At 37.0% G+C, this 72,089-nt stretch overlaps 3 protein-coding genes and 2 pseudogenes across 5 annotated transcripts in view; 2 read left to right on the top strand and 3 right to left on the bottom strand.

Moving 5' to 3' along the window:
- Positions 1-2,034, bottom strand: part of LOC114295145 (O-fucosyltransferase 23 pseudogene) — a 5,759-nt pseudogene extending 3,725 nt beyond the window's left edge. The window contains exon 1 of the transcript XR_014339323.1: positions 1,619-2,034. The product of XR_014339323.1 is annotated as an O-fucosyltransferase 23 pseudogene (transcript). The remainder of the gene's footprint in view (positions 1-1,618) is intronic.
- Positions 2,035-15,834: 13,800 nt separating this feature from the next.
- Positions 15,835-19,436, top strand: LOC114295160 (protein argonaute 2). The gene is made up of 2 exons (XM_028239355.2): positions 15,835-17,007; positions 17,727-19,436. Exons 1-2 carry the CDS (start codon positions 15,965-15,967, stop codon positions 19,183-19,185), a joined length of 2,502 nt encoding a protein of 833 aa, XP_028095156.2. The 5' UTR covers positions 15,835-15,964; the 3' UTR covers positions 19,186-19,436.
- An 89-nt stretch (positions 19,437-19,525) lies between these two features.
- On the bottom strand, positions 19,526-23,838 carry LOC114295159 (uncharacterized). The gene is made up of 7 exons (XM_028239354.2): positions 22,494-23,838; positions 22,242-22,386; positions 21,139-22,127; positions 20,895-21,042; positions 20,563-20,814; positions 20,103-20,412; positions 19,526-19,995 (listed from the first exon to the last, which is right to left on the bottom strand). Exons 1-7 carry the CDS (start codon positions 23,699-23,701, stop codon positions 19,868-19,870), a joined length of 3,180 nt encoding a protein of 1,059 aa, XP_028095155.2. The 5' UTR covers positions 23,702-23,838; the 3' UTR covers positions 19,526-19,867.
- Positions 23,839-36,837: 12,999 nt separating this feature from the next.
- LOC114286734 (peroxisomal ATPase PEX1) lies at positions 36,838-69,039 on the bottom strand. The gene is made up of 17 exons (XM_082886003.1): positions 68,620-69,039; positions 67,604-67,777; positions 61,924-62,023; positions 60,279-60,761; positions 54,261-55,016; positions 52,959-53,050; positions 50,699-50,772; positions 50,307-50,529; positions 48,464-48,557; positions 48,172-48,326; positions 46,520-46,750; positions 40,735-40,935; positions 39,444-39,569; positions 39,305-39,366; positions 38,444-38,561; positions 37,374-37,658; positions 36,838-37,284 (listed from the first exon to the last, which is right to left on the bottom strand). Exons 1-17 carry the CDS (start codon positions 68,821-68,823, stop codon positions 37,246-37,248), a joined length of 3,417 nt encoding a protein of 1,138 aa, XP_082742129.1. The 5' UTR covers positions 68,824-69,039; the 3' UTR covers positions 36,838-37,245.
- LOC145798455 (elongation factor 1-gamma pseudogene) lies at positions 55,065-58,084 on the top strand (annotated as a pseudogene). The gene has a single exon (XR_014339322.1). The product of XR_014339322.1 is annotated as an elongation factor 1-gamma pseudogene (transcript).
- Positions 69,040-72,089: the final 3,050 nt, after the last annotated feature.

Genomic DNA, 72,089 nt, shown 5'->3' with positions numbered 1-72,089 from the left:
TTTTTTTTTTTTGGACTCAGACCCATGTGCGCCGGATGGGTGAGATGAAAAAACAGTTTGAGAGGTGTGATATAAAAAAAAAAAAAAGAAGAGAAGGGGAAATATATTATAAAAATATATATATATATATAGATATTAAAAGAAAAGAAAAGTGTAACGTGGGTGGTGTGCATGTGTTTTGTTTGTTTTTTTTTTTTGGTAATTTTTTTTTTTTGGGTGGGTTTTGTTTGTGAAAAAGGTGAGTGAAAGGCAAAGAAAAAATGGATTAAAAAAAAAAAAAAAAAAAAGAGGAAATGAGTGCAAAAGGGGGCACGGGTAGTGGAAAATATGAGTGGAGTGAGTATTGAATATAATAAGAATAATAATAATAAGAAAAAAAAAAGAAAAAGTTAGACCACGTGGGTCATGTCGCCAAGGTGATATAGTGATTCACTATCTTTCGCAGATGATGTTGCCAAGACAACAAGAACGGACAAAACACGAAGAAGAATATGCCGTTCTCGAAACAGAAGTGCAAAATCCAACTCCAGAGACTCAACAGCGAAAACTATGAGGACCTGAAGAATGTCTGCTACACGTCTTGAGCTTCACGGGGTGGGAGTTCATGCGGTGATGGAAGAGTGAGGAGGGTGAAGGAGGAAAGATGCGAAAGAGATCTGGAGCGCTGAGATAGATGAAGTCGGAGAACATGGTCGGCATGCTCGAGTTTGGACGTCTGTCACGCCTTCGCGCTCGAGTATGCTCGAATCTCTGAGGTCGCTAGGCTGAAGTGAAGCAGCAATGGTGAGTAGCAGCTTGGATCACACGGCTGCGGCGGTCGCGACGTCTGCGGCAGCCGGAGCTGGGACAGGTTAGTGGTGGTGTTGTGTATGTGTCTGGGTTGACTGGGTGAGCTTAATTTTGAGTCATCTCTTCGTTGCGAAAAGTGAACTAGTAGTCGTGATCTCTTTGAGGGTGACGATGAGGAGTCGGAGAGTTAGCGAGCTCTGTAGACATCGGAGTAGGCGCCGGAGCCGACTCAATAGAGGATCTTGTACTTGGAGGTGATCTCGCAGTGGGTGTAGATGATCTCTTTGAGGGTGACGATGAGGAGTCGGAGAGTTAGCGAGCTCTGTAGACATCGGAGTAGGCGCCGGAGCCGACTCAATAGAGGATCTCGTACTTGGAGGTGATCTCGCAGTGGGTGTAGATGCTCCAGCTCTTTGCCGATGATGGCGGCGGTTGGAGGGAGGTGTAGCAAAGGTAGCAAAGGTATCTAGGCCTGGATGCTGTGTTTACTGATATGGGTTTGTCCGGCGGGCGGCTAAGGCGAGGTTGCCGCCCGCCGGTGAAGCAAAATTATTAGGTTCTTAACCTAGCTCTGATACCATGTAAAACAAATTGATGTATATTATTGATTGATGTATTACAAGATTGTTCTGTATATTGATATTTTGTTATGTTTACAATGATCAAATATATAGAAGAGAAGAAGGTAGTAGGTGAAGTGGTAGGGGATGAAGTGGAGGTGGTAGTGGTAGGTTAGGTGAGGAGGTGAGTGTGTGTGGTAGGTAGTAGTGGGTTAGGTTTAGTGGGTTTAACACAAATGAACAAGAAGACCAAGCATTAGAATTCGCACCTGAATTAAATTCTCAATGATCAAGAAAACATAAATCTTATCCAAAAACAAATGCCAATTTCATTTCAATTGCAGAGAAACGCCGGTGAGAGAGAGAGAGAGAGAGAGAGAGAGCATCAAACAAACCTGTATATATCTCAGATGAGAAATGGGAACAAAATCATCAAAGCCAATTTTTTGTGTGTCAATCCCGAAAATTCCAGTGGAAATGAACAAATCAGCAAAAACAAATACTAGTAATAAAATAAAGTGTGTTGTGAATCTGACCATTGAAATCGAGCACTGAGATCGAAGCACAGAGAGAGCGAGATTCCGAGACAAAACGTAACGATCCAAAAATGGTTACATACAATGATCATATGCACGGAAAGGAATTTTGAAAATCCAAATTACCCCTAAAAAGGGCAATTATGATCTTAACACATCACGGATATATGTCCATTTTCAAAATTTTAAAATTTTCTGATACTTATATACTTATTATGTAATTATTATTATTATTATTTTAATTTATGTTCGGTTTGTTTTGAAGGAAAATATTTCAAGGAAAAAAAATCCATATCTGCTTGGTGGTGGTAGTGGTGGAATGAAGGTGGAAGTGTTGGCATGGCAGTGATGATGGCGACAGTGATGGTGACAGTGGCTATGGTGGTGGCGGCGGCAACGGCGGCGGCGGCGGTGTAGTAGTGAAGGTAAGAGTGATGATGGTGATGTGGTGACATTATTAAAATTGAGCAATGCTAATAGCTCCAATAAAATTATTAAATTTTTTATCAAACACTTACATATGGACCCCACACTATATTTGATAAAAAATTAATAATTTTGTTGGGATCTCTAACATTTTTCATTTATTAATAAGACTTAATTGGGTAATAAAGTCTCAAAAGTACCTATTGATAAGTGTCTCTAAAAAATTTGATAATTTTGTTAGGATTTCTAGCATTTTTTATTAAATATTTAGTTCAGAAAACGTTTTCTGTCTTTTAAAAGTGGAAAATATTTTATGCTGAAATATACTTATTTTTCATTGACCATGAAAATATATTTTCCATTAGACTTTCATTCTCCATTGTATTCAATACCAAAAAATATTTTTAACTGAAACGAACAAAAGGTAAGAGCAATGTTACATCTACCAAATTTTGACTTACCCAAATCGTCTGAATTTGTGCATACTGGTCGTGTAGATAGTCGACCGGTTGGTCGTCCAACTGGTTATCCGACAATATAGATAACAATCGCAGTTGATAAGAGTAATAACTACAATTAACAAAAATTACACCAATTATCCGCGTAATCGTCCGAGAAGTCGACCAACCCACAAATTCAAATGGTTAGGACAAATTCGAATGGACAAATATTTTTTTCGAAAGGAAAATGAAAAAGACGGGAAAAGAAGTAGAAAAGAGGATATTAGAGATCAAAGGAGAGTGTACGCCACTATTATGGTAAAAGGGTTTGGCTTCCCTCCAGTCTGATCACGAATTGAAGGATGTTGTTGGGCTTGTAGGGGTTCATTACAGATCCCGTTTTAATAATCTGAGTCGTCAATGTGTAGAATTCGCTAAGTACTATATATCTGTAAAAAATCACGTTGATAGGATATCGATAGCTACGTGATCAAATCAGTTTTGTATTAAAAAAATGAACGGTAAAAAAATAAACGATTGATAGAAATCTGATCCAATGAAAAAACTATCGTTGTCCGATCAACGTAATTTTTTACAAACATATAGTACTTAGCGAGTTCTACACATTGAATGATTCGAATTATTGAAACAGAACCCGTAGTGGACTCTCACGAACCCAACAACACCTTCCAATCTGATCACAGACTGAAAGAAAACCAATCCCACGATAAAAATAGGAACTGTTTGATATCAACCTATGCACTGTCTTATGTAATTTGTTCATCAATGTACAAAAAAAAGGCATCTGACCTGATCTGATCTGGATTTTGTTGGGGAATTTTCAAAATAGGTTTTCAAATTTATAGTTTATTTTTTGGTGTTTTCAAAACCTTCCATGATTTTCTTTGAAAAGCATGAAATAAGCTTAGGGCTTTGTCCCACATCGGAAAGAGAGAAAAACATGAAGCACTTAATAAAGTGTTATATGGAATATTCCTTTGAATATGGTATTATGAGATGAATGTTATTGTACATACACTCACAGCGCGCGCGTGACGTGGCCAGTGGGCTGTGTGGCGTTTGATGGTGCACTTTGCACTACGCATTGGTGCTATCAGAGTGCTTTCCTATTTGCATCGAACAGGTTAGAGCGATGGCGTGGATCTAACGTGGCATGGGTGACGTGGAATACAATCAGCTCCACGTGACAGTGACTTGGTGTCCGTTGGCGGTGAGTCAACCAACAGATCAAACGGTTGTATGTCCGATCTGGAGCAATTTGATCATAGCCGTTGATTGGAGATGTGCGCGATCGTATGGATGAGATGGCACCCGATCATGATTAAGTGTGATTAGTTAAGGCATATATTCGGTGTGAGAATGATCTGCACCGTAGATTCTTGATCCAACGATCAGATCTGATCGAATGCATTCAAGGGACATGACCATTCAATCAGATCCATCAAGGCCTATAAATAGATTGCAAAATCAGCCATTTCATTTCATCTAAAAAATTCAGAAGCATTCTTGCAATTCTCTCTCTCTCTCTCTCCCCTTCTTGATTTTGAGTTTTCGATCAAGAGTTTCTTAAGTAAATTTCTGCTTTTCTTACTGGTAATCAAGTTCTGCAAATATGATTATTATTGTCTTGGTTTTCTTGATTATATCAAGAGTATTTTGATATATTGTCGTCAATGCAGGCGCCGGTAGACTTGATCTTTAGATCAGCCTTCATTGTATCTCGGAGGCGAATTTGCTGTAACCCCTTGCATACCTTTTAGTGGGTGCAAATATTATCTTTAGGAAAGCGACTAAATAATGCGACTTGAAGCATCATATTTCTGTTCTACATAAACAAGTTTATTGCCAAGTTTTGAAGACCCGAAGATCACCAATTGAAGAATTCAAGACGATTTGTTCCAACAATCTAAAGACAATATTTAGATATGGCAATGTCTATTCAAAAAATGACTCAAGATTTCATGAAGCTTGACCGTTTTGATAGAGGAAATTTTCGACGCTGGCAAAAGAAGATGCATTTTTTGCTCACCACTCTCAAAGTGGTCTATGTGCTAACTACCCTCTATTCGGTAGAGCAAGAAAACGAGACTATGGAGCAAACCTGTACCAGAACCAAATGGGAGAATGACGACTACATTTATCAAGGACATATTCTGAATGCGCTGTCAGACTCTTTGTTCGATGTGTATCAACATCTAGAAACGACAAAACAACTATGTGACATATTACAGTCAAAGTACCTCACTGAGGATGCCACCAGTAAGAAATTTCTTATTAATAATTTAATGCGTTTTACTATGATTGATACAAAGCCCATTATGAAACAATTCCATGAGATCCAACATATTCTGAGTCAGTTTCGACAAAAGAATATGAACATGGATGAATTTATTGCAGTTTCATCTATAATAGAGAAACAACCATCTTGGAAGGATTTTAAGAAAACTAAAAAACACAAAAAAGAAGATCTTACTTTAGAGGAATTGGCTCAACACCTTCGAGTTGAGGAAGAGTCAAGGCTTCTTGAAGGTAAAGATAATCAATTGGCTCGGACTTCCAAGATCCACATGGTGGATGATGGCAAGAGGTTTAACAAAAAGAAGCATAAGCATAAACCTTAACCTAAGAAGCTGAAAAACGCTTGCTGGCATTGTGGCAAGCCAGGGCACTTCAAAAATGAATGCCAGTCATACAAGAAGAAGCCAGAAGCATCAAATGCCAAGAACAAGTTCGTGGCTGTTATATCTGAGGTGAACATGCTCGAAGATGTTAGTGATTGGTGGATTAACTCAAGAGCAACAAGACATGTCTGCAACGACAAGAGCCGTTTCACTACTTATGAACAAGTGAGTGATAGAACAGTTCTTTACATGGGCAACTCTTCAACTACTGCTATCAAAGGCAAAGGGACGGTGGATTTAGAGTTCACATCTGGAAAAGTCTTAAGTCTTAGTGATATTTATCATGTACTTGATGTCAGGAAAAATCTTGTATCTGGAAGCCTGCTTAATAATCATAATTTCAAGTTAGTATTTGAGTCGGACAAATTTGTCCTGTCTAAGGATGAGATTTTTGTTGGGAAGGGCTACATGTATCAAGGAATGTTCAAACTTAACGTTATCAATAATACATCTATTTCTGTTTATATTGCTGATTCTCTTTCTTTATGGCATGCTCGTTTAGGTCATGTTAATATTAGGAAATTGCATGATATGATTAATTTAGATTTAATTCCTAAGTATACGAATGATATATTTGAAAAATGAAAATTTTGTGTGCAATATAAAATTACTCGCATTCCATTTCCTAAAGTAGATAAAATCACATCTCTGCTTGAACTTGTGCATAGTGATGTATGTGACATGCATAGTACCCTAACTAGAGGTGGTAAGAGATTTTTTGTAACATTCGTTGATGATTTTTCTAAGTACTATCATATCTATCTTTTGCATTCAAAAGATGATGTGCTTGATAAATTCAAAATTTTTAAGACAGAAGTGAAAAATTGGTGTAATGTCAAAATAAAGAGACTTAGGTCTGATAGAGGCAGTGAATACCATTTTCCAGAATATTGTGAAAATGTTGGTATTATTCATGAGAAGTCTGCACCCTACACACCACAACAAAATGGAGTAGCTGAAAGAAAGAGTAGGATATTAACAGAAATGATAAATGCTATGCTTTCTTACTCTAGTTTTAGTTTTGATTTTTGGGGTGAAACCTTACTCACTGCCTGTCACATACTCAATAGAATTCCTCTCAAGGGAAGAAATGTTACTCCTTATGAACTTTGAAAAAACAAGAAACCTAATCTTGGTTACTTGAAAACATGGAGTTGTAGAGCAATAGTCAGATTGCCTGAACCTAAAACGAAGAAATTAGGTGAAAAAAGAATTGAATGCATATTCCTTGGCTATGCTATGCATAGCAAATCATATAAGTTTCTGGTAGTAGAGCCTAGTGGTTCAATGGAAACAAATAGCATCATTGAATCACGTGATGCGGTATTTTATGAGAATCATTTCACAAGCATTCCAAGGTTGGATTCTAATCAAGAAAATGAGTCAACTCCTTTGATGTCTACAGAAGAAAGTGAACGACATGAACCCATTGAGCCTAATGAACCTAATGAGCCTATTAAGCTAAGGAGGAGTAAGAGGACTAGGATCGAGAAGTCATTTGGCCCTGATTTCATTATTTACCTTGTAGAAGGAACTGGGAAAGCTTGTTGTAAGCAAACAATGATTTCTTTGAATATGAATTCAGATTCATTAACCTTCGAGGAGGCTATGAAATCTCAAGATGTTGCTTTCTGGAAAGAAACAATAAACGATGAGATGGATTCTATCATGGGTAACAATACTTAGATACTTGTTGATTTGCCACCTGGATCCAAACCAATTGGTTGTAAATGGATTTTCAAAAGGAAAATGAAAGTTGATGGCACAATTGACAAGTTCAAAGCAAGATTAGTTGCTAAGGGTTTTACTCAAAAAGAGGGTATCAATTATTTTGATACATATGCTCCGATGGCCAAAATTGCCACCATTCGAGTGTTGATTGCCTTGGCCTCAATCTACAAGCTTGAAATCTATCAAATGGATGTTAAAACCGCTTTCCTAAATGGAGAGTTAGATAAGGAAATCTACATGCAACAATCGAAAGGGTTTGTTATATAGGGTCAAGAACACAAAGTGTGTAAACTCGTGAAGTCACTATATGAACTGAAACAAGCTCCAAAACAATGGCATGAGAAATTTGACAAAGTAATAGTGTCAAATGGTTTTAGGATACATGAATCTGATAATTGTGTATACAGTAAGTTTACTGGCAATAGAGGTGTAATCATATGTCTATACGTAAATGACATGCTTATTTTTGGTGCTGACAATGATGTCATTAAAAGTATTAAAAGTTTCTTGTCGTCTACCTTTAGTATGAAAGACATGGGCTTGACTGATGTAATTCTGGGTATTAAGATCAAACGAGAGGACAATAATTTGATTCTAACCCAGTCGCACTATATTGAGAAAATTCTTAAGAAATTTAATTAATATAATTGTACACCTATGTCTACACCTTTTGATTCAAATTTAAAATTGTATCCTAATACTGGAAGAGTTGTTGATCAGCTAGAATACTCAAGAGTAATAGATAGCCTGATGTATGCCATGACTTGCACTAGACCTGATATTGCATTTGCAAAGGGAAAACTTAGTAGATACACTAGTAATCCCAGTAGTGTGCATTGGCATGCTGTTAACTAAGTACTTAGGTACTTGAGGAAAACAATAGACTATGGAATAGTCTATAATGGCTATCCAGCAATGCTGGAAGGATTCACGGATGTTAGTTAGATAACTGACCGTGAAGATCACTCGTCCACGAGTGGTTGGATTTTTACTCTTGGAGGAGGAGCTATTTCCTGGGGTACTAAGAAGTAAACATGCATAACAGACTCAACCATGGCTTTAGAGTTTGTAGCATTGGCTTCTTATAGCAAAGAGGCAGAGTGGCTAAGGAATCTTTTGTTAGAGATTAAGATATAGCCAAAACCTATGCCACCAATATCTTTGCATTGTGATAACAAAACAACTCTATCACGGGTTTATAGCCATGTCTATAATGGAAAGTCCAGGCATATAGGACTGAGACATAACTTTGTTAGGCAATTAATCACAAAAGGTGTGATTACCATTAGTTTTGTAAAGTCAAGTGAAAACTTGGCTAACCCCTTAACAAAAGGACTTGAAAGGGATCTGGTGTAGAAAACATCAAAGGAGATGGGTCTTAAGCCCATTTAATATAATCACTCCTGGTGGAAACTTGACTTAACGCTTGAAGAAACATCAAGTCTTGAGTTCAATGAGCCTAAGTACACTATATGTCGTGATTGCAAGTACTTAGTTTTATTTCATTTTTATCCCAAGGTTGAAGTGCTTGGTACCTGTAATGTGAAAAGAAGAGGATGAGTTAGCAAATTCTTAATAAGCTTACAACTGAGTTGTTAGGGTACTGTAAATTACAGGGGTACTCTTAGTATGCTTACCTATGTGAGTGTAGGAGGTGGTGCCGCTTCCTATGAGTCTAAGGGCTTGACTCTGGAACGCTCATGAAACAGAATATAGACACAAGGCCAATCCACGTGTTGGTCTGTTTGAATACTTGAGGTAACCTGTACTATGCGTGAGACATGTCCGGTTAGTCGTATAAAATCGCTAATTCAAAGACAAGTCTACTATGCCATCTTGACTAACTTTGAGATGTCTTCAATTAGTGAATGATCCAAATCGTAAGATATCCTCACCTATGCATAAGGCTGCCATGTGAACCAATAATCATCATCTGATATTTTGAAAATGGTAGGGGAATGTTGGGAAATTTTCAAAATGGGTTTTCAAATTTATAGTTTATTTTTGGGTGTTTTCAAAACCTTTCATGTTTTTCTTTGGAAAACATGAAATAAGCTTGGGGCTTTGTCCCACATCGGAAAAAGAGAAAAACATGGAGCACTTAAAGTGCTACATGGAATATTTCTTTAAATATGGTATTATGGGATGAATGCTAGTGTACATGCACTCACACTGCAAGAATGGTGCTTCGCACCATCCGCACACGCATACGCGTGCGCGTGCATGGCGTGGGCAATGGGCTGTGTGGCGTTTGATGGCGCACTTTGCACTTTGCACGGACACATTGGCGCCATGAAGATGCTTTCCTATTTGTATCGAACAGGTTGGAGCAATGACATAGATCCAACGTAGCATGGGTGACGTGGAATATAGTCAGCTCCACGTGGCAGTGATGTAGCGTCTGTTGGCGGTGAGTCAACCAACTGATCGAACGGTTGTATGTCCGATCTAGAGCGATTTGATCATAGTTGTTGATTGGAGATGTGCGCGATCGTATGGATGAGATGGCACCCGATCGTGATCAAGTGTGATTAGTCGAGGCATCTATTCGGTGTGAGAATGATCTGCACCGTAGATCGTTGATCCAACGGTCAGATCTAATCGAATGAGATCAAGGGACATGGCCATTCGATCAGATCTATCAAGGCCTATAAATAGGCTGCGAAATCAGCCATTTCATTCCATTCAAAAAATCCAGTGGCATTCCTGCAATTCTCTTTCTCTCTCTCTCTCTTGATTTTGAGTTTTCGATCAAGAGTTTGTTAAGCAAATTTCTGCTTTTCTTACTAGTAATCAAGTTCTGCAGATTTGATTATTAGTGTCTTGGTTTTCTTGATTATATCAAGAGTATTTTGATATGCTGTCGTTAGTGCAGATGTCGGTAGACTTGATCTTTAGATCAGGCTTCATTATATCCTAGAGGCGGATTTGCTGTAACCCCTACACACCTTTTGGTGGATGCAAATATTATCTTTAGGAAAGCGACTAAGTAATGCGACTTGAAGCATCATATTTATGTTCTACATAGACAAGTTCATTGCCAAGTTTTGAAGACCCGAAGACCACCAATTGAAGAATTCAAGACGATTTGTTCCAACAGATTTCACTGAAAAGAGCAACATGTACCCTTATGGCTATGTGGAACAAAGCTGTCACCTTGTCAGCAAAACATGTAAGCCTCTTAGTTTATAGTTAGTGAAAACTGGTTAGTGATGTAATTTATGATTTATGAGTTAATAAATATCAATCAAATTTAATTTTTAAATTAGATAATAATTTAAATTATTTAGTCAATATGAAAGTGATTTAGCCTCCGTTTGGGAAGTGGGTTGGCTTTTTGGTTTTTTGGCTATTTTAGCCTGGGGCTAAAAAGCCTGGTTTGAGAAGGATTTTTTAGCTTTTTTGGCTTTTTGACTTTTTAACTTTTTGGTGAGGTGTGTTCATGATAAATGACCAAAATGCCCTTGAAGTGATTTTAAGAATGTGAACTCTTCATTTCTCTGCTCCAGGTCAGCATCATTGGAAATTTATTTATTTATTTATTTATTTTTTTATGAGCTATTTTGGGATTAGGCTATCTCTATGGTTATTTTTGGGATTAAGGGTATCTCCTAGCCGAGGGGACTCCATCAACGAACGAGAGTAACTGTGGACCATCTCTCTCGGACCACAAATCGAACCCATCGGGCCTCTGAAACCGATCCACCAAAACCTTCTCTTGCTCATTGGCTTTGATTGAGAAAAGCTTCGGAGCTCTCGCCTTCACCACCTCCCAAGGCCGCTCGAGCTCTGACACTGCCACCTTCAGCTCCGCTCGCTTCCGCATCTCGTAGATCTGGCGCTCACCGGCTAGGCGGGCCTGGAGGAGCTGCTTGGCTTTTTTTCGCCTGCATGCGCTTCCACTGCCACTTCGATACACCGCCAAAGAAGGTTCGAGGACCGCCGCCCATTCAAATCGACATCGTTTTAGGTGTGGTGATGGTCTGGATTGAGGGTTTTGAGAGGAAAAAGAGGTGGTTTGGGGTAGATAAAACCGTAGATGATAAGAGGGCACTCGGGGTGTAGAGTTTGATAGACACATTTCGAGGGTGTGATGGTGTAAACACTGACCCAGGGATAATTTGGTAATTTCACCCCTCCTTGTATGTAAGTTATGCCCCTGAATGTGTTTTTGTCGGTTTGTGGCTAATTTAGCCAATTTTGGACTGTAGTGGCTAAATTAGCCCAGATCTCTCTTGCCAAACGGTGCCTAAGCAATTAACAAATAAGGCACAATGATTTAATGTGAAAAAATATAACAATTAAACAAAACGAATTGTGTTAAAAAAATCATGATCTTAGAAAGATGAACAAATCCACTAAAAAGAGATTATAAAGATTACAAGAGGTCTCACGAAGTCGTATCACCTATGAATCCACATAAGCACTTGGAGACTCTAGTACATCTTCATTGCCCACTCTTCATCCAGGATTGTCCATTGTTGAGCTTGAATTCACAAACTCCAACTCAGTCTAGATTCCACGGATTGAACACACGTGAAAGGTTGATTTAATCCAAACCCCTTGATGTCTTCAATTCAATTTATGTGTGGCGACAATCTCAATAATTCATCAAGGGAAAATCAATAAACTCTCTTCAGATGAAAATTCAAGATTTCTTAGGTTTCGAGCTTGAGATATAAAAGAGGTCTGAATTGTACATCTGAGACTATTTAAAGCAAATAAGGTTGTGAAAATTGCTCAACCGTAGGAATGACTACTCGAGCGGTGTGCCTAAGAGGCGGTTATAACAAACTTGAACACTTGTCACTTCGCTCGAGCTCAAGAGTGCACTCTCGATCGGTGAGTACAATCTTTCATAATCTCATAACAGGACTTGAGATATTAGATGATCGAATTTTGTGCTCGAGCGCAAACTGTTTCGTTTGTGTAAATTGACAAGCTAAAAAGCATGTTCTGAGGCTGAAGAAGGATGACAAGCCACAATCAAAACTCAACAATATTACAATCCAAACGTGTTTGTTTGTAGAATTGATAAAATAAGGAACCTAACAATTACGGATTGTGTTTAGAACCAAATCAAACCATTTATATATATATATATATATATAATTTATCAATTATTATAAATATTTAAATATTTTATTAGTATCAAATATATATAGACATTGTCACCTCCGACTCTTGTAAGCATATTCTTGTATAATGGTAGAACTAATTTAAATAATTTTTATTTTGTGAACAGTAATTTGTAATTATATTATGAATAATGATAAAAATTTTTAAAATTCATGGTAACAAATGGAATTGAATCTCATTTTACTCATTCGGTATGATTTAATTTCTAGTTTTCATGATTTATATTAATTTTAAATTTCAAGAAATAGTAAGTAACGATTTGATCCTTGATTGACTACTAAATCATATCAATCCAAACCATATTCACACCCAACATTGTCGTTAAATAGGTTGTGTTATGCTGTAGTACTTCCCCAATACTTAGGGGTGTAAATTTGGCTCGAGCCGGCCCATGTCGAGCCTCGTGGACTCCTGCCAAAATTCGGGCCGAGCCGAGCTGGCCCACGAGACAGAAAATTAGGCCCAAGCCCAAGAGATATTTGGGCCTTGGGCGGACTGATGGGCTTGGAGTGGGCTTGGGAGGGCCTAAACATTTTTTTTTCTATCAAAATTTTATTATTTTTCACTAAAAAAAATATTGAGTCTCGGGCGGGACGGGCCTCGGGCCAGGCCTTGAGTGGGCTTTAAACGAGCCGATGGGCCGGGTTTCAAAATGATGGCTCAGGCTTGGCCTAGGGTCTCGGATTGGACTCGGGCTCGGGCCCAAACGGGCCTAAATGGATCAAGCCCAACCCGAGCCACAGGCAAACTACGGGCTGTTGGCCATTTTTACGCGCCTACCAATACTTAATTTGATTGGGCCAAAACATGAAAAGTTTTGTGGGCTTAATTTGAAAGGCTTCACATACTTGAGGTTGGATTGGGCAGCCGAAGATTGGTGTCAAATGTTTTATGGGGCAAACAAAAAATTGGCCCTTTAATCAGTAGAAGCTTTAGGCCTTGTTGGACTTTAAGCTGTTGTGTTGTGTGAAGTCCATAAAATAAAGTAAACTAGTTGGACATTACAATGTTGGACATTACAATTTGTGTTTTAAGTTTGGATTGGATTGATTTGAGGAAAATAATATATATCTCTATTTTTTAAATTTAATGGTGGATAAGTAATATAATTGATTGATAATTAGAAAAAAAAAAAAAAAGAGAGATAAAAGAGAGTGTCGTCTCTAATATTTTAATTGATTATCACATCATTAGATTTGATAAATAAATTTAAATTTTGATATTGAATAGCAACCTAATTTATTGATATCATTTCCCTCTGTCAACCCCACGCTAGAAACCCCACACTGAAGAAATCAAAATTTTAGCATAAGTTGTGCCATCTTTTCCTCACCACCACTTTCACTTTCTCTATCTCCCTCACAGGAACAGCCTCCGTTTCATCGATCCTTCTCTTGTACCAAATCTCCATCGATTATTCCAATTTTAACAAACATGTACAGTATATGGCTAGTATATCATTTTTTTTTCCTTCCCAGGACGTTGACTCAATTCTATCCACCCACCACGTCAGGGGTTTTTTGTCTGACTTCTCCACTACTACTACTACTACGAGGAGTACACAATTCCAGTCTGTTGTGCCAAGTGCCTATAAAGTAAAGACGCCCAAGTCACCTTGCTTTTTCCCCTCTCTCTCTCTCTCTCTCTCTCTCTCTCACCAGTGTTAATCTTCTGTCAACTAGTGTTTTTTTGTTAGTGATTACGTATATATACTAATACTATATCTTCTGTCAACTAGTGTTTTTTTGTTAGTGATTACGTATATATACAAATAGTATACAGAGCTTGAGAGAGAGAGAGAGAGAGAAAAGGAGGGGTGGTACGGAGCATTTGCTGGCACAACACAACAATGGAGCGAGGAGGAGCCAACTACAGCCGACGAACTCCTCATGGTCGTGGTAGTGGCGGTTGTGACCGAGGAGGTAGTGCCGATCAACAGAAGCATTACCACCACCACCACCACCAGTATCATGGTGGGGGCCAAGGAGGAGGAGGCACTTACACTGCTACTCTCCAACCACCACAACCACCTCCTCAGCAGTGGGGCCCTCGGCCAGTTCAGGGCCAGCGTGGCCCTTACATGCGGCCGCCCCCAAGAGTGAGACCTACGAGGCAGGATTCTGGCGAAATCTCTGATAGAGGTAGGGGAAGAATTCCAGGGCGCCGCGGTTCTGGGAGGGCTTGCCAACCTGCCCCTGCTCCTCGAACACAGTCACTGAGCTCTCCTGAACCTCCTCCTCGTCCTCGTCCTGGTATATATATATATATATATCTAACTCTGCTTCTACTATATCCTTAAACGTATTTATATCTTTATATCTTTACTGTGTTTTCTTTTTTCTGTGTTTTTTTACTGGCGAAAGTTAGCACAGCAGTTAGTTGTTGGATTAGTACAATTGAACTCTCACCCCAAGCATTATGAATGGAACCCAAGATCTCCCTTTAGGAGAGACTTGGTGGCCAAAGGAATGGCCACACAGTCTACAAACCTTTGCTTCATATCTTTATTGTGTTTATGTTTATATATATGCATTTGTATAAGTTTGGTTTATTAGTTGACGAATGTGTAATTTGGTGGAGGCTGGCTGCAATCGTGGGTCATGTAGTGCATTGTTGTTGTTTGATTGAATTTCCCTGTTTGCATTGCATGTTGGCTCACCATTACATCTCTAATTATTGTATTGATATTTAATTGGTTGTTTAAAATATTCATGCACCCATAAATTGATGTGTATATGTCGGATGTTTCACAAATTTGGGACTTCTACAACATCTAAATTTTGTTACTGTTTCTTGAATTTTCTTGAATTATGTGTTGATGGATTTTTTTTTAATTTTAATTTTATAAAGTTATTGTGAATCTCCCACACTACAATATCTAAATTTGTTACTGATGCAATTCTTTTAACTTTTTTCTCTGAAACTTGTATTTGTGATTGATAAGTTCTTATTTTAGTCACGATTAATTTGAATAATCTGATTTTAACTGGAATCTGACAGTTGCTTCTTAAAAAGTCTAATTGCTAATCATATTGTACCGGTTTGGTATCAATTAGTCAGGGTGTGTAACGATTTATTTAGTTTGATTTGAGCCCTATAGCTTGGTAACAAACTGTTTAATACTGTCTTTCATTCTATGGTTCGAAAGGAAAATTAGGGGAAGGGCTGAGGTTTAGGAAGTCGTACATATGCTTCACAATTTCTGGCTTGTTATTCAATTAAAATTGCTGAAAGTGTTTTGGGAAATGGGATATAATAAGTGGAAGATGTAGTTGGTTTCACTGCTGTTTTTTTGGTGATTTGTGGAATGGCTTATAGATGTGATTAGTTATAATTCACTTATTTTGTTGGTCTTCAAAGCTTGACTCTGTGCAGTCATCGTACCTAGTGTGTGTAGAGAAATTTATTGTTGAAAAATTAGTTTTGATTCACATTTGATCATTTAGTTTACAATATTCAGCCTCAACAAGTTGGAAACTTGTCCTTTTAATTCTATTCCAGATTTCCAGATTTTGGAACAGCCGCCTGCATCATCCCTTCCGAGAACTAAGGAGAACAATCTGGTTCCTGTAAGACGACCTGACAAAGGTGGCACACATTCCATTCAATCTCCCAAACTTCTTGTTAATCATTTCCCAGTAATGTTCAATGCAAAGACTACAATTATACATTACTATATAGATATTAAAGAGGAGGTTCCTTCCAAGAATCGTTCTGCAAAAATACAGAAATCCCATCTCCGTATGATCAAGGACAAGCTATTCTCTGATGATCCTTCTCAATTTCCTCTGTCAAGCACTGCTTATGATGGTGATAAAAACATATTCAGTGCAGTTGAATTACCCACTGAGAAATTCAAGGTGAAATTTTCTGATGGGGAAGGTATGAAGTGTGTTTCTTACATAGTTACTATAAAGGAAGTAAAAAAGCTGCGATTTGGCAAGCTGAAGGATTACTTAAGTGGGGAAATCATGTCCATCCCTCGTGATATTCTGCAAGGGATGGATTTGGTAACGAAGGAGAATCCCTCTCGGGAAAGAATCCCTGTCGGTCGAAGCTTTTATCCTACAACATCCAATAAAGATGATGATCTCGATGGTGGAGTTACAGCATCTAAAGGTTTCCAACACAGTTTAAAACCCACTTCCCAGGGTCTTGCACTGTGTTTGGACTACTCAGTTTTGGCATTTCACAAGCGATTGCCTGTTATAGATTTTCTTAAAGAACATGTTTGGGGATTTAAACAAGTTAATGATATGAGAAGGTTGAGAAGAGAGGTGATAAATGCATTAACCGGATTGAAAGTTAGGGTGACTCATCGTGTGACCAACCAAAAGTACATTATTGTGGGGTTAACTGATCAAAACACACGAAATATTTCATTTGATGTTGAGGATCGAGAGGAAAAGGCTCCCCCAAAGCGAGTTAGCCTTGTTGAGTATTTCAGGGAAAAGTATAATAAAGAAATCAAGCACAAGGATATCCCATGCTTAGATTTGGGGAAAAATAATAGAATAAACTACGTGCCAATGGAATTCTGCATCTTGGTTGAGGGTCAGAGGTTCCCGAGGGAGCACTTGAGTAGAGATGGAACCATTTTGTTAAAGAACATGTCACTGGTTCCACCAAAGGATAGAATGAATACAATCTGTGAAATGGTGCAAGCTGATGATGGACCTTGCGGGTATGTAACATTTCTTAAGATCTGCAATTTTTTTCATCTTATATATGTTTAGTAGTATTGCTTCTTAAAAGATATTTGCTTCCTCTACATGCTGTGTACTGTCAGATGGGTGCATGTCATTATCATTTTCTCTGATGCAAACCACTTGATCTGCAAGCAACAAACTCGGAATTAAAAAAATCTTAGTATTTGTTTGTGAGGGGTCTTGTGTTTCAAGCTATTTTGTTGAGGTTGGTTTAAATTGGTTTTTATCCTTTTTTTTTTATTCCTTCGTGCTTTGAAGATTTCTTTTCATTGAGAATTTTGTGTTTGTTTTCTTTTTCCAAAAAATATGATTACTAATTTTAGCATTTGTTTGTGAAGTAGTGTGCCAGAATCTAGTTGTTGAGAGTGGTTTAAATTGGTTTATCTTATGCTGCCTTTATCCTTATTTTTCTCCTTCATGCTTTGCAGCTTTGTTTGACTTGAGAATTTATTTTTTCTTTTCTTTTCTTTTCCCGAATCTGATACAAATTTTTGCCATGGAATGTCTAGGTAGTTCTCATTTCTAGTATTCCAGCAACTTTATAAAAGTAGTATAAGAAAATCCTTGATTGGGTAACTTGGTTTATCTTGTTCCAATTTGGAGGCTTCCGAATATTTGTTTTGCTTCATACTTCTTGTTTTTGTTTCTTTCCATATAATGAACTTTTTTTTAAAAAAAATTAACTTACTGGCAGGGGGAATATAGCTCAAAATTTTGGAATTCAAGTGAACAAGAACATGACAAAAGTGGAAGGGCGTGTCATTGGACCACCTCAGTTGAAGTTTGGTGCTTCCAACGGCAAAGTGAACGTAGTAAGAGTTGACAAGGAGAAATGTCAGTGGAACCTTGTTGGGAAGTCAGTTGTGGACGGTAAACCAGTCAAGCGCTGGGCTTTACTAGATTTCAGCTCTTCTGACCGTTTCAAACTAGATCATGGAAAATTTGTTCTGAATCTTACAAATCGTTGCCAAAAGCTAGGGATCCACATTGAGCATCCTCTTGTTTATCGTCCAACTGACATGCGCCAACTCTCTGATATCACTAGGCTTCGTAGTCTCCTTGAAAGTGTTATTTCGGAGGCTAATGGGAGATGCCAAGGTCGATTACAAATCATTGTCTGTGTGATGACTAGGATTGATCCTGGCTACAAGTATCTCAAATGGCTCTCCGAGACCCAGATTGGGATAATAACCCAATGTTGCTTATTCAATCATGCTAACAACGCGAATGATCGATACTTCGCGAACCTTGCCCTCAAGATCAATGCCAAGCTCGGAGGCAGCAATGTAGAGCTCATTGAACCTCTCCCCCGTTTTGAGGGCGAAGGCCATGTTATGTTTGTGGGGGCCGATGTCAATCACCCGGGTGCACGGAACTCCACATGCCCATCAATAGCAGCAGTTGTTGCTACTGTCAATTGGCCTGCTGCAAATCGCTATGCTGCCCGTGTTTGCCCCCAGTACCATCGGTCGGAGAAAATTTTGAACTTTGGGACAATGTGTCTAGAACTTATTCAAGCTTATGCTCGGATCAACAAAGTAAAACCACAGAGAATTGTGGTGTTCCGTGATGGGGTAAGTGAGGGCCAATTCGATATGGTTCTCAATGAGGAGTTGTTTGATCTAAAGAAGGCCATTTATGAAGAACATTACCACCCAACAATAACTCTAGTTGTGGCCCAGAAGCGACACCAAACACGCTTGTTTCCTGAGAAAATGAAGGATGGGGGTTCCACTGGCAATGTTCCTCCAGGAACAGTTGTGGACAAAAAAATCACTCATCCATTTGAATTCGATTTTTACCTTTGCAGCCATTACGGGAGCTTGGGGACAAGCAAGCCTACGCACTACTACGTCCTTTGGGATGAGCACAACTTCACTTCTGACCAATTGCAGAAGCTCATTTATGACTTGTGCTTCACATTTGCTCGATGCACAAAACCAGTTTCTCTTGTCCCGCCAGTATACTACGCTGACCTTGTTGCGTATAGGGGACGAATGTTCCAAGAGGTGATGATGGAGGTATCTCCTGTCTCGGTATCGTTTTCATCTTCATCTTCTGTGACATCAACATCATCATTGTCTGTTTCTTCGTTTGATGACAAGTTTTACAAGTTGCATCGTGATCTTGAGAACATCATGTTTTTTGTCTGAAGGCCCAAAAATATTCGGCCAATCTCCTTTTGGGCATAGACAGACAATAGAGAAGGTGATTTTGCTAGTTACTTACTGTTTGGCCCGCAAAATGCAGATCAATGATCCTTTTCTTCAACTGTAGAAATGAGTTTGTGTGTGAATTTAATGTTTTTGAAGTCAGTATTTCTTTTGATTTTGTTTTTTAATTTTTATGTCTCTGTTCCTATGATATGCTGGTGTGTTTGAGGGTTATGCTGTCATGTTTTTCTTGAATTTACTCTTGAGCATTAATTGAGCTGCAGTTGTTGAATTGTACATGAAATTTGCTGCTGCGAAATAAATAAATAAACATGATAAATTTGAAGAGTAGAATAAGGCTGATATATATTACATTCCTTCGTTCATAGCTACAAATTTCATTTGGAGAATCATTTTTTTGTTTTTCTTTTACTTACAGAACAGTACTCCTGATCACTTTTACAAAAGCAATTATAAAGAAACTATGCTAAGAAAGAGGAAACAAAAACAAAAAATAAATAAACAAATAGAAAACAAAAAGCAAAACAACATAAGTGTTTTGCAACACAGCCTTTAATAGTGAAAAGATATAACACAACACAAGTCTCTTGATAGACGCATGAAGTTTAGAATTTTCTAGTGATCAGTTGTAATTTCTTCAACCAGATGATTGTCTAGCTAGCTAGGACAAGACACCGATGCTTGTGATGATCGAAATAAGCTCTCTAGCTGTCCATGTCACTTGTGATAGATTCCGAAGATGGTCCATCAGACCTTTATCCGTGAGTGAGAATTTAGACAAACATTCATCTGTACAAGTACCCGAAAAACAAAAATAAAAACAAAAACAAAAACATTCGTGAGGTACAAGTAACATTCAACAGAGCTACTCCAAAAGAAATTCAAAAAAGTTGTACCTGAAGTCTTTGTGAGAGTTAGTAAGGTGAGTGAAGCAAGCACCCTTTCCTCAAGAGCTTTGTCATAATTCAAGGATTCTATCAGATGTGGAACGAGGATTGAGCACACCTCTGATTGAAGATTTTCATCACAAATCAAATGGAGATAACCACTCATCCATGACACCGTGACAAGGCTCGCACGTGCCAAACACGGGATGCCATTGGCTATTGAGTCAGAAAGTGCAGCCAGCAGTCCCTTGTTGCCGCCGGTAAGCAACGCTATCGCTGCTTTCCTTTGCCAATTTTGCATTGCATCATCCTCTTCATTCTGAAAATCGACATCCCAATCCATTAAACCGGTGGAGGAATCAAACAACACACATGAACACAAGAATTTAATTGTTTCTATTACGCCACAGTAATTTTGACAATGAATAATCAAAAATTCTGGTTTCATATAGAAAGAAACTAAACTTACCGAGTGGATCAACTCTGCAATGACTATATCCTTTCCTTGAAATGAATCACTCGAGCTGTCGTCAAAACCTGCTTCCTTCAAAAGCCATTTTTCTGTTGTCGCATCTCCCGTGTATGAGAACCGTCCCCCCAATATCAATAGAGCTTTGGCCGACTGCTCTTGGACCCTTTCATTACACATTTCACAATCCAAAGCCGCAATTATCGCCTCCACTACCTCTTGTCTGTATACACTGCACTTCAGAGGATCTCCCTGCAACATAACTGCTACTAGATAAGGATCTCTCTCAAAACAACCCCATATGTTTCGAAAAACAATGAAAACAAAATTACCAGAAGATCAAGAAGTAACAATATGGCTGCAACCATTGGGCGCTCTTCAACTTGAGCCCTCTGGAGATAGACAAATAATATATGCATTGTGTTCAAGCTTCCCCAGCCACTTAGTAATCCTTTTAAAAATCTTGTCGCCTGAGTTCTTCTGCAATAATTCCATGATAATACCCTATCATTACCAATTGAATTTCTAGAACAATACTAGTGGAATTGAAGTGATAAAATTAAATGAATTATATACCTATTAAGGCAAAGTAACTCAGTTAGCAATGCAAAAGCATGGCCTTGAGAATTCCAGTGCTTTCCGAGAACAAGGAGTTCAAGAATACAACTCTTGTTCAAATTGTTAGCTAGGTAGTGCCGGCAACTTCCATCAGCTCGAATACAACAGAAAATAACTGAAGCAGCTCTTGTCTTCTCACAAACATCCCCGGTCTCAATCCTTTTCACCAACAAGCTCAATCCCCCTATAGAAACAACTTGCCTCGCGTTCTCCAAATTCTTGTCTTCGTCAAAACCAGTAAGAAGCTGATCTAGAAAGTAATATGCGGTCACTTGAGGACTACATTGAACGGATAATAAAGTCTGCAACACATCCCCAAACTCTAACACGCGGAGGACTAGTGGAATCCATTCAATTGATATCATTTGCTTTGCCTTTGGCTTCACTAGGTAAAGCAAAACAGAAGCTTTTAGAAATAGACTACTATTCCTCAATAGTCTTATGAATATATCAAGTTGTGGATCTGAGTTTAATATTATATGCCTATTCGCCTCATTCCTCATCACGAATTCTGCTAAAACGGAGACTGTTAATTCTAGAATCTCATCGTCATTGGAAGAGAACAAAACCTCTAGCATTCCCCCGATTACTGGTGGCTTCGACAGTGTTTTCTCAATAGCGGGATCTCCATGAAAATCTAACCAATTTTTGGTAATCACGCGAATTGCTACTTCACAGTCGCTTAGGCTATCTGATGAGCTAATCGTGTTTATTGCCCTCCTAAGATCAGTGGGAGGAAGATGGGTTGTGTTCTTTGTTGTTCTCATTGAATCATTACTAGTACTAATACTTCCCTGTTGATGACTGCCACGTACCATGCATTCTGTTGGCTCGCTCTGACAGGTGAAAAACCGAAAATAGTCTTGTTTTTGTGTCTCAGGCCACACTTCAGCTTTCTGGTTTCTATAAATTTGGCTTGATGATCTTCTATGCCCCATATTTCTTTGCTGTCGAGTTTAGAAAATATATATTTTTTGTTAAATAAAATTTTGGACACATTGCAATTCCGATGTGACTGTCATTCATTTTAAAATTGTAAACAAAACAGAAACTAGACATACATGTTGCTTGACATTATCTTCATGTGTAAAAGCCTTTTCTTCTTCCTCCGAATCCCATTTATTGATCATAAAAGCATGATTTCTATGATCATCAAGGACCATAGACCTCCTCTCAAGCCGCGTGGGGCCAAAAACAGCTCGATATCTTCCAATATTAATGAAAAATAATTAAATAAAACAGAAAAACACAAATACGCATAGCATAAGGCAGGCAGGTAGGTAGGTTACTTTTTGAATTAATTTTGAACTTACAAATTGGATTTATTGATGGAGGATTCACGCGAAGAGAAAGAATCTGATGATCTGCGCCTCATTGAAGTTGAATAAATACTTGAAGGCAGAGGCACTGACGGAACAGGAGGGGGTTGGGAACCAATTTTGAGCCATTCCTTGTAGTAAAGAGCGAATTGAGCAGTTCCCAAGTCCATTTGGTCATTGTAGACCTTTGTCAAAGCTTCCATCTTCTTCTGTTCGTCAAATTCGGAGTTTGGTGTCAGAAATTCTACTTGTTTAGCATACCAAATCTTGAGATGGAGAAGGTGGGGGAGAAAGAAATGTTCCCAAAGCTCGGGAAGCAATTCAGTACGTGCAAGAAATGGGGAATCGCAGAACACTTGCAAGAGATGCCTCGCTGAAATCCTATCGTTCTTCTCCATCTTGTAAACGATTGATAAGTAGAGCTGAGCACAAGCACAGAGATAAGAATTGGGGGTTCCACAGGTGGAACCATGCATTGAGGTTTTAGAATTGTTGAGGGATGCAACAATGCTCAAAAGCCTAATTGAATTTCGCAAAGATTTCATTCTCAATTCTTGCTTTGCAGGGGCAGGACTGGTAGTACTAGTTTCGACTAATTTCTCAATACTCTCAATTCCCAATTCCATGTTGGCGAAAATCCCATTATCTGAATAATCCTTATCATCATCATCGCTCCTTCTTCTCCTTCTTGTCAAGCAAGAATAGTAGCACTTCTGTCTAATGCTCTGACGAAAACTTTCGTCTTTCAGATATCGGCCTATGTATCCGCTCAAAATTGAAACCACCGCTCTAATGGCAACTTCATCAATTGCGGGTTCTTCTTCTGATCTTTTCACAATTGGAGGAGAGAGAGCACCACCACCACCACTGCCACCACGGTCCTCTCCCTCCTCCTCTCTTATTGACATGGAAATAGAATTGGATGGCCGTGTTGAATCAGCACAAGTACTCGCTCTTTTGGAAGAAAGTACAGAAGAAGTAGAAGACCCTTTTCGCAAAATGCTCTTCTTGGGGGGATCCTTTTGCTTCCAGTACTTATCATAGCTTTTCCGGTCATGGCAGATATATATAGGCAAGGCAATATTGGAAGGCTCATCGGGTGGTAATGCTACGCTTCTATCGCGAAACCTTACCTGTCTTTGAGAAGTATTTTTGGCGCGCTCAAATCCTTCTTTGGCTAGTAATTCCTGCAGAGATGCCATTTTTTCTTGATGATGAATTGAGTTTTTTTCAAGGAAGATGGGAGTGTGAAAAGGTTCACTGACATAATTCTTTGAAAACCAAAAGATAAAACAGCAAAACAAAAAAACACAGCTGTAGAAAGGAAGAAGAACCAAGTGCAATGACAATTAGTAGGAGGGGACAGAACAGAGGAACTAGGACAAAAAATAAAACAAAACAAAAAAATTCAAAAATTAAATAAAAACGTTTGGTGATTTTCCCATGAAACTTTTTTAACCGTTAGTACTTCTGTCAGTTGAATAATTGGAAAGAAGACAGACCGGCCGGTTCACTAATTGATCTTGGGTTGGCATTTGTTTAGAGTGATTCTGATTCTGATTATTATGATTATTTTATTATTATTATTATTTTTTTTTGAGAAGTAACTCACTCACTTGACAAAATTTTGTTTATTCACACAAAATTGTCATTTAAGGTCACCCCATAAAAGAAGTTAGAGAAAGGAATTTTTCCATATCAACTCAATATTATTTCTCCCATATAGGGAGGTCACTGGTATCACTCTTGAGATATATTCTTAACTCACACAAGTAGCTCAGTTGTTAAGGGTCTTCAGAATGAATCAATTGTAAATTCAAATGTTCAGACAATTATTTCTGATATTTTGTTCGAATTTACCTAATACATGTGATTGGAAGGTGATTATATGTATTCGGAATTTATTTTGTAACGATGAATTCAAAACCTAATTGTAAAACATAAAGTATTATAATGCAGCGGGAAAAACATTTAGATCATACCTTTAGGTGATAGAACCTCGCGGGTAAATCACGTGCTTCCAGAATCTGAACAACGAACCCAACAGTGGAGTGATACTACAAAATGAGTATCACCCACACAAGTCACAATGCAAAATGGCTTGATCGTTGTTTAATGGGAGAGAGGCAGAGAGAGAGTCTGAGAAAAAAGGTTATGGGTAAAAACCACATAACGTATCTGATATACATATATGATATATCAATATATTATCTAAAATATATAATCAGATATATAACCACCAATATCTATCTATCCATATATCCATATCTATTGGTATGATAGATATAGATATCCTGAATGGTTATCCAAATAAGTTTTGAATTCAAATTCAAACTTACATGGATAAGGTTCAAAAGGTTCAGCTTTAAAAGGTTCAAAGAGTCATGTCACATGGGCGCCCAATTTCTAACATCTCCCACTCGCACATGAGTTGGCATGACACTGCCACATCTCTATCTCAATCTCCCAAAAAATGAACAATCTCATACTGGCCAATGCACCGTGCGACTGCTGAGAACACCTGCATGTGGGAGCTCTATACTAGAAATTCAAAATGAGCCAGCATAGAGACATCAACTCAAAAAGAACAGAAATAGTGTCTCATATACCCCAGACCTATCTAGTTACACCGGTCCAAAAACATTTCTAATCCCTCAAAAAGAGCATATTTGACCCTCTCAATTCTTGCAATATATTCACTCAATCTGCCTCTCATACAGAGCGATGTGAGTTGCCGGCAGTGAATATACAACAGTGGTGTAATACTAGATGATCTTCCCTTTGCCCTCATGCCATTTAGTTTAGGATTGATTACTTTCCCAGTAATGTCCCTTAAGGCCGAATCATACATGACCGTAGGCAACATACCAAAGTAGCAGAACATCAACCCCTTACCTTATGACATAGTCAAAAGTCACAAAAGGGTACATAAATGAAAGTCATATCAATAATGACATATAAGACTCACACGGTGAGGAAACAGGGATCCATTCTCTCACCTCATTACTCGGTCGCCAAGCACATATAGTATGAATACATGCTACGGTGGAGTAACTCTTCCAAAAGAGCGATGTCATACTCGATACACTGTACAGATATTAATCTAGTCGCTTTCTAGCGCCTAACCCGAATTCTTTATTTGCTCGCCTTCTAGACGCCAAATGAGATCTCGCATCTGGCTAATCATAACAGGCATAACATGGAAGTGGGTACTAACATCCATGTTTGGTCCTTAACACAACCTCATCTTGGTTGTAACCAAGGCGACATGCATAATGGATAATTTAAGCCTTTCTTGGCTCCAAATAAAAAATAAACCACTGGTCTCATCCTTGTTCGCTCCCAAGCGCCAAGGGCGATTGCTCGTGTGAGTGAGCCAATCTTGCTTGCTGACATCGTCATCTGCTAATCATTATGACACAAACCATAATAGTGTCAACATCCCATCATCTCATAACAAATAAGTGATCGATTTTAAAAAATTTGACCACAGCTTGCGCAATTCTAAATTCCAAACATAAGCCTTATCAGCACCTCTTGCGATAAGTATATACAACGGAATCCACCATGTGCACCTCACATGAAGTGATTCAAGATCACAATTCTAGATTCCAAACATAAGCCTTATCAGTACCTCTTGCAATAAGTATATACAACAGAATCCACCATGTGCGCCTCACATGAAGTGATTTAAGATCACTACCTCTTGCGCAATAACCTCTCTGAAGATATTTAACCAATTTGCGTTTATTCTTAATGCGTCCAACTAGCGCATTAAATTTTACAAGGAGCAAATTAATATACTACTAGTAAAGCATTTTATCCACAGTCTAATGAGCAAGGTCAATGTCTAAACAACTCAGTTGACCATTTACCAAAGATAACACTTATCATGCCGAATACGCCCACATAGCATACTTTAGGCTCCCACAACAAAGAAAAGATCAAGGAATATAGGTCATTTGTTTCTCCCAAAGACAATCCGAGGATTCACTCAATAGCTAAGGCTCTGGCTTTTACCGTTTGGTAAGTCAATGGGTTTGTAATTTTGCATCTAGAATCGTTCTAGGATATTCCTTATGTAAGTCATCAAAGACAAAACATGAATTCTCCCAAAACAATCCCTAAGGATCGTACATCCGAGCATATAAATTACATCATCCATGTCCATCATATCTAAAACAGAGGACTGCCCACCCTAGGTGGCAACAACCTTATAAATTCTTGGCTCATAATGACTAAGTAAGGAAAATCTTCTTTTTGGACCATTGATCATGCCTTAGTGGTCTTCATCGATCATCGTTGGCCTATCATGGCTTGACGAAATCTAAGAACCACTATTTGGATAACTGTTTTAGGCTGTAAAAGATTTATTGGAACTAGCAACCTTTTTACGCTCCTAACTTTTTACCATAAAAGCAGAAGGTAAATCCCTATGGATCTACTTGTCCAATTCTTTAACGAGAAAGTTGGGTCACAATGTCCACAAATCAATGTTCCGAACTTATGTCAATCATAGCCCAAGTCAAAATAACCTCACTCCCTAGGAGGAAGTCTTCTCATGGTCTACACTTTTCTCAATGGTGCGACTTTTCGGTATCTAGCAAGCCTTATGCCTCAACAATGACTATCGAAATTACGCATAACTTTAGAACAGTTTCGTGTCATAATGGAAAGTCAACCAAATTATAGAAATGGTTAATCCTCAAAGACTTTGTCTTAAACTGCACAACATTGATCCACTTTCTAAAAACAGGAGACTAGAGCCTTTGCCATTATCCTAGGCTCTGTATCATCTTGCGGAGCAATCATGAATGTTTCCTTCTCAATCACTCAGTGATGACGTGGAAAATTTTCACATTCGCTATCACGCAACTAAGAATGTAGAGTATTCTTCTCTAATGGAGTAATCCATTAGTAGGCACATCGCTCCCACTGTCCCCAGGATATTGGAAATTTCTTTCCATTCTCAACTAGGCTACATAAAAGTGCTATGCTTAGAATTCTCTATCTTATAGAGTTCCAAAACTTTATTCACGTCACCTTTACTAAGAAAACTTTATGTGACTTAGTTACTCTGCCACAAAGCTGCTTACCTATATGCACATGACCCAGATGGTTTACATGACCACATACAATAATGCGCCACACGACCCTATGTGTTTACAAGACAGCACACAATAATGTGTAATTGAACCCTAGGTTTTACCTTTGCAACCTTATGAGAAGTAAAATAAAGATAAGCTGCTTAACGGTTATAGATCGCCCATAGATGGCTCTCTGCTAACCCATTACTCAAATGGAGTGTAAAAACTGATATAAAGGGCATTTAGTTAGGGATATAGGCAACAAACTAAAGTGCAATTCCCAATTGGGAAATATTTTGCGCCATTATCCACCTAACATTAATAATACTTAATTCCTTATCTCTACTACACCATTGTGTTGTTGAGTATTAGGAATAATCAATTTTCTAAGCATTCATTTCTCTTCACAGAGTTTTCTAAAATAACTCAAATAGATACTCGCCACCTTGGCCAAAACTAAAAACACGAAAGCTGTTATCTAATTGATCTCAACCTCATATGTGCAATGTAAAAAATCATCTCAAAACTTTTGACTTATGGGAGATCAAATAGCCTTGACTCAGATACGTATCGTAATCTATAAATGTGTCGAGATTGAGGCTTAGCTATCATACCCTTACACATATCTAGTCACAAATATCATAGTGGACTAAATGCGTCAATATAAATGACCTTCTACGGCTTTCCTAATTACTTGTGCGCAACCATTGCGAACAAAGTTACACATTCACATGAGAGCAGGATGTCACAAGCGAGTGGGCCCAAGAGGGCCTACTCCAAACATCCATACATCTTCTCATTAATGTGATTAACTATAATAAGTCACCGGTTCATGACCAATGTCATAAATTAATTCCAATCATCCTAATGTGTGAGTTTTTGAAGACATGTTTTAAAGGCTTAGGCCCAACTAGGTAATGACTCGCGACTAATTCATATTCACTAGATCATAAAATGATGTCATGGAGATATTAAGTGCGCCTAAGTCGCAAATTTAACTAGTAAGTGCTAATCCTCTGCACCTTCAAGTCAATTTTATTCTCCATACACTTTAATGCATCTAGTTGAAAGATGATGATACTCCTCCTACCATATCTATTTCTCGCTTCATAGTTACTTGCAATTAATTCTACTATCCACAAGAAGGAGAGAATAAGCTATCAACTATGACAGCTCCTGAAGTAACTTAAGCGTGAATTAGGCTAAAGAGTCTAATTCAACACAATGCTCTTACAAGTGATGCGTCAAATTCTTAGAGTCATAACAACCTTGTCAGCTTTGACCTTTTCATTACTATGCTGCAATGTTTGCGCTTAGTGGTAAACGTTATTAAAAAACATTAGCCTAGCTAAAGAATCATACAAAGAAGCCCCTCCTCATGTCTCACACTCAAGTGTAGAAACAGTAAGTGTCCAGACTTAGACAAGTTGGCATTGCTAATAGATTTTGCAGCCACTAAGCATTAATCTTTTCACTTAGTGTTAATAGATTTTGCAGCTTCTAAGCGCTAATCTTTTAACTTCACGTGATATTTCAACGCACACTATTATAGTTCATTAAATTTTGCTCCATCCACTCCCAATAATTGGGTAGAGAGCAAAACACTGCTCATACTGGCTACTTGTCTTACACTTAATGACTAATTTATTTAATCTCGCATTTCTTGGATGACGTGACTCTTGAATGTTACTTCATTCAATGATGTAACATTATTTACAAGTCAAATTACAAAGTCAATCCGCGCAGCTTAATAGTCAAGATCATATATAGATCTATTGAGGGCTTACTAATTTCATAACTCCAAAACTCGCCAATCAATACTACATAGTGTGCCGCTAACCATAGCGCACACATCAAATTTTGTTGTGCGAAACAAGGCAACAAAACCAGGGTGACTTTGAGTCATGTTTTCTTTCTTTGACTCAATTAAGGTCTGACCTCAAGTCTCCAAGACTTTTGCTCATCTAAAGAATAGGATTACATTGTTCACATATGAGCATCTCTACTAAGTCTAGGTCAACCAAATTAACTTCCATAATCTAAGTCAATTTAGAGAGAAATTCGTATTGAGATTAATTTTGATTAGTATAATATAATTTTGCCGCAAAAATCTAAATTAAATAGTGACAATATTACACAAGTCGCAAGATCGAAAATCCGCTATGCTCGTAATCATCTCTTGCGCCACATGTGATAATTATCCAAAATTTAATTTAATTTATGCGCAAATATTGGTTTTCGGGAGTTAATCTACAAAGATTTCTCTCATCCGAATAACCTCCCACTGACTATGGCATGTCTAAAAGCATGATAAAAAATTCTAATTCCATACAATAGCATCATAATGTAGATTCACAACCAACTCATGCTACGTCACAATTAATAATGGAATTTAAACAACTAACAATTAATCATGCTATTATAATTACAACATATTAGAAACTCTAGGCAAAAAATAACAATATACTGTATTTAATATTCAAATTATGTCATAACAGAAAGTATATCACTTCTGGAATTTTATGGTATTTTTTGAAATTTTAAATAACTAATAAACACATATAAAATTATAAATAAATATTCTAGAATCTGGTAAAATGAAAAAACCATACCAGTAAATAGTAAACTATAACAGTAGTCTACAACAAAAAATTCAGACACAGAAACTTAATCATGCAACACCAAATGCATTTTAAAGCAGAAATAATGAATTATTATTTTAGGAAAAATATTTTTTATTTTCATAAAATTTTGAAAATTTTAAAGAATATAGAAAATTTAATTCTGAGTCTAATGGTTCCAACCACGCTTAAAACAAAGGTATAACGAATTAATTATGACCATTTAACGCGATTCAGAATTTAAAATAAAACAAACAGTGCCTTAGAGCCAAGCCAGCGCGGAAAAACGGCTCGGCTAGGCTCGCCACCGCTCAACACAGTGCAACTCGGCGCGAGGCGGCTCAACGCGGCGCGGCACATGGCGCGCCCGTGGCTGTGTACGTGGCGCGGCTCGAAGCGGTGCGGTTTAACGCGCGGGTGTGAAGGGCGCGGACAGTGTCGGCGTGGAGGCGCGTGGAAAGCGCGCCTAGCGCGTGGAAGCGCGTGGCACCGTGTGAGAGGGCATCGTGGCACGTGGAAGCGCGTGGATTCGCCAGGTGGCGTCATATAGCGCGTGAGTCACACACGCCGCCTTCCAGGGTGTTTTCTAGTCTAATTTTGGTACTGCCGGACTCCATTTTTCACAACAAAAATATTTATGGTCTTAAAAAAAATTTAATGAACATAAAAATGAGGTATTTTACACTCTCAATCTAATAGGAGTGAAAGTGCAGAAACGCTGCACTTCATCTTACTCCTTCATTAATTTTCATGCATATACCGTGTATATATATTTATATAAAAATATACACATATTTTAATGCATAAAAATAAGCATGAAAATACCCATATTGGCTCTAATACCAATGTAAAACATAAAGTATTATAATGCAGCAGGAAAAACATTTAGATCATACCTTTAGGTGATAGAACCTCGCGGGTAAATCACGTGCTTCCAGAATCTGAACAACGAACCCAGCAGTGGAGTGATACTACAAAATGAGTATCACCCACACAAGTCACAGTGCAAAATGGCTTGATCGTTGTTTAATGGGAGAGAGGCAGAGAGAGAGTCTGGAAAAAAAGTTATGGGTAAAAACCACATAACGTATCTGATATACATATATGATATATCAATATGTTATCTAAAATATATAATCAGATATATAACCACCAATATCTATCTATCCATATCTATTGATATAATAGATATAGATATCCTGAATGGTTATCCAAATAAGTTTTGAATTCAAATTCAAACTTACATGGATAAGGTTCAAAAGGTTAAGGTTCAGGTTCAAAACGTTCAAAGGGTCATGCCACATGGGTGCCCAATTTCTAACACTAATCATAATAATATGATGAAAGTAGGGTGGTGATAGAAAGCTCTAAAAGTGACTTACATGGCAATAACAAGCAAACAAGTCAAAACATCACATATATGGGTGAACCCCATCCATTAGAGCTCTTGGTTTAGAGCTCCCAAACATTTTTGATAAAAGCAATTTATTCTCTATCTCTCTCTTCTTTTTTTTGTTTGTTTAAAATAAATAAAGAAAATGATATAGACCCCAAATAAATTATCAAATTTTCTGCGAAATATCTCACTGTGTGGAACCCACACAAATCACGAGTGTGGATTCCACACACATATCCATATGAGAGGTTTGATAAAAAATTTTAATAATTTATTTGGGACCTCTAGCAAAAACTCAATAAATAAATAAACTAGAGTGGATAATTGATTGATGAATTAAATTTATTGTAGAATATGGAATATATCAAACAAAAACGCAGCATGTCTTGGAAACCCTAGCAAGAACGTTGTCGCCATGTTCGGCCAAATATATATGGCCCACTAGTAACTATGCAATCACGGTTTCAAAGATTCTATCTCAATAGACTATTACCAACACACATTACAAGGGGAGAAAGAAATGGAAATATGATTTTTTTTTTTTTTTTATATGTAGGAATGGAAAACTTATTAGTTGCATGATGTTAATATGTACATGCTTGTGTGAGAGTATATATTTGAGTGTAATGGTGATATTATGTATTAATATTATTGTTTAATAAGAAATTTAACATTGTAAGTTGTAACAATGGAGAGTCCTGAGCATAGATGGACAAAGTTGTCATTCAAGATACATTTCAACTAAAAACTGAAGTCCCCTACCTTGGTCCAGCTAAAAAATTTTAAAAATTAAAAAACCTTATTAACCCTGAATTACTTGAGGACTAAGCGTGTCTACCTAATTTTATTTATAATTTTTTATTGATTAATAATGCCACTCGCGATTTTGTGCATTCAATACTATTTGTGTGCATGGCTTTGTTATTAAGCTAATAAATAATTCTTCAATTAAATATAATCAGATCACATAACTAAATATAATCTTTTTAGATAAGATAGGTATCACACATTCTGCAAGTGTCATAATGTAAAAGGTTATATATATATATATATAAAATGGCTCTAATGTAATATGCATGTGGACATGGCTTGAATCATCAGCATAGACGGATGGTTGATCATATTTGATTGGATTGAGTTTATCTTATATTGGCAAGCTCAACTTAAGAGAGAGTTAGTGCTCGGTAGATATATTTTGTGATCCATTTTGGTAATTCGAATCGTTCGCTTTTTAAAATTCATTAAGTAGAATATTCATGTAAAAAATAAGATGATCGGATATCGATAACTATTTATTTAAATCATATTTGTATTATAAAAAATAAATAACTATTTTTAAAATTATATTTGTCGTTTATTTTTTAAAAATAAATATTATTCAAATATATAATTATTGATATTTAATTATTTTAATTTTTTATATAAATATTTTAATTAACGAGCCTTAAAAAGTAAATGAATCAGATCATCAAAATTGATCTTAGAATAATCTAATTATGTCCAAATACTGTTTCAAATTAAGATGAGAACTTGGCTCAAACCCTTAGTAGGACAGTTGTGCATCATGGTATTTACCCGAAAGAACACTCACGATTAGTGAATGAATGACTTGCAGCCTAGTTTTAAAATGGAAGAGAGAGAGAGACAGACTGGGTAATTGAGAGAGAGAGAGAGAGAGAGAGAGAGAGAGAGAGACTGGGTAATTGATTGAATGATGGAGACAAATCAACATTCCATAAAAGAATTCAAAAGGCATCATTGGAGAATTGGTATTTTCAAGGGTGGGATAGAAGGGGGACCAAAAAACCAAAATTAAGAAGAGAGAGTTGGTCGAGTGTTATGATGGGGATGTTCCGACTTCCAATACACGATGGAAGGATGTGTCATAACTACTATTTTATAATTAGACAAACACAGGTATTAATCTAGCCAATGTATGTTGAGGTCAACTCCATAATTAAAATTAGGAGGGTACAAAATATTGTTTAATATGTTAAAATTATATTGATTTATATTAATTCGCACTGTTTTATTCGCTAATTACGAATTAAATTTTAAAATTTATAATTCGTCTATGAAATTGCTCCGCTCCGCTATAGTTAATATATATATATATATATTTTAATCTTTAATAAAATATGAAATCAAAAATGAGTATGAGAGATATTCAAGATGTGAAATTTGTTATAAATTAATAGTTATATATATAAAAAATATTTTGTAAAATTAGTTTGTGTTATATATATGAAAAATATTATATAAATTAATATTATATATTATGCAAATGTTGATAATTTGTTAAGAACATTCTTCAATCTGCCACAAACTCTCCAAACCATAATTTGGTCATCTATCAATTCGTCATTTAATTTATAATTTTACTTTCAAAGTGTTCGAACATACTGAGCACACTCCTAATTAAGGCCATTCAAGCATGCATTGTCCTACTATATGTGGTTACTATATATATCATGGAGGATGCAACTTTGCTCGAATTACAAACTAACACTTTCTATTTCTTTAAGAATGACCTTGATATCCACTCTCGTGCCCCACTTCAAACAATGTTGAACATAAAACCAACATTATTCTTACTCTTTTGGCGAGAATCTGTACTTCTTTATTAAAGAAGTTAATGATTTGAATCTTTCACTTATGTGAGGAATTTTTTGATTTTCTTCTCAAAATACATAATTAGATATAGTTTCAATTTAAAATCTTCAAAAATCTTCGATCGCTACTGATTACAATGCAAAATTTCTTATTAATTGATGATATATATCATTATGGGATAGTATTGGACAACGTAATTTTGTAAAGAAATAGTAATAATGTAGTATTTTTTTTTTGTTTTTTTGGTTCAACAGTCAAATGTGTCTAGGCTAGCTTACATGTAGCTCATCTAATTCTCTCCTCAATTTGATCAAAGGTAGGCTATTCATGCCGGGATTAGAAAATTCACGATAAATTACTTTCTCACAATCTGATCCCAACCCTCATGTAATATTCACTATACTATTATGATGTGAAATTTCTTTAAGTAATTTTTTTTTTATTTGATTCATATAAGATATATCCTTAAGTAATATTTGATTGACTAGAATGAAAATAGAAAAAGAGTAGATTTGTTATTCCTTTTTCTTTATTATGAAAGGATATATATCTTAGACTATGTGATTTTGCAAACAAGAGTGGAATAAAGAAAAGAACAAAAAAATAGAGAAAGATGAGGACAAGGGAAGAAGGAAGAACAAAGAGAGCAATGACTCTCTCTCTCTCTCTCTCTCTCTCTCTCTTGTGGCTATATTATGATAGATAATATTCATGTGCCTTTAACGTTTTGCAAGTCTTTGTTTATTTGTCTCTTTTAGTATCCTCCTCTCATTTCTGGATGTCCTTTCTCTTTCTCTCTCCTCCTCTTCGTCTTATTATTCAGTGCCCCCATCTCTTGTCCCACAAGCACTTTGTGGTCCACTTTTTTTCACTCCCTTGTTAATCAAACCGGTTTGAAGCCATATAATCCCGGTTCAGATTTTGACCCAATTTCTTGCTTTGCTGGCCTAACCTTACCTAGACACATTTATCATTAGCCAGCCACAGTTTTAGTCCTAAACTACCAAACCCGACTCCAAATCAAAGACTTGTCATAACAATTTGGATAAAGCTAGCTTATTTGTCATCTACTATCACCATTGCCATTACTCCTACTCCAATCCCAACCATTAAACTGAGCTCCCACAACCACCATCATTAACTAATCTACTACCTAGTTTGGAATCACTTATCTTAAGACTGTATTTAATTCATAAATTTTGAAAAAAAAAACAAAAAATATTAATAAAATATGAATGAAATATAATTATATATACGTTTTACGTATTTTTTCTCTCAAGCTTTCTAAATCTCAAATTCATGCACCAAACACAGTGTAAATCTATTTTTTTTTTAATTAATTTGTCTTTAGTGAATGCGCTTGATAAATTCTAAACTGAGAATCAGAGCTTCGTGAGTGACCAAAGTCATCCATGAACCGTGACTTGTCGGCAAAAGGATACCGCAAGTATCATTTGCGACAAAGAAGCCCCTTCGATGGTTAAGTCACAAATCCGAGACAAAAGAATGAGAGCAAAGCAAGCCAGAATAGAGATTGTAAAACTACCACGCACAGCCGGAACCATGAGCAAAGGGGTACAAATAAAAAACAATATCTGCGAAATCCAGTAACCTAAAACATTAATTCTAGGTTGTGATATGCCAATTTCTAAAAGTAACATTCATCAGCTTCTTGACAGATCTGCCAAATCAAATTCATTTTGGTATTTATTTGCCACATGCTTTATTAAATCCTAGTATTTCAAGTACGAGTGTTCCCAATTCAACCATTCCTCTATCTTTTGCTATTTGGAAAATGATTTTTCCCCCAAATTTTGTCCCCCCAAACAGCCCGTTTTTTTTTTTTTTTGTGGCCTTTCCCTCTTATATCGCTGTGCTGAAAACAGAGGGAGAAAGAAAGAGAAGATAGAAGAGAGAAGAAGAGAGGAAGAGGAGGAAGATGTTGATAGCGATGATGATGTGTTGAAAACAGAGGGAGGAAGAAAGAGAAGATAGAAGAGAGAAGAAGAGAAAGAAGAAGAGAGGAAGAGGAGGAAGATGTTGATGGCGATGATGATGTGTTGATGGTGATGATGTTGCTATTGATGAAGATGTTCGCCGATGATGCCGATGAAGATGTTCGCCGATGACGATGTGTTGATGGTGATGATGTTGCTGTTGATGAAGATGTTATTGTTGATTATTATTATTTCAAATTTTTTTTTTTTTGAAAATCAACAAAACAGATCAGATCAGATCTGTTTAACAAGTTGCTTATAATTTTTGTTTCAGCTTCATCTCACACAAACAGATCAGATCTGTTTAACATAAATTTGTTCAACGTAATTTTTTTTTCCCCTAAATCAGATTTGTTCATCATCTTGCTTTAATTTTGTGGTGAGTTTGGTAATTTTTAGAGAGAGAAAATAGAGGAAGAAGATGAAGGAGGTTCTGATTCTGTAGAGATGATAGACTTTAAATAGACTTTTGTTTTAACTTCAGTTTTCTGGTTCTGTTCATCATCTTCTCATATAGGTTCTGGTTCTGAAGTTTTTGCACAATCATGAAGTTTTTCTCTCAAATGTTGAGAAAAGAGGAAAGAAGGAAGATGACAAAAAAAAAAAAAATGGAAAATGACGCCGTTTTTCAAATTCGAGCCATTCGGGGTAGCAACTTTTGAGCTACCCAGCAGAACCCTTGCTATTTTTCTCTCAAATTATAACTTTTACAACACCGAAGTGTAGGTACAGGAAAAAGTTGCCTTTCTCATAAAGTAACAGTAAATGTTCACAGAAGGGCTATCATCAAGCCTTCCTTATTATTTGCAAATAATAAGAGCACCGATCAACTGAGCAAACCTGCAGCAAATAGGAAAAAATGTATCACCAAATCAGACTCTCTCTCTCTCTCTCTCTCTCTCTCTCCCTCTCTCTTTGTTTGACTGAGTGACGGGCCCCACTTCTCGAGTAATGGGCAATGTTGGCTAATGATAATGTTAGTGTTGCCCATTTGCTCTCCACATTCCGTCACTGCAGTCTCTGCTTCAAATCTCAGGCTAGAGTAGCTCTTTTGCCTTTTGCCTCTCTTGACTGCAAACAAGTTTTATCTGTTAGACACACTAGCAACATTCTGAAAAGGATTTAAAGGAACTGCGTGCATTGCTGAGAGAGAGAGAGACCTGTGCAGCAACAGATCTTTTTGAATCCAAGAACTGGTTGTAAATGCCATATAATCGCTGCTTTTCTGCTTCCGACACAGATGGTCTTGCCTTGGAAGCAACAGAATTCAGAAGACTACGCGTGATGACTGGCATTTTTCCAGGCTTGTCGCTCTCTGCACTGTCTAGAAGGTCATGGACCGCAGCAAGCTGTGCATCAGATAGAAGAGCCTGGAGGTCAGCTCCACTAAATCCTTCTGTCACATAGGCAATGGCTTCCAAGTCAACGTCACTGGCCAATGGTAACTGCATTAATTCCAACCAGCTAACTGATTAAGATGGCTAAAATTTGGGAACAAGTGCTGTTTTAGAAGCAGTCAAAGGCACTAAGGTCATGTTTGATTCACAAGACTAATAGTGAAGTATTAATAATCCTATTAAATTAGTGTGGTATTCACTATCCAATTGGATTAATGTCCATTGGATTAATAATCTCAATGCTACCCCATTACTAATAATCTTACAAATTTGTTGGATTAATTATCCTAAACCAAAATATTAAAACAGACATAGGATAATTGGACTCACGGATTAATAATCCCAATCCCATGCTCTAATCCACCCAATCAAATATGCCCTACGAGAATTGTGAAATAGATGAATACTAAACAGCTCCAGAGACAAACAAAGTTTTAATCAGCAGAAGATAGTAGAGCCTGAGGAAATCCCATTTCCTCGGGCTAATTTTTGACACATGTCCCACCAATATTTATACCAACCAATGTTGCCCCTGAAGAATATTTACCTCCCCGAGGAAATAATAGTCGAGTGGACCTCATTAAAGTAAAATGATGTAGACATATATATATACAGTTACTATTGGTTCAATGGTAAAACCTTGGCCTACCTTAAGGTTGTGGGTTCAAGTCTCAGGACAACCACTTTGTGCATTATGCAAACGATTAGTTGTGTACCTAATTTTTTCCCTCCCAAACACACATTAATATATACTAATTGGACATTGTTTTTATATAAATACAGTTACCAGGAATGCAACTCAATATATTACTTAACTGAAGATTAATACTAACCTTTCTTGAAAGAACTGTCAGAATATCAAACCTTTCATGTTTTGATGGGAAATCACAAAAGAGAAGGCGATCTAGCCTACCCGGTCGCAACAGTGCAGCATCAAGTAAATCAGGCCTACTGTTCGGTGCAAAAATGCAAGGGGTCAATTTTTATCCAACATGACATAATTAGAATAAACTGACAAATTTTACACTGTGTTTGGTTGGGGGATTTGGGAAATGATTTGGAAATAGAAAGGGAAAACGTAGGTAAAATGTGAATAAAATATACCTACATTTCACCTAATTTTACACCTTTTCTCTTTCCTTTTCTAAATCCATTTTCAAATCCCCCAACCAAACACAACGTTAGGGAAAAAATACATAAGAATTTAAGAAGTTTTGCCAGTCAGTCACAAAAACATGAAATTGAGATAACATATTTTCATGACATTTCACACAAAACAGAGGTGTTCAGTGCATCTAAATATGCTTCACGCAAGCTTCTCCAGAAAAATGTAATGTGTACTTAAGAAATTATGTCTGCTGTAATTAAGTCTAGTGAAGAGTGTGTTTTCAGTTCATAATTCAAATTATAAACAGTAATCAGCAATTCCAGAGGCAATATAGAACTATTGTCCAGATGCAACACATAAATTATTTTGGTAGTGCAGCAGCATCCCAAAATGGTTGGCTAAACCAAATAGTAGACAAGGTTTTTTCTTTTTTCTGTTGGATATCTAACAGCTTCTATATGGCAGGGCAGAGAGTGAACTGGACTTGTTACACTAGTAGACAAGGTTTTTTTTGTCTCCCACAAATTGCTTAGAAACAATAATACTGAGCATCTTGGGCAGATTTATATTCTAAACAGGAGCTTACCTGGTGGCAGCAAAAACAAATACACCGGTCAAAACTTCCACACCATCTAATTCAGTCAGAAACTGGAAAACATAAGGAAACTGCAATAAGCAAGTTTGTTAAAAGAAAACATAAGTAGGGAGTAAATGAAGAAACTAACTTGATTAACAACACGATCAGTCACTCCAGTATTGTCATGCCCTCTCTTTGGAGCAATCGAATCAAATTCATCAAAAAAAAGAATGCATGGGGCTGCAGCAGCTGCTTTTGAGAAAATATCACGAACCTGAAACCAAAAACCGGGCAACAGCGTCATCATATTAGTTATGTGAGCTCATCTGCTTCACCAAAATATTTTACTTTTATTTTTATTTTCTTTTTTTGATCAGCAACAAAACAGAATTTTATTTAAGCTTATCAAGAGAGGGTAAAACAAGTTCAATGAAAGACATGTAGTTCTCTATAACAAGAAGAGGAAAAAGAAAACAAGGTTACAAATCACACACCGCTCTCCAATCACTATTAACTAAGTCTAATGGAATCCCCTTAAAAAGGTGAGGTAACCAAAGCTTAAAAAGATGCCATAAAGTGAACCTTGTCCCAAATCCCATTAAGATCCTTAGCCTTATCTTCAAATACCCTAGCATTCATTTCTAGCCACACTACACATAACATAGAAAACCACACACTTCCAAAGATGAGAGCCTTCTTGCTTGAACCAAAACCCATAAAGTTAAGAGTAAGCATTTGACTAGGAGATTGTGGAGGCAGGCAATCCTCCTGCACCTCAAAAAGCAGACTTCGCCATAACTCCAAGGAAACTGGACAATGCAAAAAAAAGATAGTCAATTGATCACCTCATTCTCCTTACACATAATGCACCATTGTGGAGAGAGCACAAATGAGGTCTCCTCTGAGTTGTGTTCTAGGTATTGATCTTCTAATGAGCCACTGATCGAACAAAAACTTACACTTTAAGAGGTACATGTGCATTCCATATCAATTTGTTAGGCATAAAAGGAAGTAAATTTGGATTACCACTGATATTGCCAGAAAAGGAAATACAAAAAAGAGTCCCGAAGAATGAAGATTGTAAACTATATATCAAATCAAACCCTAAGTACTGGTAATGACTAAAATAACTAAAATACAGTTCACAAAATCTTTTCTCCTGATGTCTTCCAATTTGAGAAAATATCTGAGTAGCAAAATGATTAAAAAATAGAAATAATTACTATCAGCCATAAATATTGCCTGGGGCAAAAAGAAAAGAATAAATAAGGAGGAAAGAAAACAATGTCTCGGAGTCAATATGATGCGATAACATAACAAAAATTCAGAATCAAGACTCAGACAAACATCACAAATTGAATGCAAGATTAGTTAGAATCAAACACTAATTCAGTAAGAGAATGATTGAAGTTAACAATGAGCCTTCATTTCTCACTTACAGCTTGCTCAGAAGCACCAATGTATTTGTTCAGCAGCTCAGGCCCTTTGACAGAGATAAATCGTAGTGAACAAGCAGCAGCAGCAGCACCAATAATGTGTGTCTTGCCACAACCAGGAGGACCATATAAGAGAACATTTGACCGCAGCCTTAAAGGAGCTTGTGCAAAGATATTTGGAAACTTTGAAGGTAACTCAATCATCTGAAATATAGATATCAGAAAAACTAGATACAATAATTTAACAATAATGAAAGGCATAGAAATATAAGAGACAACAACGAAATACGTGAAAGAGAGATGGTACAAGGCAAATTTGGAAAATAGCATAGCATTTTAGACCGTACAGGCATAAATTAAATTTTAGAACTCATGTTGTGATTGACATCACAAATGTATTCCTGTCATTATTTAAATCTAAGTCAGTCAATTTGCATGACAGAAGCCTCCTATTCTGCCTGTTGATGTTTCTACAGGAGTTGAGATTATATTTCCGAATCAGTTCATGGAGATCAGTTTGTTAATGTTATGAGAAGTCCACACAGTATTCTCTCTTGGTGATTATCTATGCCACTCACTGTTGTGAAAAGCATGATGCGGAGCTGGTTTAAGGGTGAGGCGAGGTGTGGCAACTCTCTGGCACCTTGCATAAGTTGAGGTGAGGGGATACAAAGAAGTGACACTTGAGCACTAAAAGTGCGCACCTCAAGCTTTAACGCAAGCTGCCTGGGAGCTTTTCCCAGCTTGAATTTTTTTATCTTCAAATCTCGGCCCTTCATTTTTTGAATTTTGTAGTTTGTAGTTTGTATTAACTACCTACCACAGTGACTACATTTAATACCTCTCTAAATATAAATTCTATGTGAAACTCTAAAAGATCAGAGCATACATACAATCGATTGGCACAGAGGAACAATTATTCAGTCGAAGGAACAATTCTTCAGTCAAAGGAACACTGAACAGTTCTTCTTTCTCACAGTTGCTTTGATTATTTTTTTAAAGAATCCGAGAAGCCCCTGATTTTTCCTTTCAAGGTTGTTCGAGTTGTCTTCTTCACAGATGCTTCAACTTTTTTTCTTCTCACAGTTTCTTCAAATCTCTCTCTTTTTTTAAAAATAAAAACAAAATTTGAGAAGTCCCTGGTTTTTCCTTTCAAGATTCTTCTTCAAGCCACTAAAATTTCTATACCTATATAAAATTTCATGGCTCCATCTTAACGTTGATTTTGTGTTTATCTAGGTCACCTATTATTTCTATTTGGAATGTTGGATCCATCATGGTTCTTGGAAATATTAGTGTTTTTGTCTAAACTATTTATTTTAAAAAAAAATATACTTAGTGTTCGCCTTGCTTCAATGAAGCCCTCGCCTCACCTCACTCTTAGGTGACCATATCAGCTCGGTTTTCTTTTCACTTACTTCATTGGGATACAAGCAACCGATATTTAGCTTGAGGATGCATTTCATCGATCTCATGCCATCTAGGTTGAGGAAGTGCTACGACAGCGTGAACTTCAGGAGCGCTTTTTCTTTTACAACTGTCTGGAGGAGAGTTTTTCTTATCCAGGGAGAAAGATGGGGAGTGGAAAGAAATTGAGTGAGATTAGGGATTTGTTTGATTTAGGCTTGATTTTATTTCAGGATTTTCCATATTAAAAACCTTGTAGTTAGCCTATAAATATTAAACTTATTGTCAATGTTATAAAGCTCAAATATTGAGAATATTATTGGGTTAAGAGATTTAAGGTTTCTTTTATTTTCTTTTGCATGACATTTTGCTCCATTATGTCGGCCGGCCGGAATCACATTTCCTTCCCTTTAATCTAATTTGGAAACAGAATAAGCAACCGGAAAAATAAGTGTTATCTGTATAGTAACCATAGGCCTCATAATCCAGCCAAATCAGCATATAAACTTTCTAACCTTAAAATCAAATTGCTTTGCACACTTCTGTACATACGAGATTTTCCATTGCAAAAAGTAAAAGCATGCCTTATAAAGCACAAACTAGAGGGAGAAGTCCTCTCATTCAATTGAAAGCAATTTGTAAAAATTTATGTATTATTGATTGATGTTTATTGATATCTATTACAATGATTCATGATTCCTATATATAGAAGAGGGTGAGTGTGTAGTAGGTAAGGAGTAGGTGAAGTGGAGGTGGTAGTGGTGTAGTGGGTTAGGTTTAGTGGAGTAGGTGAGGTGGTAGTCGTGTAGTGGGTTAGGTTTAGTGGAGTAGGTTTAAGTGGGTGAAGGTTTAGTGGAGTAGGTGAATTTTAACAGCCCCCCGCAAACTCAAGGGGGATAGGAACTAACCAACTTGAGTTTGGAGAGAGTAACAAAACAAGAAAATACATAAAAATAAAAGAGGATAAGAGACACTGTATGGTCGTGTCAGACCATTGGTGAAGACACTGGATGGTGGTGTCATAACGTTGTAGAGGACACTGTATGGGGGTGTCATAACCATGTAGAGGACACTGTATGGTGGTGTCATAACGGTGTAGAGGACACTGGATGGCGGTGTCAGACCGATGTAGAAGACAGTTTATGGGGTCATGTCGGACCGTTGTAGCAGACAATGTTGTGACAGTTGTTGTGACAGTTTACGGAGTCTTACTGGACCCTTGTAGAAACTAACCGGAATCAATGTCGGGACAGTTTACAGAGTCTTGTCGGACCCATGAAGGAGCTAACCGGAATCAATGTCGGGACAGTTTACAGAGTCTTGTCGGACCCTTGTAGAAACTAACCGGAATCAATGTCGGGACAGTTTACAGAGTCTTGTCGGACCCTTGTAGAAACTAACCGGAATCTATGTCGGGACAGTTTACAGAGTCTTGTCGGACCCATAAAGGAGCTAACCGGAATCAATGTCGGGACAGTTTACAGAGTCTTGTCGGACCCCTAAAAAGTCGCACCCTCAAAAGGTGTGCCCAATCTTTCAAAAGGCGTGCCATCAAAAGGCGTGTCCAATCCATAAAAAGGCGTGCCATCAAAAGGCGTGCCCAATCCATAAAAAGACGTGCCATCAAAAGGCGTGCCAGACACGCGGCGATGCACGTGATCGACAGTGCGCGTGTCGGCCTCTTCGTCATGTGCTATATAAATGAAGGCGGAGGCTGAGAGAACATGTGGAAATCAAACCAGTCTGAAACCTCTGAAAAACTCTTCGTGGGTTGAGAGAGATACACTGGTAACACTCTGTAAACACTCTGTAACCAACCCATCTCTGAAACACTCAGCAACCATAACATGGCCTCTTCTTCCCGTCCAGCTACCCAGAACATGGCCTCCTCTTCCCGTGGTCTGCTTACGCTCTTTCCAGAACTGAACGAGTCCACAAGAGAAATAACTGGTGCGGTGGCCAGTGAACCCCAACCAAACACTTCTGGGTTTGCTCCTTTGAACTTTCCGATGCGGTCGGTGGAGCAAAAAATGGCGGTGCAAACTGATATTGAGGCCAATCAGTATACTCTGAAGTCATGTGTGGAAACCATGACGGCGGTCACAAATTTGTCGAACCGGCTGCAGAGTAGGACTAATGTGGTGCAACAGTTAAACTCCCAGCTGGCTCTGCTCCAACGCATGTATAAGGATGCGCGAGCAGAGATAAGTGTGCTAAAGGCAGAAAACAAGGACCTGAAGCGGAATGCCACCGTGATGTTCCGATTTGGAGGTCCACCGTATGCTGTAGTGGAGGAGCAGGGAGGAGGCAACTTGCTTGGTGGTCTAGGAAGCACGGAGGCAACACCGGCAAGGACCACCCAGGACGGAGGCAAGAAGAAAAGACCGGCGGCTGAGTAGAGAAGAAAAATCCCATTGTGGGTGTGGTAGTTTTGTTTTTGTTTGTGTGGTTTTTTTTTTTTTTTTATGTAAAAGTGTGATCGGGGTTGATCCCCTGATATGAATAAAATGACAAGGTTGTGGAATGTTGTTGGTGTTATTTTGTGGTGTTGTTTTGTTTAATAAGAAAAATAAAAGAAAAGAAAATAATGGATAAAGAAAATAGAGAAAAATATTTGTGGATGGGTGATAAGAAAAACAGCAGTGTAATTTTTTTTTTTTTTTTTTTTTTTTGGTGGAATATAAAATAAATAATAATAAGAGAATGGAAAACGGGTGATGCTTACTAACAAGGGATAGGGAAAATATATTATAATAAAATATATATATATATTAAAATAAAAGAAAAGGGTGAAAGAACGTGAATGAAATAAATTAAGAGAAAGGAGAGATATGATTAAAGTGGGTTTGAAAGTGGGAAAAGATGAGAGAGAGGGAGATAGAGTGGGTGCATGATGATGATGTTGGGTCCATGGAGAGAGAGAGAGAGGGATGTCCAAGAAGCTTGTGCTTTTGATAGTTACACATTACCCAAGCTGTATGTGAAGATGCATGTTACTGTCTTACACTTCTGCAGGCTTGGTATTCTTTGTGGGGCACTTGCAACACGTGACATTGAAAATTGTATTCGAAAATGATGACATCTCCAACATGAAACGTCTTGGAAGCAGCCCAGGCCTTGTAATCAATATTCCCAATGATGGTTCAACCAGCGGAGTCCCCAACCTTGTACACTGCTGCCATTGAAACCTTCAAGCCAGCAAACATGGCTACCAACAACAGAGCCACAGCTCTACACCCCACACCCAAATCCATGGCTAAGAGAGAGAGAGCAAATCGGGAAAAAAAAAAACAGCAGTGACGAGCAGAAAAGCAGCGCCAGAAACGCCAACGACGACGACGAGTAAGAGTACAACCACGGACTAAGAAGCATGGACACGGACACGTGACACGACACGAGTACGACACGGACACGCTGACACGTTAATTTTCAAAAAATGTAGGACACGACACGTGAGGGACACGCATGAAATATGTAATTTTATATATTTATTATATGTTATATATATGAATATATCATTAAAAAGATAATAAAAAATACAATATGACACTAATTCCTATAAATTTATATAGTTTTTGTTTTATTATTGTATCTTAAGTTGTTTTGTTCAAACTTATAATTAATTTCACATATGTCTAATCGTTAGACACTTGTATTTAAGCGATGGACACGTATGTCCTTCAAGTGTCCAAAGAGTGTCCAAGTCTTTAAAAAAATTTAAAAAATAGGACACGTTTTGAAGAGTGTCGGACACGTGTCCTGAGAGTGTCCAAAGAGTATCGGTGTCCGACACGGATACGACACGAATACGTCACCTTCTTAGAAGTGTCCGTGCTTCTTAGACCACGGATATGTGAGAGGCGAGGTGAACGGCGATAGAGGCTAGACGATGATGCGGGTGCCGCCGCCGACATAGCGGAGGAGGGGTGTAAGAAAATGTTAAAGAAGTCAAGGTATGTGTAGAAAATAAGCGGAATAGGTTGAGGACCGGCGGGCGGCCAAGGCGAGGTTGCCGCCCGCCGGTGAAGCGAGAAATACTAAGGTCTTAACCTTGCTCTGATACCATGTAAAAATTTATGTATTATTGATTGATGTTTATTGATATCTATTACAATGATTCATGATTCCTATATATAGAAGAGGGTGAGTGTGTAGTAGGTAAGGAGTAGGTGAAGTGGAGGTGGTAGTGGTGTAGTGGGTTAGGTTTAGTGGAGTAGGTGAGGTGGTAGTGGTGTAGTGGGTTAGGTTTAGTGGAGTAGGTTTAAGTGGGTGAAGGTTTAGTGGAGTAGGTGAATTTTAACACAATTTAATTGCCCCCAAAAAATGATAATCTTATGGTTTACAAATGCATCTGGTACAGGACCAACAGGCAAAGAAGTACCTCTTTGATGGCATTCCTGATGTCCGTAAGACCACCAACATCCTCCCAACCAGCACGACCGCCTTCATGAGCAGATTTACTAATGTCACGTAAGGAAACTGGAAGAAACCCTTGCATTGCGTGCAGAAAATCCTCCCCAAGTAAAGCAGGTTTCTCATGTTCTAGAAGAGCCAAATCATAAGACAAAAAGCGACAAATCCCAGCATGAACAGCCCTATCAACCAGTATTTGCTGCAACAGTAAAGTTGCTATAACGATTTCTGTTTCATGGCATGATGGAGTATATATATCTAGTAGAAAAATTAAAGAGTCTAAAGCAGCAACACATTTGCCCAAAGATTCAATTGCCAATATCGAACAAATTCAAAAACATACAAATAATTTATGAGGCTCGAACAATAAAACATAAGTAAGACCATCCATCAAATATCGAAAACTTCAAAGGTATAATAAGGCAGAGCAATTAATCATGATTTTAAGTATGAAGACAAACATGGACTAAATATAACTGACACCTCTGCCACCATCTGAACAAATGAAAATAAAATTGAACTAAATTCTTCTCTAATTCATATAGCAAACTCAAACATTGTTGGAGCAGACACCTTCTTCAGGAAAACGTTAAATATGAATATATATATATATATATATTTATATAAGCACAAGAAAGTAATAAAATGGAAATATAAAATATAACCGCTTAACAAATAAAGAGAAATAATATCTACTTCACTCCCACTGCAATAATGATATCCATGGAGTCAAAAGGGAATCAATTTCAGGGGGAAGCCAACATATAAAGTAGTACATAGAGATGCTCAAACTAACCAATGTTATACATTCAACTTAGGAGATTACACAATTGATGTGGAAGGTGTAGACAATTAAGATCAACATAAGGTTAGGGTAGTAGTCAGTGCAGCTAGATGAGGTCAAGTAAGCAACCCACATACCATGTTACAAAAAATTAATAAATAAATAACTTATCCACGGTTATTATGACAGCATAAGGGAAATGCCGTTTATTTTATTTTATTTTATTTATTTTTGCATGTCACTGACAAAACTGTCATCGAGCTACTTTGCAGAATTATGGAGTAGGAATGTCCCAACTTATGAAGATATTCTTGCAACCAACATTTCCACTTAAAGGCTGATCAAACCAGCTGCCGCATGCCCAAAATTTGCAATACTTGCTTTATCAATTGTGATTCTCTCTGGCGAAAATCAAGTCTATGAATATCCATTCCCTTACAAATGCATTAACGTACTTGTTTCCCGAAAAGCAAATTGTACTTTGTCAGTGTTGCCACGACAAATATTCTACGACTCTTTAAAGTAGTGAACAAAAGCTTCTAAAGAAATATCATGGAATAGTGTTCTCCATTTATTTGGTTTGTAGAATGGAATTTAAATACAGGTACATAACATGCTTACCTGTCATTATTAATGGATTCAGTATTTTCCATAGAGCACATGATAATTATAAACACACACACACACACACACACACACACACACACACAAAGAGCATCGAAGGAAGTGTCACAAAACCTATCAAGTAATAAAGGTAAAACCAAAACAATGATAACTTATAATTGAGGTTGATTTTGCAATCAAATATTCAAGAAACTTTGAAACGAGCAAAATACCAGATCATATGCATCATATCCATCACATTTGGAAGCTACATCTAACAAGATGACATCAGAACACTGTAAGGAACGCTTCTGGATTTCATGTTTCAATAAAGCACCACGTTCAGAGACAGCAGGAGCAGGCAATTGCACATGAAAGTCAAACCTTCCTGACTCGAATTGAATTCCAAAATACACAGTTTAGAATATGAAAACCAAAAGTGCAAAGAGAAAGACTGTTTGAGTGCTCTTCAAATTATCTATTAGCCATTATTGAATAGGACTTTAAAGGCATAGAGTAACTAACCCGAAGAGCACAAAGACTGAGGTATATTAGTGAGAGACTGGGCAGAAGCTATGAATGCAATAGGGCCAATTCCACATGAGTTCCTCCGCTTTTCCTGCACAGTGTAAAAAGAAGCTTAAGTTGCCCCATTTGAGAAAAACTAAGGTAATGAATTACAACAGTAGGTTGTGGCACCATATACTGCAATTTTGTGATTACCCAAAGGTAACTAAAATTATTTCACAATTCAGTACCCATAATACCCAATGATACATACCTTACTTCGTTCAATTCTATTCAGAGAAGGAAACAAAAATAAAAAAGAAATTTTTTCCAGAAGAATGAGAGTGCTAAATGATCAAAATCTCACACATTTATAGTTATGTTATATTTTCAAACAATATAAACACGAAGTAGCTGAAGAGTCTTAACTCCACAAAAGAATGGAGAATTTGATTAAAAATAATAAACTACTATTTTGCTAACCAATCCATTCCTCACAAGGAATAAGAAAGTGACTTAACAGATTCTCATCATGCTTGCACATACCAATTAACATGTACTTGCCATTTTCTAATTAAATCATAACAATAAGGATCTTCTCATCCAAAGCACACCAAACAAACAAGGCCACCTTAGACGGGAATTTTGTACTTCAAGCCCCTTTCCAAGGGAAAGAAGATCCCCTTAAACCGGCCAGAGAAACATAGCAAGATAACACAAAACTGCACAGAGAGATCTCAACCATTGGACAGCATCACCACCATCACCAATACAAGTCAAATAAAGAAGCCCAAGAAGATCCAACAACTCCGTTTCTTCCCAATCATTAGCCCTTGTAAAAAATTTATGTATTATTGATTGATGTATCTTGTTTATTACAAATGGTGAGGGGCTCCTTATATAGGAGATGTAGTGGAGTAGGTGGTAGTAGATGGTAGTGGTAGGTGTGTAGTAGGTGGTAGTAGGTGGTGGTAGGTGTAGTAGGTGGAGTAGGTGATGGTAGGTTTTAACAGCCCTCTACAAAGAAAAATGTTCCAAAAGACTCGACCATCCTTCCTCTTCAAATAGTCACCCACCAAAGCCTGACCATCAAGAGCCAAACGGGCAATATTACAATGGGTAGTCCAAACTGTCATCCGCACGCCATCTGTTGCTTCAAAACCTAATCTGCTCAACATTCTTGACCACAAACGAAATGTGATCAAAAAAGGAGACCAACCCATTTTTTATACCTTCCCATAAACTAACACCATAGGACAAAGTAACCTCTTCTGACGTCTAGCCCCCGAACACACTCATATTTACACTGCACCACCTCCTCCAATACTTCTCCGTATGACAAGAAAAACTACACAACCACTCCCCCAACAAAGCTTGATTAAAAATTGCCAGGCCTAAAGATGCCCAAACCCCCTTCCTTTAGAGAAGAACAAACAGTATCTCAATCCACCATAAGAGATTTAAACTACTCTCCATATGTAGCTAAATGAAGCTACTCTCCATATTCAAACTACTCTCCACATGTAGCTAAATTAAGCTTTAACAAAGTTCATATTTTCATTATTTTTGTCTCTCGGTTCAAATTTTTCCCAAAGCACATTTGAGGAAAGCAAAACCACAATAGAAGCATCATTCCTTCAACCCACAGGTAGCTGAATGAATCTTTACGAAAATTTTATTTTAGTTCATCTAGAACATCTAATTGTTGATGGTCTAGCTTTTGTTCCACAATAATAAAGAAATCCGGTCAATTTCACCGATGAATGCACAGTAAGTCAGTAACAAATCTTATTAGCATAAAAAGGAACTTTTCTTTCCATCTTGAAAATGTTGAATGAGTAAATTATAACATAAATTTTACCTCATATTCATCCATAATATCTGTAAGAAACTGTGCAAGCTCAATGACGGAAGAAGAAGGTTGAGATCCTTCCAAGTCGGTGGAGGATGATATAATGCTATCAAGATCATCAAAAATGACAACTGAAGGTGCATGATCTAAAGCTTCAGATACATAGCCAGAAAGTGCTTGCCGAATAGTCGCAGACTTCTCCAACGCAAGTTTAGAACAATAAACAAAAACTCTGGAATTACAAATATTCATTAGAATGCTAATACAGATTTTACAATCAAGCCTAAACAAGAAGTTAAAAATAATCAATGAAGTCTCAATTACTGTCATATTGTTAGAAATTGAACAAACATTTTCATTATAAACTAGACAATATATGAATGTATTGTATAATTCCATACATGTGAGCCAAGATGTCTTCATGTTCTTCAACAGATTTTGAAACAGCTGTCGCTAATAATGTTTTCCCCGAACCCTAAAACAAGGAACATGACAATCATATTAAAATTTAAACCATAATGCTACTTTCTTTAAGGCATGTTTAACAGTTATGGTGCTGCACTATCAAAATGGATAGAAAACCCATAGTAGTTCAGAATTTTTCTTTTCAGTGTCAATGTTAAACATCAAGATTCACAACAATTATTCCACTCTCACAGAGAAATTGACAAAAATAAAAACAAAAAAAGTATGTAGATTGTAGAAAAATAGGTAGATAATTGTAGAAAAATGCTACAAAGAATCCTATTTCTTTCATCCTTTCTCACTCCAAGACACAAGTGAGTGGGTCCCATATGCATTTATGAATGTGGGTCCCATTGCTTTGTATCTAGGAGTGAGAAAATGAGGCAAGAAATGGGATTATGTATAGCATTGATTATAATTGCATTATATGTGCACTATTTCAAGAAGTAACTTTGTAATATACCACTCAACTTAAATCAGCATATGAATGCCATAAACATGAACATATGGAAATTACACAATTAAACCTTTTCATTTCGTTCGTCAGCTTTAACTAATAGGTCAAAAGGCACCAAACAATTAAGACATCCAAAACCTCTTCCCTCTCTCAACAAAACCTCCCCTTCCACTCAACAATCCCAAACCCCCTGAGACAAGACCCCACCTCCCTTCTAACACTTTCTAGAAACTCTCAAACCCTCTACAAATCTTCCCCATCCAAAACGCTGCCATTTTGGATCCCCTTCTCCAAACCTAACCCCCCATCCTTACTGATACCAACAAACCCCATAATTAACATGTCACTTAATCAAAACAGGAAGATGAAATACCACAAAAAGCCACAGAGAAATTATTGGAAAAGCTTAACCGTAAACATAAGAAAGTCGACAACAACCCAAATGGAAACCCAAAACAAGGATCCAAGATGAAAAAAAAGAGAAGCAAAAGGAAAAGGAAAACCACACTATCAAGAGGAAGCCAAGGGCAAAAGAAGCCACCAAATAAAGAACAAAAAAGAAAAGGAAGAAGTCGAATGGAAAAGAGAAATGGAAAAAACAAAAGTCATATAAAGTAAAGGAAAACAAGGATCACAAGCTCTAAAAATCAAAGATTGAACCCAAAAGGACTTCGATCGGAACCCTAACCGTATATCATGAGAGCAAGAGAAGAGAGAGTTTGGATAGTGTGCCCAACACGCATTGGGCATTGTTTGACGAGTGTTAATCCTCTCACACTAGCTGACATGTGCAGTATGGTTGGCGTTGGTGCTACTGTCATAGGGCATCCAAGCGCTACCTTGTGACCCACACATCGGACCTCTTTAGTAATGTGAGGATTTTGTTCTGTATTTGTCTATATCTGTGGGCCACATTGCCATATCCTTTTCAACCTTTGAGGATTGTTGAGGGCATTTCACTAATGAGATGCCATAGGAAGTTCTTGCAACTGGAAAAAGAAAGAAACAATGCTGAATCCCCTTGATCACACACATTTCTATTTGGTTAGAAGTTTCCTACGCGTGAATCACTCACATCACAACCACAAGATGTTTTCTATGGAAAACAGTATAAAAGTATTTAAAACTTTGTTTTGTTTTTCATACAATTGTACTCTAATGCTATATTTTATGAATGAAGCACATCAATATTCGGGATGCAATGATAGATATCCTAGAGTTTATAAGAAGCATTGGATACTTTTCAAAAATTTATTTTTACACCACGGATAATTTGAGTGTCAAACATATATCCGCTAATATCCAAGAAGTTTTGGCATTCAATACAAATACGACTCCACTCTAAAAGTATCCAAGTGCTTTATAACAGAGTACTGATAAGTAATTGATTTTTATTCAGCACAAATTCTAGAACACATACAGTTATGTTCCAGACCACCAAATAGAACATAAAATTTAGTTATGTCCTCTATAACTACCCTTATTCACAAGTCAAGACAAAATATAAACTTGCATTACCTAGGCAGAAATTGTATTAATCCTGAGAAGCAATATATGAGCTCTAAACACCAAGAATGCACAAAGAAGGTTATAACTATGTCTCAGAAATATGCAAAGTGCACAATAAGCATTGGACCAATGTCCATGATATTTATGTTGCTGGTTATGGGAACCTTTGCTTCACCAGCAAACATTATATTACCAAATAGAAATTTTGGCAATTGAAGAGAAGAACTCACTGTAGGTCCATGTATTAGAACATGTCCAGGGAAAGGAAGACTATAACTACTCAACATCCCCCCAGAAGCAGGACATAATAGCACAATCAACCCTGCAGGTAGAAAAGATAGAATGTTAGGGAGATCCAAGCTTCATCAGATGGCAGAATGGGTGCTTACAGTAATCATAAACTAAAACATAGCACTAATCAGAAAAAAAAAATTAATAAAAAAAAAAACAGTATCACAGAAGACTACTGTCTGCATTAAGGACCCAGTTAAAAAGTTGAGATCACTAACTCTTCTAACGAACGATGGCCAAGATAATTTAGGTCAGGAAAAACTGAATGCACTTTTTGTTGGCATGGTATGATACAGCAGTTACATAAAGAAAAGAACTGAGCAATTTCTTGTAATCCAATGCAAAGCAGGAAAACGTTCAAGTGTTCCAATTCTTCAGCCAAAGAATATAAGGCATTCTCTGCCAGTTCTAACCTGCCTTAAAAGGATCAATATATTAACAGGAACAAGGCAACAAAATTTTACAGCAACTTCAAAAGAAATGGGAAATTTTAGGAAGTTCAAGAGAGAACTTGGGATACATGCAGTCTTCACAAATAGAAAGGCAACTTCCTAAATTGCTTTTTCGACTCATTTTATATTGTGCACAAATGGAAAACTGAATAGAGAGGGTGGCTCACAATCTCTCTTTCTTAGAAAGAGATGAAACAGCTGCCTTGGGAAATAAAAAAAGAAGAGACTTTTACCTAATCTCATCATTCGTGGGCGTTCCAGAAGACAAAAGAAATCAAAAGCACCAACGAAACGACGATACATGGAAGGGCAAGGATTTTTTATTATAATATTCATTCGGGTTTGGTTCGGCAGGTTTGGTCTATTCAAACCCACAATTCGAACCAATACTAAAAAATATGTAATCCTCAGGTCTGTTGCCGACTGTACATAATTTCGAAACCGTCCATGTCTCTTGGGTCAGTCTGGTAGAATGGGTTATTCGGATATTTGTGCAGCCCTAGCCAATATAATGTATTTTGGGCCAATGGATGTTGAACACCTTATGTCTGTACTAATTGCGTAATGACGATGGTGGGATTGTATTTGAACACTTGAATTTCTCTTTAATTATGTCAATATAATACATGTTTTCAGCTAGATGTATGGATTTCTAACCAAAAGAAAGAAAGAAAGAAAGAAAGAAAGAAAATTCAGTCACTCAAGAACTGCAGAAATTTTGCATTTCTTGAGTTATCAAGCAACTAAAAGCATAATGGTATACAGAAATGTTAAGGAGAAAATACCTACTATTCATAATATCAGAAGCAGCAGTGCCCATCCATCCCAAGGAGGAAATTTTTGGACTAAAGAATTTGTTAGAGGTTCTTTCTTTGACCGAACAAAAATATACAGGGTCACCCAAACTCAGCTTTCCAACCAACAATTCTGAGCTACTCAGGTTATTGTCCCCCATATTTCCTTTGTCAAATACAAATTCATATGCGTAAACTTTGTCATCATGCAGAGGTTCCTCAGAAATAGACAGAACATATAGGATGTCAATCCATGGTTCTCCAATTCTGTTTGTGATTCCAAAAGAAAAATTAGACGATGTCTGCACCTTTCCATGTTTTCCAATACTGTAATCCTTAACAACAAAGTGAAGCAAACTTTCAGTTCCTAAAACTAATGAATTAACTTCCACTCCTGCATTTGAAGCAATGGCATGAAGGTGAGCAGAATGCCATGCATGCAAAAGATTGTGCAATCCCTTTTTAATGATGGACTGGGTAGCAGCCTCTTCATCCTTGTTACTAGGTAATCCATTAGAAAGAGCTGCTAAAACTCTTTCATGGGTAGACCATTCAATTATACCCATGTTAGTGTCTGATTTTGTCTTGAGAAGTACATCATTGGTCTTACGATTCTTTTGGCTTCCTACAACTTCTAGACCATCGTTGTCAATAGCCTTACTGTTCCCAGACATCTTCAATTGGCAAGGAGAAACTGAAAGTAAAGGAACTTCTCTCTTCAAGTTAATATTGCATCTCCTTACATATATCCCTGCAAACATAAGAATAACCCTATTTCATAAAAGTTTATTCAATATTCTGGGGACAAATAAAAGTTAACTATTAATTAATAGTAAAAATATTTTGTAGTATGTGTGCACAAAATATTTGGTAGTTATTTATTTTTTCTTCAAAAAGCAGTGATTTCTGCATGTACTCCTTACCTGATTAAAATATGAAGGTCTAATTACAATAGTGATTATCGCATGTACTCCCTATCTGTTTATAAAATAAAAGCAATGTCTAATTATAATGGCACCAACACATGGAAATGTTGAAATGATTAAAATTAACTGGAGAGAAAACTGAACATTAGCTATATAAAAGCAGTCACCACTTCAACGTGTTAAGAGACAATTTTTCATCGTTCCTGTACAGTTGCACACCCACTCTCCCGAACGACCTCCCAAGCATCACCCTCTACATCTCCAACTCCCTGAAAACAACACCTACCACCAGCATAGCATGAAGGCTATGTGATTAATACACTAAGATGCTAATTATGTTCTATGTGGCTTACAGGACATGGCATCCAATACAAAATCCACCATGATTTGATCTAAAATTAAACCAACCATGCAAATCAGAGGTTACCACCTAAGAAGCATGGATACTTCTAAAAAGGTGGTGTGTCCATGTCGGACACCAACACTCATCGGACACAGTGTTCGACACTCATCCAATTGTGTCTTATTTAAAATAAAAAGAATAAAAAAGAGGCCACACATGTCCATTGCTTAAACACACGTGTCCATTGATTAGACACGCACAAAACTAATTATAAGTTAAAACAAAATAACTTAGAATACAATGATAAAGAGGGAAAAAAAAAAACATCAATTTATAAAAATTAGCGTTATATTTCATTATTTATTGTTTTGGAATGATATATTCATATATATGACATATAATAAATAAAATTACATATTTTGTACGTGTCCCCCATGTGTCATGTCTTACATGTTTTTGAAAATTTCCATGTCGGCATGTCCGTGTTGTGTCACATCACATGTCTATTTTTGTGCTTCTTAGGTTACCACTAAGGTCTACAACCTCGACGAGAACAATCTTCACAACCAGATGCAGGCCGTACAAGGAAATGTTGCATGCTCTGGTTGAGTAGTCACCCATGGTAATTTCAGTGCAAAACACAACCACATGCAAACAAGAACAAATTCTCAACTTTAGGCTATATTAAAATTTCACTCAAAACTGTCCAATTCTGATGAAGTTAATTTGTCACCTAATTCCAAAACTTCCAATGTGAAAAGGAACCTATCTTAATATAAAAAGTGAAATTTTCCACACAAGGGAAAACATTTTTAAAAACATAAGAAAAACAGCTACTAAGCATGCAGCAGAAATTTCTCTTCAATTTTTCAAATTTATTCCATTTTGTTTGTGTTGTTGACCAGAGGAATAGAATAATCTGTTAAAATCCACCTACTCTCCACCTACTTCATCCACTAAACCTAACCCACTACACCACTACCACCTCACCTACTCCACTAAACCTAACCCACTACACCACTACCACCTCCACTTCACCTACTCCTTACCTACTACACACTCACCCTTTTCTATATATAGGAATCATGAATCATTGTAATAAAAATCAACATATCAATCAATAATACAATTCTCTATTTCTCTTTATACATTAAATTTCTACATGGTATCAGAGCCATAAGATTTAGGCCTGTATTTCTTTCTCACCGGCGGGCAGCCGGCCGGCAACTTTGCCTTTGCTGCCCGCTGGAATTTTCTACACATACCTTCCACTCTCCACAGCCGTAACTCTGCAAGAAGAGAACTCTAAGCTCTCTCTCTCTCTCTCCTTTCTCTCTTCACTCGCAAAGCTTCTTGTTTTCGGAAGATCGCTCGTACTCTACGATCCGATATCAAAAAAAGCAATCGTTTTTCCCTTAAGAAATGGCGCTGATCTTGCATGCAGGGAAAACAAACAAAAATGCTTTCAAGACACTCATTGCTGCAGAGTACAGTGGTGTCCAAGTTGAACTTGCCCAGAATTTTGAGATGGGTGTGTCAAATAAAACCCCAAAGTTTATTAAGATGAACCCTATTGGGAAGGTTCCTGTGCTGGAAACTCCTGATGGGCCCATCTTTGAGAGCAATGCCATAGCACGATATGTTGCTCGCTTGAAGTCTGACAATCCTCTTTGTGGCTCTTCATTAACAGAATGTGCCCATGTTGAGCAGTGGATTGACTTTGCATCACTGGAGGTTGACGCCAATATTTTGAACTGGTTTAGACCAAGAATGGGACACACTGTTTACCTTCCTCCAGCTGAGGAAGCTGCTATTTCTGCATTGAAGAGAGGTCTTGGTGCTTTGAATACATATTTGGCTTCAAACACTTACCTGGTTGGGCATGCTGTGACCCTGGCTGATATTATCATGACATGCAATTTGTATTTGGGATTCACTCGGCTCATGACTACGAGCTTTACCTCTGAGTTCCCTCATGTTGAGAGATACTTCTGGACCATGGTTAATCAAGCAAATTTCAGCAAGATATTGGGTGAGGTTAAACAGACGGAAAAAGTTCCACCTGTTCAGTCTACAAAGCAGCCTTCCCCACCAAAAGAAGCTGCAAAACCAAAGCCTAAGGATGAGCCAAAGAAAGAAGCGAAGAAGGAACCAGCAAAGCCCAAAGAAGAAGCTGGTGAGGAAGAGGAGGAGGCACCAGCCCCAACCTGCACTCTCATCTTCTCTCCTTCTCGGCTGGAAAAAAACTACACAAATATACACACACACACAAGCACAAAAGCACACTACTCTCTCTCTCTCTCTACCTCACTTCCCGTGGTCTCCCACATGCACTTTATGATCAAAAACTTTTGTTTGTTTTTTCTTAATCAACCCACTCCCTCTCTCTCAGGTTACTTTTTCTCTCCACCAGACCCACTTTAATCATATCCACCACCATTCTTTTCTTTATCACACCTATCTTTATCTCTTTTCTATACAACTCTCACCCGCGCACATGCTTTCCTCCTTAATATATTATTATTATTATTATTATTATTATTATTATTATTATTATTATTAAACCCAAAAAACAAAAATATATATATATATATATATATATCTATTTTTATATACCGAACACCATTGCCGATTTCAAATATATTCTTATTATTTCTTTCTTTATTTTTTCTTTCACATTATTTTTAATCTTTTTCAAATTCCATTCCTACCATATAGCTTTGCACACCAAACCATATTTTATTCATCTCAGGGCTCAACCCCGATCACAATTTTACACACACAAAAAAAAAACAAAAAAAAACAAAAAAACAAAACCAAACCAACACAAATCGGCACAGTGGGATTTTTCTTCTCTACTCTGCCGCCGGTCTTTTCTTCTTGCCTCCGTCCTGGGCGGCCCTTGACGGTGTTGCCTCCGTGCTTCCTAGACCACCAAGCAAGTTTCCTCCTCCCTGCTCCTCCACTACAGCATATGGTGGACCTCCAAATCGGAACATCACGGTGGCCTTCCGCTTCAGCTCCTTGTTTTCTGTCTTTAGCACACTTATCTCTGCTCGCGCATCCTTATACATGCGTTGGAGCAGAGCCAGCTGGGAGTTTAACTGTTGCACCTCATTTGTCTTGCTCTGCAGTCGGTGCGACAAGTTTGTGACCGCAGTCATGGTTTCCACACATGACTTCAGAGTATACTGATTGGCCTCAATATCAGTTTGCACCGCCATTTTTTGCTCCACCGACCGCATCGGAAAGTTCAACGGAGCAAAACCAGAGGTGTTTGGTTGAGGTTCACTGGCCACCGCACCAGTTATTTCTCTTGTGGACTCGTTCAGTTCTGGAAAGAGCGTGAGCAGACTACGGGAAGAGGAGGCCATGTTCTGGGTAGCTGGACGGGAAGAAGAGGCCATGTTGCTGAGTGTTTCAGAGACGGGTTGGTTACAGAGTATTACAGAGTTTCTCTCTCAGTAAAGGAAGAGTTTTTTCAGAGGATTTTCAGAAGTTTTTTGTCTGCCTCAGCCTTAGCATCAACCTTGGTTAAATAGCCGAGGCAGCCACGCGTATCGCGCGCCACTTGACGCCAGACGACAAACGGGCGCGCCAGCCAAGGCACTCACGTGTCTCGCCATCATATCTGGCACGCCTTTTTATGGATTGGGCACGCCTTTTGATGGCACGCCTTTTTGAAAGATTGGGCAGAGTGCGCCTTTTTAAGGGTCCGACAAGACTCTGTAAACTGTCCCGACACTGATTCCGGTTAGCTCCTTCAGGGGTCCGACAAGACTCTGTAAACTGTCCCGACATTGATTCCGGTTAGCTCCTTCAAGGGTCCGACAAGACTCAGTAAACTGTCCCGACATTGATTCCGGTTCGCTCCTTCAAAGGGTCCGACAAGACTCTATAAACTGTCCCGACATTGATTCCGGTTAGTTTCTACAAGGGTCCAGCAAGACTCCGTAAACTGTCACAACAACTGTCACAACAGTGTCTGTTACAACGGTCCGACATGACCCCGTAAACTGTTTTTTACAACGGTCCGACATGACCCCATAAACTGTCTTCTACATCGGTCTGACACCGTCATCCAGTGTCCTCTACACCGTTATGACACCACCATACAGTGTCCTCTACATGGTTATGACACCCCCATACAGTGTCCTCTACAACGTTATGACACCACCATCCAGTGTCTTCACCAATGGTCTGACACGACCATACAATGTCTCTTATCCTCTTTTATTTTTATGTATTTTCTTGTTTTGTTACTCTCTCCAAACTCAAGTTGGTTAGTTCCTATCCCCCTTGAGTTTGCGGGGGGCTGTTAAAATCCACCTACTCTCCACCTACTTCATCCACTAAACCTAACCCACTACACCACTACCACCTCACCTACTCCACTAAACCTAACCCACTACACCACTACCACCTCCACTTCACCTACTCCTTACCTACTACACACTCACCCTCTTCTATATATAGAAATCATGAATCATTGTAATAAAAATCAACATATCAATCAATAATACAATTCTCTATTTCTCTTTATACATTAAATTTCTACATAATCCATTACAGAATGAAAAGTAAAGTAAATACGCACGCTAGATAAAACTTATGAAAAGCAGTTAATCACCAAGGCCAATCAACCTTGAATAAAACTATGCAACTAGAATAAACAATGCAGACTAAACTGGATGTACATTAAATAGGACAAACTTTACTTTGGCTCTTGGAAGGATTAACGTACATGAGCGTAAGCTTGCTCTTAAATATAGACGAAGAGACTTAGAAAGCATTACATGTCCTTTAGCCACCGATTCTGAAATCAAAAGATGAACAACTGCCTCATGACAATCCTTCTTGTTAGTTAGAATTCCACCATTAACTTGCTTCGCAGTAGAACTGTTTTTTAGAGTATCAGTTTCATGATCTTTAAATCTCTCCTTTGATAATAATCTGGGCATTATAACTACTGACTGAGAATCAAGTGAATAGTTTCTGGCTGTTTCTGGATGAATGAAGATGACAGAAGTGAGCACCACCCCCATCTCAACACCATTGATCTCACACTTGTGCATCAATCTACCATCCGGATCCTGGACACGCAGTAGTGCCTTTCCCATAGAGTGCTCCTTATTTGAAGATTGTGTGGAGGAATCCTCGTAAGAGTCATTGATTTTTTTCCGCCTCTTTGGAGCAACAGCAACTTCAGTACCCGGCACCAGTTGCACTACAAAAACATCACAAGTCAGACATAATTTTGCAATGCATGTATCTAATTGTAATAAAATACAAATGAAAATATGCAATGTGCAACATCTTGCTAGTCCTGAATTTAGAAGTTCATTATTCCCTTTGCCAAAGGTATTGCCCAAACCCTGGTGATTATTGTCTATTCGGTAAGCATCACAAAGCCACTTTTTGTTCCATTGCTAAAAGAAGATCAAAGTTGTCGAGTATAGTTTACTTTGATGTATGTGGTCCCGAAAAGATGGAGACATTAGATATCGATAGATATTTTATAACCTTTATTGATGATGTTTCATGAAAAGTGTGAGTGTATTTCATGAAGACAAAAGAGCGGGTGTTTCAGCATTTTCAGAGATTTCATGCCATGGTGGATAGAGGGACTGGAAAACTATTAAAGTGTATCCGTACAAATAATGGAGAAAAGTACACTTCTAATGAGTTTGAAGTATAGTATACTAATCATGGTATCCGTCATGAGAAGAATGTTTCTAGCACCCCCACAGCACAATGATGTTGTAGAAAGGATGAACCATACCATTATGTAGAAAGTTAAACGCATGCTCAAAATGACTAAATTGCCCAAACCATTTTGGGGTAAAGTTGTTCACACTACCTGTTACCTAATCAATGGATCTCCATCAACTCCCTAAATTTTGAGAAACCAGAAAGGGTTTGGTCCGGCAAGGATGTTTGTTACTCCAGCCTAGGAGTGTTTTGCTGCAAATCTTTTGCACATGTATCCAAGCAGCAGATATCCAAGCTTAAAGATAAAGTGCTCCATGTATTTTTGTGAGCGATGGAAATGAAGATTTTTGTTACAGGATGTGGGATCTAAAGAAGAGATGTATTTCATAAGAGCCAACCCTTGGCAGAAGCTCACATAACATAGGGTTCGTAGTGCTCCAGACCTCATTCCAAGTCATGCACCATCACTTGCACTCTGATTTTAAATTATTCAAAAGATGATAAACATGACCATCAGGTTGTGCCATTTACAAACAAAATAAAGTAGAATCACGTGTTGCTTCATGTGTGAGGAAAGTGACAATCATCCAACACATGACCAGGTCTATCAGCTTAAGCATAACTATATAGCAAGTACGAGCATATAAATAACATGCAAGTGGTAGGTATCTTCTTACCTACTGGATTCTTAGGAAGGGTAGAAGCTACAAAAAACACAATGATAGTTCGACCATGCAACCACAAAGGAAATCTCATAGATTCATGAACAATCCCAACCTGCATGTTGTAACAGTTGCCTATCAGTAAAAAGTTTACAAAAAATTTATATCAATGTTTAATTAAGGGGACAACTCTCCAGTACTTTCAACAGCATGGCTAAAAAAAACATATAAGTTTCAAGGGGAGAGAGAAAGGTACAAAAAAAAAATTCAACAGCATGGCTAAAAAAAAAATATAAGTTTCTAGGAGAGAGAGAGAAAGGTACCAAAAAAAAAAAAAGGTAGCATATGATAAATTGTAACAATTTTAAATAACTCAAACAGCAGTTAACAGAACATGTGAAAGCTCAATTTTTTCCAGGTAGCATTTTTATTAGAGATATCACCAAAAATTAAGGGCACAAAGTGACGTATACAAAAATCCGTTTCATATAAATGTCCCATATATGTGTTTACAGGGAAATACCGGACCCCCAAAAAATCAACAAAAGAATGCAAAGAGAAAGGAAAAGCAATTCTAAGCCAAAAATAGTATGAGACAACTGACATTTCTCTCAAACAATGAATAAAACACTCCAAGCCTTCAAAATATTCATGTTCCCATATCTCCAAAAGCACCATGTCAAATATAAAGAGCAGCCTCCCAAGCCCTCCTATCTTTTCCTCTAGTTTACCTCTTCCCCCGCTCCAACAAGTAAATAGCTTCCTAACTATCATGAGCATCACCCATTCAACTTCAAACAATGGGAATACCAATCCCCAAATCTCTTGTACAATGCAACAATAGGAGGTAAGCACAATTCCTTGCTGCCCACATGGGCATAAAACACCATTCCATCAAACTTTACCCCTCCCCAAATTAGCATCCAGTAAGAAGATAACATCTCAAGGTGTTGTCCATGTAGAAAAAGCCACCTTATTGCAATTTCAGCTATAAATCCAATTAAAACCAACCCCAAAAACCCACTATTGCTGTTGTCCCTAATCATTCTGCATCACTTGTACTAAGATCATAACTCCAAAAATAGGAAATATCATTATTTGAATAGTCCAAATAATCTAAACCCAACATAATGTAAGACTGAAAAATATAACTTGACAAAACACTGTAGCGACCCTAATTTTCTTAAGTCATGATTGATTATTATTATTATTACCTTATTTTATTTTTGGACTTCATTAATTGTTTGGTTACATGAGAATTTAATGTGATATTTAGTTAATTTAATATGTTGTTTAATTAATTTAATGTGATAGTTAATTATATATAATTAATTTGAATATTTATATATTATTATATTTTATATATAAAAAAACAATATATTTTATATATTGATAAAATATATATCATATTTATGTATGTTATATTTGTATAATATAAATATAATAGTAAATTAGATATAATGTACTATACCTGGGTTTAAACACAAAAGTGAAGTTCCAAGAGGAGAAGCAGCCACAAAGAGGGATTGAAAAAAAATAAATAAATAAATAAAATAAATAAATAAGGGCTCACAGCAACAAGTCGAGAGAGAGAGAGACAGGGACGGCAGAGGAGAAAAGGAGAAAAAACGATTAGGGTTTTGGTGGCTCAATTAATTGTTTAAGTGATTCTTTGATCTTCAAAAAAATATTGTGAGTACAAAACCCACTTCCCTTAATTTATATTTAATTTGTTGTTTTTATTTATTTATATTTATTTGATATTGGTTTGATTTTGTATTTATATAAAGATGATAGATTGATTTTAATTATTTTAATTAGTTGTGTATGTCAGGTTTATGATTTTTATATATATTTATTTTATGGTTGTAATCACACTCATGGATATATAAAATTAAAATAAACTTAGAACCCATAGATAAATTTCTTATACTTCACCATGACTCCATGGATTAATGTTTTATTTGAGTATTGGTGAGAAAGAGTGTATAAAAAAAAGTGTGGATTATGAGATTTATTTAAATGCCTTAATCTTAACATTGTTATGTTTGTTCTCATGAGTAGATGAGAGATTTTGTATATATATATTGTTGCATCGTTTTCATGAGTAGACGAGTACTTTGATTTACGCGCGTACGTATATGCTAACCATACGGGGAGTGTGGGTCAAACTCGGGGCGATATCCCCGAGACAAATTTAGCTTTGGAGCAGTGTCAAATATACGGGAGGCACATGGGATATATGTGTAGGCCGGAAGTAAAGGGCCCAAGTGGTGGAATTAAGGTACAAAGAATTAAATATGAACTTATTGGTATAGGTTGAATTGCTTTGATTTATACATCTCAAAAAATAGTAAACAACCTTGATAAGTTATGAAATTTGGGCAGAGGCGTGTATATGTAATTCTTGACAATTTTTGTATTTTAACTTTGTGCTAAAAAGATCAATTAGAATCTGTAATCGGTTGATCTTGTTTACAATAGTTTTTATTCATTTTAGCAATGCAAATTTTAAATGCTGTTTTAACCCACGAAACGAGCTCATTTTTATTTCGCATAAACTGAAGTAAAACATTATTCTAAACACTTTTCGTGTTTTGAACTTTTCTCAAAAAAATCATCTTAAGGCAGTTTCTTTCAGTTTTCAGTTCCAGATTTTTTGATCGAATTTCGTCTATATTCTTCTATTAAGTTTTTCTCCCAACCTGTTCAGTTTCTACTAAATTCGTCCACGTCCCTTTTAGTAAATTCGATTTTGTATAACTTTTGTTCTTTGAGTTTTGGTCAATTCGAATTATTTAAACATGAAACAGGGTGTTTTTATACTTCTTTAGTAATTGACTTATGATTAAATTATACTAACTTTACTTTTTTTTTTTAACTTTTTATACAGGGCTAACCCACCATATTTTTATTTTTATTTCATTTATTTTATACTCAATTTATATTTAGTTGTACGGGCAATAAACTAAATGTCACCGTATCTCGGGAAATTATCTATTCGTTTCGGTGCGGATGGAACTACTTGTCTTGTCCCGTAACCTCTGTTATCAGAATCTTACGATTCGCGATTCGATTCACGATTCGATACGCAATTTTTGCAAAATCGATACGAATCTATGAGTGAATCCATTTTGGAAGTGAATCTCTAGTGAATCACACGATTCACAATCGATTCACGATTCGATTCACTTTTTACGATTCATGCAATTTTTGAAATTATTGTTTTCGACTCATTTTTTCCATCTTTTGAGTGAAAATGACATAATACAACTTCTAATAACATTTAATACCAAAATAACCAACATGTATATATGATTTGTTGTTATTTTAGTGATCATGGAGTTTTTTATAGGATTCAGTCAGATTCAGTCAGACCTAACATATTTTTAACTTCTCATTTTTTTCCCCTTCAAAAAATTGTAATATATCTTCTAAAGATATTTAAGATTAAAGTTACACTATGAATTATCTATTACTATTTTATTAAATTGAATATTACATGTGTGGGGTCAGTTATACTTTTTAAAATGTTTTAGGCTTTAAAATAAAATATCCTAAATAATTCTTTCTTATTATTTGTTCACTCTTACTTAGAAAAGTATATATACTTATTGTCCAAATATCAATATCGTTGTAAACTATTGTTACTTTAGAAATTAATAATTTGTCTATTTGGTTATTATTTTTATTAAGAATGGTTGATAAAAAATATCTAAAAAATAAAAAAAAAGGTAAGATAGTGATTTTACATAGGAACCTTTATTAACTTCTTACCTATTAAATTACGCGATTATCATTCAAAATAACATTTTTGTTGATTTAAGTATAAATATTTTATATTCATAAGATATATTTAACATTTAAATATGTAGATATATGTTTTTAAGTAATTTAGAAAAAGTGACCGAATCTTTACGATTCACGATTCGATTCGATTCGCGATTCGGTACGAGGCCATTTCGATTCACGATACGAATCCTGATTTGACAACTATGCCCGTAACAATAATTAAATGTACTTTTGTTTGTATTTGGTAGACACGTGGGTATCAAATCTTATACTCATATTAGTATACTTATATATTGACCCGTTTTGTCTTTTGGCAACACAGGTGCGTTCTGTTTGAACACAGCCGAACTTCCTTTGCAAGATTAGTTAGGGCTACAGTGGTGACGAGAAATAACTATGCTCGTAGGACATGTCTTCCTTAGTATTTTGACAATTTGACAATGAGGGTTATTTTTCAACTTTACATTATTTAAGTTATTTTGACTAGTTGCTGTTACTTTAATGTTGGAGGTGTTGGATAGTTATAAATCTATGATGGATAGTTTGGTTGGCGTTTATTATTATTATTTTTTTTATATCCCTTGTTTTTTTTAAGCATTGAATTTACTTAAACCTTATGGTGACAAGAACATTTAGTTTTTTTGTTTCACCCCTAGGATTTGGATGATGGAATATTAATTAGGGTTTAATCCTAATTTAATATTTAATTGTCCAAATTTTGGGACGTGACAGTATATTGTAAGGTCCCGGTATCCCACATCGGGAATGGAAAAGGAATTCCTAGGTTATAAAAGTAAAAACCTGGACCCTTATATAGCATCGAGGCCTTTTCCCGGGTGGTAAAATCTTTAGTAGAACTCTCCAGTTAAGCGTGCTTAGGCTGGAGCAATTCTAGGATGGGTGACCCACTGAAAAGAATAAAATCCGTGCGGGCGTAAGCACAAAGCGGACAATATCGATAACGTGTGAAGGGCTGGGGCGTTACAAATGGTATCAGAGCCGACTCTCCGGAGTACCGATTGTGGGCCCCTGGCGTCTCTCGATACATGTGGGCGGGCTTGTGAGCTGGCAGGCTATTGCACGGGGACGTGCAGCCCTAAAGGGAAGTGATTGTAAGGTCCCGGTGTCCCACATCGGGAATGAAGGGAGAGTTCTTAAGCTATAAAAGTAAAAACCTAAACCCTTATATAGCATTGAGGCCTTTTTCCAGGTGGTGAAATCCCTAACAGAACTCCCTAGTTAAGCGTGCTTAGGCTGGAGCAGTTCTGGGATGGGTGACCCCCTGGAAAGAACAAATCCGTGCGGGTATGGCCCAAAGCGGACAATATCGATGACGTGTGAAGGGGTTGAGGCGTTACAAACACTACCTGTAGACCAAACCTACAGCCTTGTCTAAATATGGAACTCACCAAAATAACCCCAACTCATAAGACCTAATAAAACATATATTTAAAAAACTAGCAAACAGCCAACTTATATGAGACACGAAATTCGGACTCAAACTCACCATAAACTTCATTAGCCAAAACCCAAAATATGGTCTATACAAAATTCCAGACTTGACCTCTTTCTTGTTCGATTACATCGATCCTTCTTCTTCAACTGCTTTCTTTAACAGCAACATTCCTGTTTATGGATTCACTATTTACAACCATCAAAGAGCCCCAGGCTCATCACCAAACCCTAGCCTAGCAAGCCCCTTCTCCTACCTTTTAACATTTAATCTAACACCCACTCCCTAAAATTCGTTCTTTACAGAATTTCCTGCAACTGTTAAATCTGAAAGCTCCATGACCAACTACTTTAAAAACCAAACTTTTTAAACCCCTTCAAAAGCCCAAAGCCTATGACCTCTAACTTATCTACTCAAACCCCAAATCAACAAATCTTAGCCATTTTTCACCTGATTTAGAATAGCTGCCTCTGCATGCTCCGAATTAAGCTCCAAAACTTCCCAATCATCTTCGGTGTGGGGTTCTATCGTGACCAGAGTAGCTTTAGGAAGATTAGCAACAGCTCGCACTTGAACAGTAGTATGATCTGGCAGACAAATGCATTCTGCATATTGTTGAGCAATCTACATTCGCATTTAAAGAAAATAAAATAAATGAGAAAATTTACTTATAAGAGCTCTTACCAATATAGAAACCGAGAAACATCATTGTATGAAACCTAGTGAAAACAATGCAGTACATTTTCTTTCATAAACAAACTGAGTGTTTCCATCTTGATTGTCTTATATGATAGTTGAAGAAGATGCACACGCAATACATGTGTTTCATGCACATTTTGACAAAAATTATTCCAGACAGTTTTCCATGTTTTGCAAAAATTGAAGTTCAAGAAACAACTGAAAAATGGCAGTGTGATGAACTCAACCTGGGTCTGATACCAAAATGGTTTAGAAGCAAAATAAGAAGAAGAAGTAATTTAATAAATAAATAAATAAACTAGAAATAAAACTAGAAAATGAAATATAAAGAAAAAGAATAATAAAATCCCTAAATTATGTAATTGCTTTGTCATCCGATACCTGTGTTTCATTCAAAACTCATGACTGACTCCATCATCAGAATTTTCTAAAAAGGAAAACTAGTTTCTGAAACTGAAAGTAAAGGCAAATAGTTTTTTTTTTTTGGGACCTAGTAGGAGCACAAAACTAGCAAATCAAAACCTGAAGATATTCAGTTGACGACATTGAAACTCAATTGTATATCAAACAAAACAAAAGATAGTAGCAAAGCTAATGTATTTACTTGTAAAGATACTTGGGGAAAAAACCCCACAAGTAAAAAATTTGAAATTCAGAAAAGACGTAGTATTTGAAAACAAACTACATAAATAATAACAAAGACCAAAAAAACAATCAAAATGAAGTTTAAATTGAGGAATAAGATATAGAGGTAGGTAGGTAGGTACCTCAATTGAGGAGGAAGAAGAAGCAGAGCCAGACCAGGCAACGTGCCAGAGATGTTGGTTGGGAGAGCGAAGCTCGAGTGCGAGAAAGTGGGGGAGAGACCCTGAGGAGCGAGTTTGCTGTAGGGTTTGAAGGAGAAGCAGCGGGAGAGAGACGAAGCAGCTCTCAATCCCTGCAACTACTCTCACCTCCAACTCCATCTCCATCTCTAGTCTCTACTACTACTACCACTACTAATTCACTAAGTCAACCCTAAACCCCTACCAAACCCACGCCCAAATCAATCAATAGTCTGTCTTTCCTCTAAGTTAACACAACCCTCCTCCCTCCTCGCGGAGCACTGTCTCTCTGTCTGGGGAGAGAGATAGAGAGAGAGAGAGACTGACGAAGGAGGATATCTGATGATGAACAAATTGTTTGGTAAAAAATTCGCTTTTTTGCTTTTTTTTATTTAAAAAAAATAAAGAAAATAACTTTTTTATTTAAAAAAAAAAGAAAAAAAATAAGTAAGGGAAAAAATAAAAAATAATGTGACCCCAAAAAAAGTTAATAAGTCAAAAAAAAAAAAAAAAAACTATTTTAACTTTAATTGTTAAAAAGATGGCCAATTTTCCTTACAGGCTATTGGGAAAAAAAAAAAAAAAAATTTGGCTAATTACTAATTAGCTACTCTTATGACTAATTATTGGCAGAGATTAGGACAAAATTGGTATAAAAAAAAAATTACAAGACCAAAAATGAAGTATGAGAGGAGTGAAACTCCAAATGACAAATCAGAAAATTCTCATCTATTCTTACTTAATCAAAATTAAAAAATTATTTTATTTTTACCTCTATACTTTGTCACGATTTTCAATGACCCTCCAGACTACTCTTATTTTCACACGTACCTATGTACTATTTAAGTTACTATCAATTTTGCCCCTGCCGTCAGATTTGAAACGGAAAAAGTTAAAAAAAATTACATTTTGACTTTAAGGGGTTGTTTGAGGTATCCTAAATAAGTGTATTTTTTTGTCTTTTTAGACTAAAAAATTAAAGGAAAAAATATGAATGTTTGGGTTAACTTTTTGATTTTTTATAGAAAAATGTGTATTAAAAAATTGTAGAAATTAGTGTGTAGAAGAAAATTAAGATTGAGAGTTGTGCAATCGTAATTTTTGACTTTTGGTGAACAGTGATAACTTTTTAAATTTTTGAGTTTTTGACTTTTTTACAAATTGCCAAACTTGGCCTAAATTTCAAAAGAAAGATGCAGACTCACCATTTCCTACCAGGAAACCACCACCAGCAACCACCATGCCCTTCTATCCCCTTCGTCATACTTCCGTTTCGCCTCATTTTTACGTCGTTGGATTCAATTCACGGTCTAGTTTTAGTATCACATCTCACATGTCTCGTTCTTTCTCTTTTTACATGTTATCGAAGCTCCGAAAGTTAATAAAAAATAAATAAATAAATAAGACTTTTCTTCTCGTTTTCAACTTTTCTTCGAGCCATCTTTCGGACTTCATATCTTTCTCGATTCTTGACGATTCTACTTCATTCTTTCGCCATTCTCTTCACCTCACTTTCTACTTCGCCCTACACTACCTCACTTTCTCACTTCTTCGTGTAATGGGCGGTTTTGGTATGCTAAAAGTTGTCTGAAAACTAATTTTAAAAATTTTGAAACATTCATTTTTTGTTTATTTCTTCTCCATCTTTCTCATTCTTCTTCTTCTTTTTCTTCACTTATAACATGATGATGAACATGGTTCCAGGTAGTAACAGAACTAGTGATGGTGGTGGTGGTGGTGGTGGCGGTAATGGAGTTCAGTGGCGGTGAAGTTGGTGGTTCGGGTATTGATCTTTTTCTTCTTCTTCTTCAATTATATACATACATATCATCTTTCCTACTGGAATTTTCTCAGTCCATTTGAATGAAACACCGCGCCCCATTTAGACTTGGATCGTAAATAAAATGCAAACCTCAACTGTTTTGCCAAGAACAAAAGAAATTTGCATTGTTAAGAAAAATTTCATAGCAAATAGCTGATTTTGTATTAAAAGAAAGGCTTTGTTGTTATAGCCATTGATGTTGAATTACAAATTAATGAGCATCTATTAATTTCTCTATTTGCTATGATTGCTCTATCATGATATGAATCTAAACTTGTCAAATAAGAGTTTTTCTCTCAGTTGAATATCTCTAGGCTCTCTCTTCAAAATTACACATATTTTCAATGCAGCACCATACAAATTACAAGCACTCAACTGCCTGCCTCGTCGATTGAACTCACTAATTGAAAGAAATCTTTGTGGGGACTAAACTTCCTCAACGCATGAAGACTAATACCAACAATGCCTCATCCACTTTTCCCACGACACAAAGTACTCGGATGACATTGTTGAAAGTGATATTCTTCGGGGCATATGCAATTTCAACTATTAACTTCACCAACATCACCACCCGAACTGTAACACTTGTGTCCTTCAAAGCTTTTGGGAATATTTGAATCCTTTATTTTTATTTTGAAAATCTTTGGTGTTGTTATGGATTGGTTTTGGAGGAGTATAATCTGATTTAAACTTGTTGGGTTTGGTTGTTCGCACTTGTTCTTGTCAAAAGTCCCTTGGAAACTTAGAAATTCTATTCTAGAGTTGACACCAGCCTTCCTAAGGGTCGACCCTTACCTGTTGGTGAAATTCTGGGAGTGTTGCTGAAAAATAGGGTAGACACCAGACTGGGAGAGGGTCGACCCTCTTATGTCTGTGTGTTAGTTGCTGGAAAATAGGGTCGACCCCCTACTGTCTAAGGGTCGACCCTCTTGCATGCTGTCAAACATAAGTTTCTTCATAGGGTCGACCCCTATAGACTTTTTTCTAGATTTTCAGTCCAATTTTGGGCCTATTTTTTTGGGATTTTGACTTGATTTTTTGGGTTGACTTTGGGACTTTATTTCATTATGACCTAGCACTATAAATAAGTCCATTACTTAACCTTTTATTTACTTTTTCTTCTCTTTCTCCTTCTCCAAGCCGTGAGTCACTCTCTCCCTCTCCAAAATCACTTTTTGCTCAAATATCTTTAGATCTACTCACTTGGAAGCATCTTCTTGCCTTACTCCTTTGAGATTAAGTGTAGAGCTTATCAAGAGCTTCGTTTTGATCCAAGTAGAAGTTGGGTTCGACAACTTTGGAGCTTCAACCTTATTTTGCTCATCTTCTCTTCTAAGCTTGAGGTAGGGATTTTCTTTGAGTTATATATATGTTTTTGCAAGATCTAGATATTTTCGAAATCATCCTTTGATTAGTTTTGAAAATTGATTGTTGATTCAAGAAGATGAGTGATTTTGAAAGTGGGTTTACTTTCTTTTCCTTCTAAAAATAGAAATTGAGCATTTTTGAACTATGTTGATGAAAGAAAGATGTTTTTGGTGAGATCTTCTCTAATATTTGAAGATGAATGGTTTTTAGTGAGAAAACCTAG

Source organism: Camellia sinensis, chromosome 9 (assembly GCF_055761805.1).
Source record: "Camellia sinensis isolate YWXY chromosome 9, ASM5576180v1, whole genome shotgun sequence".
Classification (NCBI taxonomy): domain Eukaryota; kingdom Viridiplantae; phylum Streptophyta; class Magnoliopsida; order Ericales; family Theaceae; genus Camellia; species Camellia sinensis.
The sequence above is the reverse complement of the archived record's forward strand: the minus strand, read 5'-3'. Positions and strand labels throughout refer to the sequence as shown.

Coding starts and splice junctions, on each gene's coding strand:
- LOC114295160 (XM_028239355.2), top strand. CDS start 15,965: ATGTTCAATGCAAAGACTACAATTATACATTACTATATAGATATTAAA. Junction 17,008..17,726: donor GCTGATGATGGACCTTGCGG/GTATGTAACATT, acceptor ACTTACTGGCAG/GGGGAATATAGCTCAAAATT.
- LOC114295159 (XM_028239354.2), bottom strand. CDS start 23,701: ATGGCATCTCTGCAGGAATTACTAGCCAAAGAAGGATTTGAGCGCGCC. Junction 22,387..22,493: donor TCCATCAATAAATCCAATTT/GTAAGTTCAAAA, acceptor TAATATTGGAAG/ATATCGAGCTGTTTTTGGCC. Junction 21,043..21,138: donor GAGTTACTTTGCCTTAATAG/GTATATAATTCA, acceptor GAATTATTGCAG/AAGAACTCAGGCGACAAGAT.
- LOC114286734 (XM_082886003.1), bottom strand. CDS start 68,823: ATGGAGATGGAGTTGGAGGTGAGAGTAGTTGCAGGGATTGAGAGCTGC. Junction 55,017..60,278: donor AAGAGCAAGCTTACGCTCAT/GTACGTTAATCC, acceptor TTATGTTTGCAG/GGATATATGTAAGGAGATGC. Junction 46,751..48,171: donor GATATGATGCATATGATCTG/GTATTTTGCTCG, acceptor TTACTGTTGCAG/CAAATACTGGTTGATAGGGC.